Here is a 72,089-nt window from a genome sequence, read left to right on the forward strand (position 1 = left end):
AACTTAAGAAAATTTACTCTGATTGTGAATTTTAAAGAATTCCGAACAGTTAAAAGAAAATTTTCCATGGCTCAAATTTCAAATCTTAAAACCAAAGGCTAGGATCATCACTGAAACTTGATTGTGTACAGTATTTTATTTACGATAGCAAAGAGAATATGCACCGTTGGAATCATCGAACCATCTCATCATGTGGGCCCCACCGGGGACACTGTATCCCGAGTCGCGACAGAGTGATAACGAACTCCACGAGGAACCGAGAAAAGTCTTTTTTGTGGGGCCGATTCCACGTTGATAATGTCTCGGCACGAGGGTAGACGATTCGGTCCGTTTCTCGTTGTACGTCTGGACCCAATATCAGTCCTTGTAGACTGCTGCCAGCCAAGGTCAACACAACCTTCTGACGGTTGGAACCTTCTTCCTCCCTCTCTCCCTTTAATAAAACCATACCATAACTAACTTAAAAAAACCCAAACAAAACAAATCCAGAAAGAAAAAAGAGGCGACAATCCGACCGTCGATCCAATCCATTGGATTTCTAGACGTTCGCTATGTCCACGGAAGGAAGTTGTCCCGTGAAAGTGAGAATTATCGTGACTGAGTTCGTCGAAACAGACGCGACGAGCTTCAAATCCGTCGTTCAGCGCCTGACGGGAAGAGATCGGAATGTGATTGCAACGGAGAAAATGGCGGAGATATCCAACGGTGCTCCCAAGAAGAAAGTGTCTAAGGCAGCTTGTGTTGGAGAGGATGGATCGTGGGGCTCGCCGGAGAGTTCGGAGCAGCTGGAAGAGTGGGAGAGAATCTTCATGGAGATTCCAAACTTAGATGAATTGAAGGCCTGGTGCGCTGATTGAGATATTCAAGGATACGTTCCCACCATTTTTATAATAGGGTGGGATATTTTTCACTATCTTTGTTAGTATTTTGGAAATGCAATTTCCTGTTTTTGAGAGGTTATTATTAGTTCATAGAAGATTATTTTTATTTTCTTCAAGTAGATAAGTAGTTTTGAAGTGGGTTGGGCCCACCATGCCGTGATCGATCTGGGCCAATCACCAACCAATCCCAGCCCATTGAAAGCCTAACCGCCGCACAGGGCGGAGGGGACGGCGGATTCGGTGAATCCCTGAATGTGGGACCCATCTTGATGTGTGTCTTAAATCCACGCCGTCCATCTGTTTCAAAAGATCAATTTTAGAACTGAGCCCAAAAATTCAATAGATCCAAATCTCAGATGGACCACACCACAGGGAACTGCGATTATTGAACGCTCACCGTTAAAAATTTCTTGGGGGCCCCTGGAATGTTTATTTTCCATCGGATCTGTTGATAAGGCCACATAGACCTTGATGAAAGGGCCACACAATTATCAGATTGATCTAAAACTTCTCTATGGTCAATCACCACTGTTCCTGTAGTATAGCTCACCTAAGGTTTGGATCTGCTGCGTTTTTGGACTCATACCTAAAATGATCTGACCAAACGGATGGACGGCATCGATATAAGAAACATATATCACAGTAGGCCCCACAGAGATCTACCCAAGCCGCGTCCGATGGAGGGTGTTCTATAGGAACAAATGTATGAGAGCCACAGGCCCACAGCTGGCCACGGGTGACCTGGGGTTGGTTTAGGCTTGAATTTTGAACAAGCAGGGCCAGGCCCACTAAACCGGGCTCACTCAAAATGTTGATTTTGCCTGGCCCAGGCCCAATCTATTTCCATCCCAGTGAGAGGTTCTGACCATTCATCAGGCTGGGGTATAGTTTATATGCTCTGTTCGAAATTCAAGCTGGTCTGCTCATTAAGTAGACCACACATGGAAGTTGAATATGGACCATTGACCTGTTTTACCCAACCATCTATTTTTCTTAAACACATGTGGGACGCCTGATGAGTGGACTGATCTATTTTTGGGTAAGACATGCTCATACTGGGAGCTGCCACATCAGCATGTCGGTGAAAACAATCCCAGGCTTCTAACCCAGGTATGTCTTTATACAAAGATCCTTCGGTAAGTAAACCTCACCTCATGTTGAAGATTTCAAGTGCTGGGCCAGGGCTTGAAAGCTAGGCCTGGGTTAATGATGAGTGGCCCACAAGGCTCATTGGTCCAGTCCAATGTTCGAGTGGGCTACCTTATAAGGAAAGAATGGACCATTTAAAGACACTTGCGACTAGTTCCAATTCACCAGACCTGATTAGTTTAAAGGCACTCGTGGGAGCTTAACATGAGGTCGAGCTTTGTGAGTCCCGCACCGTGATCCATAGCTCAAGTGGTAGACTGAGTGAAAGATACCTCCTTTCAACACCGAGGTCTTGGTATTGGTACCCTAGTAAGGGTGGCTAACAGTGAAGTGTAAGCTGACAATGTTGTTTACTAACAAGCTAACAAAAAAAAAAAGCTCTATGAATACCTACATAATCTGGTGTATGTCGGACCCATCCCATCAACTATATGTATCCTTTTATGGTGGGACACAGGCCTAAAAATCACTGACGATAGTAGAATGTAGATACCCATCCATTAAAACCTTTATGATTATTTATAAGGCCCACTGAAACTTGGTACAGATTTCCAGCCCGTCACATGGTCTAAAATGGTATGGCTCACTTGAGTTCTAGATAAGGTTGATTTTTTGGATATCCCACATCCTAAAGGATACCCACTAGACGCACTCTGGGCCACAGAGCTCAACCTTATAATAGTACCATTTTCACATGTATAAAAGAATGCTCAGCTGTGCATCAGTTCTTATGGATTCCCGTGACAATTTTTCTAAAACTCATTTTTAGTGATATGAGCCCAAAATCTAAACTGTACACTTGATTCAGCACCCCATGAAACACTTAGGACCCAGCTTTTATTCTAATCCAAAACTTTGGTGGGCCATGGACATGAGGGAATGTCTACATTTCCTAGATTTATTCTGTTACAATTTGAGAGATTTTGTAGGTTCATTGCTCATGGCTTGATGGAAGAAATTCATAAGTTTCCAAAAATTGAAGATTAAGATTAAGATATTGAATTTCAATTATTTGTTAAATCATATCAATTAGTAGAACTATTGAAAAAAGAAAGAGATGTTGCGTATTAATCATTTACATATTCTTCTGAATTATATGTACCATCAGGGTCAATTTGGAAAACTGGTAAAAGTATGCAAGAATAAATGGTATTTATTATTTATTGGAGACATTTCTTTGATAAATTTCTCTCTTTCTATCCATAGGCATGCCGCATAACCCTGTGATGCCGCATCTTATGAAACTTTAAGAGACTAATTTTCACACTGATCTAAGACTTTGGTGGGCCATAGCAAAGAGAGATGCAAATCAAGGAAGGAAACTTTTTTCTTTTTCCATGGCCCACTAAAGTTTTGAATTCAAGTAAAAGTTGGGTCCTAGGGGTTTCATAGAGTACTACATCACGTGAACCGTTTAAATTTTTGACTCACATTACATATGATGAGTTCTCAAAAAGTTCGCCCGAGTTATGTGCGAACTCTTAGCTGAGCATTTGGATATATATATATATATATATATATATATATATATATATAAGTGGTTTCCTGCGCACCGTACCGCTAGAACCTTTGTGCCGAGCAAGCCCAGCTTGCTTAGAGGGAGTGGTTGGGGGTGGGATTACTTAGAACGGAAATCAACTCCAACCATTAGGTTCACGGTGGAAATTTAGCCCGATGTCTCACAAAACAATCAAATTCATGATTCAGTCGGGCTAAGAGCTAAGGAAACAATAGGAGAGGGGAGCCTGCCATTGAATTTTTGTAGGGACTAACCTGATGTTTATGTGAAATCCAAGTCATCCATTATATGCCACACTAAAATTTAGGTATGGGTCTAAAAAACTATGACCATTCGTGATTCAAGTGGCCCACATTAAGGGAAACTGTTTGGAGGGTGAATAAATCCTTATACACATTCTATTCGTACGGTACACCTGAACTATGGATGGGGGTGGTTTTTCATATCCAGGCCTAAGATTTGATTACTCAACTAATGGGTCAATTGGATTTTAAAAATACATTATGGCGGACTCACCCCAACTGAACCATCATTTATGTAAAAATGCAATTTACGGAAGTGTCGCTCACCACCATTTACGGTGGTGTTAAGACTACGTGAGGCTCACATAAATGTATGTGTTTTATCCACACCATCCATCTATTTCTCCGTATCATTTTAAGATATGAGCCCATAATTAAAGCACATGCAAAGCCCAAGTGGACCCATCACAGAAATCAATGGTGAAAATGATATCCACCGTTGATACCATCCTAGGACGTCCCATAGTGATATTCATTTGTCATTCGAATTGTTCATAAGTTCAGAAAGATCTGGATGAACGGAAAACATAAATATCAACTTGAATCAAAACTTTTATGGCCCAAAAAAGCTTTCAACGGTAGGGCTTATATTACGTTGGGCCTCATAGAGTCTCACACCACGGTACAGGGTGGTGACCGTGTCATTGCAGTAAAAGTCTTTGGCTAGCTCGAACGTGAGGTAAATGATGATGTTGTTTGGATGGGCCCTGTCATTATGCATTTTTAAAATCCACTCTACCCACTAGGTGACTAACCCAATTTTTGGCTTAAGGATGAAAAGCCACCATCATTTGTGATACAGGTTTAACACATGATTGGATTCAGTGTACAGGTGAAATTACCCCAAAATTATTTTCTTTGGTGTGGCTCACATGAATTATATATAAGGATGATATCTGGGCCTTGGGCTTAACATGAGGGGACACATTTAGCGGACAAAGTAGATTTCACATATACATTACAGTGGGGGCTACCTGAACTTATCAAACTTTTGGACCTTAAATTGGTTGCTAAGGAGACCATTATATATACATTGCACTATTTTCCTTTTTGTGGCCCACTCAACTTACGAATTTATAAAAAAATTGTGACTTATGGCTTAATTTCTATCTAAAACTTAATGGATGATGTAAAGTTTATGTACATATTACGGTGATGCTCACCCCAAACACAATTAAACAAGCTGCATGACCAGTGAAGAAAAGGTGTGTAAAAGCTTCGCACAGGATGGATATATATATATATATATATATATATATACACACACACACACACTGCATACCTTTACACACGTGTCATGGGCATAAAATTTGAATGGTCCACATGATGCGGCACCCCTTGTAATTTTATGGGCCTAATTTTCAACTTAATCCAAAACTCTAGTGGGCCGTATAAAAGAGAAATGCAAATCAATGGAGGAAATTGTTTCCTTTTGCCATGGCCTACTAGAGTTTTGTATTAGGCTGAAAGTTAGGCTTGTAAGGTTTCAAGGGATGCCACATCACATGATTATTTAGATTTTATGCCTATGACACATATGCAAAGGTGTGCACATGTGAGCATTCCTCCACATAATTTAAATGGTATGGCCCACCTAAGTTTTGTATATGGCTGATTTTTGAGATATCCCATAATTTAAAAGGGACCGACCAAATGCATGCATGGCGTTAATGTTTGACATACATTATGGTGGGGCCCACACAGTTCGACCTCATGGGAAGTTTCCATGAGCGCTCGACCCAATAGAACCCTTCCCCCCGCCCCACCACACATATATAGTCCACTCTCTTAACCATCAATATCCAGTCATCTACTATTTGTGACCATAAATCCATCACAAGTGTGACTTGATTGGTCATCTACCACATCCCACCGTACATTACTTTTAGGCCGTATATCGTGGACGTGTAGTGAGGGCCTCACCCCTTATATGTGGTGTGGTTTGTCTGTAGGTCCCACGATCTATGCTTCCTATCCACACCGTCCATCCATTTTCCCAGCTCAATTCAGGGCATAAACCAAAAAATTGATGCATATACAAAGCTCAAGTGGACCCCATCACAGAAAACAGTGGGAATAATAATGTCCACGATTAAAACCTTCCTTGACCTCACAATGATTTTTATTTGTCATCCAACCTGTTCATAAGGTCACACAGATCCCGATGAGAGGAAACACCAGTATCATCTAAAACCTTTTGTAGCCCCAATAAATTTTCAACTGTACGTAACTATTCAATTCCAACTGTTTCCTGTGGTATGGTCCACTTGGGCATTGGGTATATTTCAATTTTGAAGTCATGCCCTAAGATGAGCTTAAAAAATGGATGGACGGCATGGATAAAACAAATAAATCATGGTGAGTCCCATATAGAATCCACACCACGCTATATGGAGGTGACCTCCTCAGTACACAATCCGCATCTGCGTATCTTCTCGTTCGTTCATCATCAACCACATCTTGTACCCTAGGATTGTCTTTGAAGTGTTTTGTCTACTCACGTAATGATGATTTGGATTCTTAATGGTAGCATTTACGAGTAGGTCACGTAAATAAAAAAAGCAAATGAGAAAGCGGGCTGGAATTGCGTGGTAGCCAATCAAAGAAAGTAGAAATCATAGCATCTGAATCTTGTAAATCCTAAAATCTTCGGTGTGTTTTTGGTCCCATCTGTGCTTGAAAATAAAGTGACGTGAGAAAGTTCAATGAAAGTCAAACGGTCGTACGTTGGTGAGATATTAATAAATTAAAGAGAATCGAAAAAAATAATAATCTACCTAATTAATATGGATATTCACCGGCTTCCATGCAGTGCCAGCAAATGGTCCATCGCTCTGTTGGGCCCACCATGATATTCATGGAAAATCAACCTGACCACTACCCATCTTTTTGCCTAAAGGCTCAAAAATCATATCCATATGTAATTAAAGTGGAATACGTAATTGTAAAAGGTGTACAAATTCAATGCTCGCCTCCAAACTGTTTCTATTAGTGTGGCCCATGTGAATAATATATTGATATGAATTTTGGATCACAAGCCTAAATGTTAGTGCATAATCTAATGGTTAGATTGGATTTCATGTAATTATAATGGTGTCCTTGTAAAAATCATGGATGTGTGTCTCTCTCTAAACTGTTTTATTTGGTGTGGTGCAACAAAATTACAGTTCAACCTGAGTTTTTCAAATACTTGAGACTGATATAAGACTAAATATCTAATGGTCGGAGTGGATCTTACATAAACATTAAGGTGGGCCTGTCAAAATCAAGAGTGGCATCCTATGCCGTTTTTAACTAAATAATCTCTATCTATATTTGTCCCCATATCTGATTTTTGAAAGGCTCATATGTATGCTAAACCTACTCCTACCATTAGATGCTTAATCAAGTTTAGACACATAACCAAAAAAAATCAGGCTAATGATGATTAAGTTAGGTCACAACAAAGATAACAATGGAGAGACATCCACCCTACCAAGAGAAAAAGTTCAGAGGCTGATTGGTGCCCTGTACACCATTTCCAAATTTATGGTCCACCTCAATCACATATGGGTGCAATTTTTGTTAACTTGGCCTAACATGAGGTGATGCATCTGGTGGTCGGAGTGGATTCTACATAAACATTATGGTGAGGGCCACCCAAGCAGCTGACCCATTTGCTGGCAGAACCATCCAACCGTGGTTAAAGATATACATGCGATGATAATTATATCCATTAATGAGATAGCTTTTTCAAAACTTTTTTAAAAGAATATGGAAATGTAAGTTCGATACTAATTAGGTATTTTTTGTAAAATTCCCTAAAATAAAATAATTGAAAGTAGAGATGCTGATTCGGTTGGGATTCCAGTCATTCATCATGCATCATAGTGTTCTTTTTTATGCAATTGGCTCTACCCTAGCTGGGAGAGTGTGGCAAGTTGATCCATGATCCAAACCGTTGATCAGATGGGCCATGAAATGATGAATCGGATGATTCTGCTTATTTGATTGATCGACCATTTTCCATGCAATGTTGACTGTCAGTGCTATCCTTTTGTACCGTTCATTTTTCTGTCATTGATCAGATGATCGATATCATCACATCAATGATCCGTAACTGGATTGACCCAATGAACATTCCACATCATCATCAGCAATGCATATATTCAATTTTCTTGGGATCGTCCGACTGTCAGCCTACGGCCAGTCCAAGAAATGGCCATTGATCACACGGTTTGAGTCGATTGGCATGGCACTGGTAGGATGGTAGAGATAGTATATACACCGACATTCCGTATATAGCTTTTGCCCATAACCATTCCTTCTCTTAAACTAGTGATAAACTACCCAAACTGGTGCCACTGATGGCCAATCGCAGAATATAATAATTTTGGACGGTCCAATGGCTACGAAAATTATCAAAAAGAAGGAAGTCCTAAGCATGTCCTCAACATATATGCTCTCACTTTACAAACAAATACAACATGATTACTGGAAAACGTACGGATCATCCGATCCATGCATCACTCGGACCCATGATCATAGATGAACTAGCCCAATGATCATGCTAGTCCACTCATCAAATGGCCCACCCATATACATTTAATGTGGAATATGGAAATATCCCTAAAACCTTACATGTGTGGTACACTTGATGAGTTGAACTTCCCGTTTTCATGCCAGGTCATCTACACAGTGGGGCCAACGTGATGCATGGCTCAGATTTCTCACACGGGGGGCAGGTTGGCACGTGTGATTAAATGTAGAGGGGTGTTTGTATGGGGTGAGAAAAGAGCTGTCGTGACACCCAACATCTTTAGCAAAAGCAAAAAAAATGGTTGCTTTATGATGAGCCAACGCAAAGCCCTTTTCTTTTGGAAGAAAAAGGCATTGACCAGCTAACATGGACACGTCGGTTTTGAGGAAATCAGTTCTCAAGAGGACAGGAAGAGGTTATTTTCTATGAATGTTTGGGATTGTGCGTGTACACATCATTTCTGCATGTCTCTCATGCTTTCATGAATAAGCATTCACACGTGTAGGTTCGTGCGTGTGGGGCCTAATCATTGACCAAAATAACACTGCAGAAGACTTCCTTTGCTTGTGGCGGGCTATGTGAATCAGATCAACCCCACTTAGCTTTTCATTCTTTCAATATGCGTCAGTTTGAGTTAACACGCTCACAACATTTACCACCTGATCTGGTGGCCCACCATTTTAGTCACAGACTTCCAAGGATGCATCTTGACCGTATATCATCACATCGGGTGACCCATCTGATTGTCAGAAAATTTTGGACATGTTGTGAATGAAGGGTGAGAGTATTGGCTAGTTGAATTTGAATGGCGGGCGATACTATCTACCCATCTAACATATTCACCTCTTATGTTCAGCTGGTCAGTAGACATCTGTTACTATCTACCTAAGGAAACGGATTGGCTACTCCCCATGCCACCAGCCCGGTGGCTGGTGATCGGTGCTCCGTGGGCCCCACCATGATGTATGTGTTTCATCCATTTTTACATATCATTTTAAGTCTGATACCAAAAATGAGTGGGATATGATACCAAAAATGAGTGGGATATAAATCTCAGGTGGACCACACCACAGGAAGATAATAGTGACTGGATATCATCATTAAAATCCTCCTAAGGTCCACTGTACTGTTTATTTGACATCCAATATGTTGATTAGGTCATACAGACCCAGATGAAGGGAAAAAACAAAGATCAGCTTGATCCAAAACTTTTATGGCCCCCCAAAAAGTTTTTAATGGTCGACGTTCATTCAACACTGTTTCCTGTAATGTGGTCCACTTGAGATTTTGATATACCTTATTTTTGTTCTCATCCATAAAATGATCTACAAAAATAGATGGATGGCATGGATGAAACACATACATCATGGTGGGGCCCACAGAGCACCGACCACTAGCCATTGGCTGGTGGCAGTGAGAGTAGCCAATCCGTTTCCCCGGTCTAACATATAGCAGATGGTAAGTAGACATATCTTTATGCACCCTATCTTTAAAGGGATGTTAAGTGTCAAATCAATAGGATTTTGGGAATACGGAACGCGGATTTCCTGCAAAGCCTTTCGCAGGAAGTTCCTGCGCAAGAATGCTGTGTGCGGCCCACCACCATGTTTTTTAGAAATGTACTCCGTTCATCTATTTGGTGAGCTCATTTTAGGAAAATCGACCAAAAAGGAAGTGGATCCAAAACTAAAGTGGGCCACACGAGAGTGAAAATTGGGAAAAGAAATACCTACCGTTGAAACCTTCCTGGGCTCCACCTTGATGTTTATATGTCATCTAAACCGTTTATAACGTTATTAACACAAGGATGAATAAAAATATAAAAAATTTAGCCTGAAACAAAGCTTTTATGGTCATAAGAATGTTTCAACGGTTCTAACTGAATCCCTACTGTTTTCTCTCGTGTGGTCCACATGAGTCTTGGATCCACCTCGTTTTTTGTAGCTTATCCTTAAATTATCTTGCAAAACGGATGAACGGAGTGTATTTCCCAAAAACAATGGTCGTGGCCCCACCCAGCATCCTTGTGCAGGAACTTCCTGCGAAAGCCTTTCGCAGGAAATCCGCGTCCGGGAATACGGACAATTTACAGTGGGCCAGATTCAAGGTACATGCCATGTGTAAAATCAGGGAGCGCGCCCCAGAACTTTTGTGGTGGTACACGTAATGTAGATGAAAGAACCGTTCTCCAATAAGAAAAATCTAAATTTGACAATACAAAAAGGAAAAATGAGGCCTGCAAAACAACGGAAAGATACCCATGTAGAGATGCACATGGTGATAAGACGTGGTCATGTTGGGATGCATTAACCTAAGCTACAAATGCTTTAATTGATGTAGGACAAGTCGTGGACAGCTTTATAAAGGGTCCAGATAAAAGAAAAATAGGCACTGATGGTGAATTAAGGAAAAAAAAAAAAAAGACTACCTAAACATGCACTATGGCTTCAAAAAGCCATAATTCTATAAATGGTTACTAAAGTGGCACATACATACAATTCGTGTGAAGGGAAGTTAGATGGGGACCATCACGATGTTTTTAAGAAATCCACCTTGTCTATCCGTTTCCCTGATCATGTTAGGACATGGAAAAGTGAGACAGATCCAAAATTCATGTTCTCCACGTAATAAGAAGCACTGAGGACTCAACGTACACCATCTTCGTGGGGCCATAAAAGGTTTGGATCAAGCTAATATTTTTGTGTTTTCAGTTCATCCCGGCAGGAACAAACTTATGAATGGTATGGATGACATATTAACGTAACGATGGACCCCAGGAAGATTTCAACGGTAGGCATTTTTCTACTCACATTTTTCCGTGTGCAACCCATTTGAGTTTTGGATCTTTCTTATTTTTAGGCCCATATCCTAACATGATCAATAAAACGGATTGACACATGTAGTAGGTTTGTCACAAACATCATTGAGGCCCCACCTACTTTCTATCTCAGGAGTTCCAGGCTCCAGTATCTCCTTATTTCTGTTCATCCCCATTGTTGTCATTTTCTGCAGAAATCAATCAAAGTGAGTTACATGTGATCTGGATTGATTCACATGGTGTATTTAAAGATCTGTAGAAATATATGAAGAAGATTTTATGGTAACACAGCTGGAGTATATCAAACAATGCCACATTATTGTTTAAGTGGCGAATGGAAGAGCATTCATGAAGAAATAATTTTAGGATATATGACGAAAAAAGAAGCAAAGAAGGCCAAATAGTATTAAATGGTTATAGCAACCATCAGAACGTAGGAATGATTTAAATGAGCAGAGAAAAGCTATAAATAATAGATGAATTTAGTAAGAAAAGCATCTCACACCAACGTAATTATCTACTAAATAAATTACATTTCTTAATGTAATCATTCCACTTATCGACTAAGTAAATTACATTTTTAGAGTAATTATTTACTTTTTGCTTGCCGTTTACATTTTATAGTGTAATCCGTAGCGTTAATTAAGTAACTGGTAATCTTAGTTGTAATTTAGGTTTATGCTCATTAGCTAGATTCAAGTCTCTATTTAGGAAGGTGTTCTCTTCACGACCAACTATAAAATTTTCTTTTATGTTTTCTTTATCTTTATCAAAAAGTCCTTTTGTACGAAGTCAACCATCCTCTGAATATCGCCTGATCTTATTTTACACACTGGGCGAGTGACTGAATAGGCAGCCGACCTCATCCTATCTCAGTCATATATCGTGCATCGATCTACTTATCTGAGGGCTTGGGGTCATTGTTATTCGAATTGAATTGAACCGCAATACAATTCTTGTATGCCTGTATTCCAATTGCCAAAAACCAGCGGCAACCATTTCAATGAGTGAAAAAAGTTGATTAAAAGCAAAAAATTGAAAACCAGTTTCAGTGTACCGTATCATTCCGTTGCTGCTGAAACTAAGTCATGTCGGCTCGATATTGGTGTGCGATTAGAGACGAAACCCCTTCATTGCGGGCAACACAAACAGGCCTCTGACCATACTTTAAAACTTAATTAGAGCTTGATTTGAGAATACAAAATCAAATCACATAAGTTTACGTTTCTTTTTCGTTCTTTTGTGTGGAGGCGTGCTTTCTAAAGGCAATTTCCCTCTTTTTACCTCTCTTTCCACCCACGTGCATATGCATGGGTGTGTGGGGTCAAGACGTTTTTACTAAAATACAAGGCCTTAACGTTAAAGAAGAGCGAATTTGGATAAGGTGACTTACGTCCCAATCACCACGCATTTCTTTTGTTATCCGCTTCCTTTTCCAGGGAGACGGATTGGCTACTCCCCCTGACACCATCCCCGTGGCGGATGGTCGGTGCTCTGTAGGCTCCACCATGATATACGTGTTTCATCCATTCCGTTCATCCAGTTTTACAGATCATTTTAGGTATCATAAAAGACAATGATATGGATATAAATCTTAGGTGGACCACACCACTGGAAAACAATAATGATTGGATATCATTAAAAACAATGATATGGATATAAATCTTAGGTGGACCACACCACAGGAAAACAATAATGATTGGATATCCACCATTAAAATCCTTCTAAGGACCATGTACTGTTTATTTGACATCCAATATGTTGATTAGGTCATAAAGACCCAGATGAAGGGAAAAAAATAAATATCAGCTTGATCCAAAACTTTTATGCCCCAAAACGTTTTTAATGGTCAACGTTCATTCAACACTGTTCCCTGTAATGTGGTTCACTTGAGATCGAGATATATCTCATTTTTTCTTTAATACTATAAAATGATCTATAAAAAAATAGATAGACGGCATAGATGAAACACATACATCATGGTGGGGCCCACAGAGCACCGACCATCAGCCAATGCCTATGGCGGGGGTGTAGCCAATCCGTTTCCCTTTTCCAGCGTCTTGTTTGCTAAATCACCAAAGTTCTTGTGAAGACAGTAGCCTCTTTCGTGAAACCAGCTGCGTGTGGGTTTCATCCTTGTATTTTTATGAAATCCAACCAGTCTAGAAGGATATTCCCGACATCAAAATGGGACCCTATACGAATCAGGTCCATCCGCTCATTAGGTGCGCAATGAAGTGGATTTGGAGGTTTTTGGATGGTTTTCCACTCTTTTATATAGTGTGGGCCAAATCATGATCGAACGATAACTATTTTTGAAAATTCATATTTTCATTGGAACATAACCATGATGGACGGCTTGGATGCAGACAAATATACTAAAGTGGGCCCTCACTCGGTTGGTTGCACGAACTTTTCATGTACAATGATTTGTAAAGGAACCATCCTCACTTCTTTTTTGAATTTCCGGCGGAAATTTGTTTGGTTTGTCTTATAGTTATAGGTACCAAATGACCGAAATAACCCTAGTTCACGACGAAATCAATCTTATGGCCTGAAGTATGAATCATGAACAGTGTCATGATGAGCTGGAACATTCAAATGGGCTGCTGTTTTAGTAATCCAGATTGTTGATATGATGGGCCTTGATATAGATGTGGATTATTCTAAACGGATCCAGGTCAGATTCTCGTAAACTTTAAATCATTGGCCCACAAATGTACGGTTAAGAAAAAATAAAGCAAGTCCAGGAGAAAAAGCCAAACATTGCATGTCTAGGACCTTACAATCTGGAATTAATTTGGTTCATCCCCCATCTGAAGTAAGAAACATAAGATAAACGGTGTTGATCATCAACAGATAGGCCAAATGGTATGGAATTGGTGCATCAGGACACTACTCTTACGTACAAAGATACTGTACTTCCTCTCTGCTACACCCGATATCGTGCTCGAGGTGGCAATGGGATGCCGCTTAGGTACACTCTAGCTAGGAACAGAGAGGGTCTTTGAGGGGCCACCGTGATCTATGGATTTTATCCACGTCGTGCATCGATTATGCTATATCATTTTAAGCCCAACCCAAAAATTAGTCAGATCAAATGATCAAGTGGACCACACCACATGAAGCAGCAGTGATAATTACACTCACCGTTGAAATCTTCCTAGGGGTCCCTGTGATATTTAATTTCCATCCAACCTGTTCATAAGCTCATATAGACCTAGATGAAGGGACAGCACAAATATCATCTTGATCCAAAACTTGTGGCCCACAAGAATTTTTCAACAGTAAGTGTTTAATCCCCACTCTGTGCTCCACTTGAGCCTTAGATCTACCTCCGTTTTGGGATTATAGTGATATTGAAAAATGAATGGACGGTGTGGATAAAACACATACATTAAGGTGGCCACTCAAACACCCTGTCCATTCCTGGCTCTGGAAGGGCCGGGGTAGTACCCATTCCGCGTCCGCTGCATTGCTAGGTTCAGTTGCTCACGTGGAATTAACAGAGGCTTTCCAACACATGTTCTAACATGGCACACGTATGAAGGTCACTACTGAGTTAAGTGACTCGTTTGTGCCCGATAATGGGTAAAGGAATATAAACATTTGAGGCCCATTACATGAGTGGCTTGGATCTCGCACATGTACCCAGCCATCGTGTGAGGCACGAGCGTCAAGATAGCCTACCCCCTCGACTTCACATAGCACTCAGGAAAGAAAAGGCTGAATAACATTTTCACATGGAAATTACGATGAGGTCGGTTCCGTTGCACTCTATAATGCAATGTATGAGGCTCACCTTGATTTATACATGAAATCCTATCCATCCATTATGTGATCACCCTCGTATTCTCCTTTTAAATCTGGCCAATCCAAAACTCAGGTGGGCCACACCATGTTTATGTTGTGGTGGCTGCCAGCTTCTGTGTGGATTGCATTGCATATAAAAACACATTGGGCCAATTTGTTAGGTTTTAATGGTGAGCGTCCCCATCCCAATCGTATTTGTGGTGTCACGCACTTGATTATTGGATCCGTCTGATTTTTGGTATTTCTGGATTTTAAGGACTACACCTTATCAACGGATTGGATGTGGCTTATACATCAGGATGGACCCCACACACTCCGTGGTAAAATAAGAATATACTGAATGATTCGGTGTATATGCTCCTCACGATGGTTTTGAACAAAGATTGGTGCTGATTAAGACCGCTGCTTGATAGGGAGAGGTGACACTTTGTGGGGTCCATCCATCAAAATCATGTTGGAATCAGAAGTACATACACCAAACATTTGGTGTATGGTCCGTAGATGAGAATGTTTTATACCATTCCGTACCTTACTGGCTAAAACTGGAGACAGCTCTCATCCGACCTGTCTAGCCGAAAATGAAAGAGACCAACTTCGTATCTTGAAGTGGGCCCACACGCAATCGAGCAAAACAGTTGAACCATGTGAGTGGTCCACTGTCAGGCAAAAGCACTGGTAAAGTGTAATGGTCCACATTCAGGTCCTAAAAAGCTTCACACGTGGCATACGTTAACTGAAATTAAACCATCCAAATTGCGGGACACGATTTAGGTAGCCTCTCGCCACAAAATCAGATCCATTGAATGATCCGAAAATCTGATTGACGGATAATATTTGCTTCTTGATTTTGAACGGTTGGTTGTTTTTTTAAACCTTAACCGTACATTCAAATGTTTGCAAGTCGACCAAATAAAATGGAATCAGTGAAATTATTCTTTACACCCATTTACCATCTACGCCGCCCAAGGTGAATCAATAGAAAGATACCACATGGCGACACCAGGTGTTTGGCATATTCAAATCGTACTTGCACCAAGAGATAGTATGGGTTTGATCTTCTTTTGGCATTACACGTTTTATTATTATTGTGATGGTATATACTCTCATTAGACCCCTTAAAGAGAATAATCATCACATGTCACATGACCGCAGTTAACATATTCATTAAACATTAAATGAGGGACATGCGGGGCACAACTATAAAAGACCGGTTGGATGAGCATATCCTATCTCATATATAAATATGATCTCATCTGTAAGGTCATCTCTTACAATCCTTTCAAAATGAATTTTATTTTATTTTTTCAAAAATGCCCATAGAGCCTTCAGCGATCTAAAATATTTCAAAGGCCAAGGGGTGGAACCGACATCCAAGCCAACTTGGACACAGTCCTAGGCCCGAATCATAAAGGGACGGCTGAACCCATATTACATCTCATTCTACACGATGATCGGAATCAAGAGAATGGAGATCTGGTATGTTTAAATGATAGATCAATATCAGGGGTCAAACCCCTCCAACACTCCATACCGTCACTATTTAAAGTAATTAAATGAAGGTGGTGGATTGATCTGAATCGACCAACACCTTAGAGTTGACAAGGTGGGCCATCAAGAGACGTTGGATAGCTACGTTCGACAAAGATCAACTCTTGAATGTCCTGGACCTTGGTGTAATTGTCTTTGTTAGAGGAATTTCGAGAGCATTAGACCAAATCTTTAGTGGGTCATGAGCATCTCCATGAAGGATCAGTTACGGAAAAAGATTTAAAAAGCCAGCGAGTCCAGAGTCCTTTCTTTTCAAGGCAAGTCTTAACTTGCCAACAAAAATATTGCATATCCAGAAAGCCCGCACGAAGAATCCCTAAAAACTAGAGGTTGGGCTGGCTGAATATCAGTATATTTACATAGTAAACTTATACATTTTAAGCATATATAGAAGGGTCATGATAAAAACCTCTATCATATGGTCATTTTACCTGAGGGTTAGCATACACATTGATCTTTCATTTGCAACCATACTGAATCTTCTATTCACGTGATGTTGAGTCACTCTTCATAAAGTGAGGGTTAGCATACACATTGATCTTTCATTTGCAACCATACTGAATCTTCTATTCACGTGATGTTGAGTCACTCTTCATAAAGTGTCACAGAGGATTGAAGTATGTTGAAGATCCAACCAGCATTTTGTCTACGAAATTTGACTAGTATATGGGTGCTTCGAATAGTACTAATACTTACAACAATTCTGTTACATGTGTATGCCAGGGACCCAACATGTGGTATCATAGCGGGCCCGTATTCCAATAATCATCCATTTTTAGATTAGTTAGATTGTAATTTTTTAACCAAGGATATGCACTAGCTTAGAATGAGTTACCCATTGATCGAGATCGGCTCAGACAATCATAGTAGTGGATGAATTTTTAAAATTTTCTTTTCTTTAATCATCTGACTGTTCGTTACTTGATTCGGTAATTGTGTCACACTCCAATTTTGGTACTCGCTTGCACTTGGCATAGACATTGAGGCGCTGGTGTGACTCAAGCATGAAAATAAATATTCACATCAACATTCACCACAATGGATATCCATAACTGAATACTAGTTACGAAGTATCCATTCAAACAAGATAAAAGTGATTAAAGTACAATATCAACTTATAAAATTATTGTTTATAATGAAGTCATTCAACTAAAAGACATTCTTATGCAACTTCTATGCTCATATTCAACCAAATATATTTTTTTCCTTTCTTTTTCCTATGAGGGAATGTTCTCGAAGTCACAAGGCCATTCCCAGAGGTGCCTAATGCTCTCCTCATCATGGAATGCTAAGTCCCAATTGGTTGAGCTATGAAGCCCAATAAATAATCATCTATGCATGTTATAACACAAATGTAATATCTTCAAAAGTATGTATCTCAAGTAAACAATAATTTATAAATGCACAAATTCCACTTTTCTCGATACAGTTAATACATTGAACAACCACGGCCTGATCTCTCTCAACTTGGCCAACTAACACCCACCTCACCTACATAAGTTGTGATTTGTAACATGAGTGGTACATATTGGACAAAAAAGCTTAGCATAGTGACCTGCCTAGCGATTCCCACTACAGTATGTTTATCGTACGAGTAAATTAAATATATGTAACCTTAAGTTGTCAGATCCCCATATCTATCTAAGTTCCAATTCAGTTGTTCATATCTCGGTCAAATCCTTCTTATATATCATCTACCTCAGCTCGATTGTCTGTTGCGATAGGCACATCAGGTATTTATCTTGTTTTTCACTACAATTAGATTGTAAAGCACGATGGTTGTAACAGGGCCAATACATTAATAAAGATCGATTGTGTTAATGGTATCCTTTATTTTGTTATGTGCAAATCTCCTACTCTGATTCATGAATATCATGCCTAAGTGCTCGTGAAATAGAAAGTCCTTAAACCATCAAATTCCGTAATTGTTGGTACAAGTAAAAAAGAACTCATTTGTGAGGGCTAACCCCTTCCCTTGCTCAAACTAGCTGAGTACGATGCACATTAAATCAATCAGTCGATGATCGAGAGGACTCTGAGTCCATATCCAATCTCCAATCTATCCATCTCAGCACATGGATACCGGCCAATTCAATCAATATCCTTGAGTCGGGCACACTTGCGCAATCATACACACTCACGTACATACTTTTGATCTATGCCCTCGATCACACAAGTGGCCTTGACTGGCTAAATTGAGAGCAACACATCCTTTTGACATGCCTGGTGGGACCCAACAACGTGTGTTTTTCTTAATTAAGACGAGATACCACTAAAATGGATCGAAAAGACTAGTTCCTTGATTGATGTTGTTGAAGAATAGTACGACCTGACTCGGTATCATGAGCCTATAGTCGATGTTGACACAGGAACATCCTCCTAGCACACCATAAGTGACTTCGTTGTATTCCTCAAGCAAAATCACGAAGTGTATGCAACAGGCCATTAAGGATGCTTAGCCACAAGTAGAAAAGAGCGAGAGAAACATTGAGAAATATCGCTAGAGACTGAAGGCGCTTGAAAGACATTTTTCCATTATCCATCCCGGTGGACATAGGATAGAACAAACAATTGAGTTCCCAATTAAAGCCAGCCAAAATGAACCACAAGGCCATCTTCATTGGCAATGAAGGAAGAGAAAAATGACCACGGCTTTAACCAGCTAGAAGCTCTCGACCAACAGAGTTACCAAGTTTTTGGGACTTATGCCCATGTTGGATATATTAAGCAACTTTGTTGGCCAGACGGCTAATGTACCGTTATCGCTTGGCTTGACGGTCTATGTGGTAAGGGGGCAACTCAATAATAGATCGGCGTACTATAATAAAGCCCAGAGGGCTATGTATACCTAGGGATTGACTCAGGATACGTATGTCTTGTACCAAGGGAAAATCAGTGCACAAAGGTCCATAGGGATACCTTCGGTCGTGCCTCAACTACATAGTGGCTCGTATAGGATTGAAAAGCTCGAGGTAACCCTTGGCCACAGCCTCGGTGTACCATGCACCATACCAAACTGCCACATTCGAGGGGGAAATCATCAATCAAAGTCCCGGTATATCCAAAAGCCTGTAGTATAGAGGTGCTCGACCCTACGTGTTGCCTTTACCCCCATAATGGTTATTAGAGGCTTAAGGTGCACAGAGGGTAACCACCAGTAGCACCGATCTTTATACTCGTACTTGGTGTAGTACATGACTTTGATCTCGGCCAACTACAGAGGTACATCTTCTTCCGTAGTTAATCCTTCGTGGAAATTTTTCGCGGCTCATTAAAGATTCGGGACGCTCAATGGTTAATCTCTATCGAACATGGCCATTCAACGTCTCTTGATGGCCCACCTTGTCAACTCAAAGGTGTTAGTCGATCTGGATAAAACCACTTCCTTCATTTTATCACCTTAAACAGTTATGGTCCGCAGTGTTGGAGGGATTTGACTCCTAATACTGATCTATCATTTGGATAGAACGGATCTCCCATTCTACTGATTCTGATCATCGTGTAGAATGTGACCTAAGATGAGTCACAATTGACACGATGAGCGTTGAAAAAAATATGCGACGATTCATCTTTTTAAAGGGCTTAATAAAAGTATGTACCGTCAAAATAATGACAAAAGTCATAATGTCGAATGAATATCAAATACAGATTTTCTATGAATGCAGATACAATTTCAACAATGCTAAATACATATATCTTTCTGTGGCATCTTCCTCTTGATTTAGGTAGGCCTAAAAAATAGGTGTAAACAGTTATTTATTCAAGATTCATTTAAATTCATCCATGATGGATGGCTTTATTTAAGTTGTATGCCAAGAGTATGAATTCTGAAGCATCGCGTTGTCCCAAAGTATAACTTTGCATATTTTCCTAGTGGTAAGGACTCTTGCCATGTGATTCTCAAGGAAGAAAATTTTGTCATGTTAAAATATTGGTTTTAAATAAAAAATAAAAAATTTAGAATTTTCATTTTGCCACCAAAACGATAATGAAAATTTTTTAAAGAAAAATACGATTTTTCTTTAATCCCACACTGGAAATGAGAAAACAAGTTTTGTGGTTTATATGTGAAGGTGTGTGTAATATTCGTGCGTAATATTCTTACTTAGAGACTTGGAAGTTGAGATGCTCGGGCACAAGCCCAGGATTGGGCGAGGGCAAGGGTGTGGGCGTGGGTAGTGTGACTGTAGTGATGCTAGTTGGCCCACTTTGCACTTTCGGATTACTGATCTGAAGCGGTCATCCATTTTAAGAACAACTAGCAGCCTTAAAAGCCACAATGGTCCAAAAACGAACCAGCTTTGATGGTCCAACGGTCAAATCCTTCAATCCAACTATCTAAAATGGCCAAAATTTATTATCAATGGTGAGAAGCGTTTTTAAACGTTCTGAACCATTGATGGCCACTTAGCAACCATCCACTCCCCTAGTGCCTATATAAACTGGATCATTTCAGTCCAAAATCAATCAACTCTAACATATCTCTTCCAAACCATCATATATCACTAAAATCCATCTCTTCTAAGAATATTGAGAATATGTCCACCAATAGAATTTGACAGAAGATCATCGGCCGCGTTGAAAAGTTCGCTTGTAACCCATCAGCAATTGATAACGAGGCGAATCACGCTCAATTGATAATTGAACGGATTACGCTTTAAGGACAGCATAATTTTTACATGACTCAGCATGGTGATAAATTTGTGTGTAGCCCAACTAATTATTTGATAATCCGGATATTTGTGTCATTACATCATGGTAGTGGGGCACACCTAATGCACGGATTGGATCGAATACAAAAGGCAAGATATGACCCAAAAAAGCAAGAGAGTATAAGCTGGGTGAATAAGTACAGGCGCGGGTGAATAACCATTTAATGAAGCTGAATCAGTACTCGGATTGCGTAATGGAAAACACAACACCAAGATCGTAACACGTTGACGTGTCAAAGTTATATGTGCACCCCACTCCGATGTATGTGTTATATCGACCCCGTCCATACTTTTCCGGATCATTTTAGGATACAAGACCAAAAATGAGGTAGATCCAAAGTTCAAGTGGACCACACCACAAAAAGCAGTGGGTATCGAACGCCTTGAAAACTTCTCGAGGCTGAAGAAGTTACTCAGGAAGTTTCGGATCAAGCTTATATACGTGTTTTCCTTCCTACAGGGCTATGTGAACTTATGAACAGGTCGAATGAATGGAAGGTTTCAACGTTGGGGTCATTGTCCTCACTGATTTCTGTGGTGTGGTCCACTTGAGCATTGGACCTGCCTCATTTTCGGGATCAATCCCTAAAATGATCTGTAGAAATGGATGTACGGTGTGGATATAACACATACATTATGGTGGGGCCACAGAACTTTGCCACGTCAATCCGAGTGTGGTGAATAACTGTTTTGCGAGGACGCAAGGACGTAAAAGGAATTTTTACGGTTGCAGTTGTTTACCATAGAGGCGAAGGGGTTTTTCTTTGTTTGGAAGAAAAGGGCGGGAGGGGGTTTTTCGTCTTTTAAGAAGATGCCAAGGTGGCCTCGGTGGTGTAGAGAGCAGCCGTCGGTCGAGAGAAATAGAGAAGGGAAAAAAGAAAAGAAGAGAAGACATAAACAAGCATTTAAAAGAAGGTTACAGAGGTTGTCTTCTTAAGGCAAGTTCGTAGGGCAAGGCAAGGCAAATGCAAGGCAAGCAGAAGGGAGAAATTCTCATACACGCAAAGAAAGGAATGAGAGCTTCTCTCTCTGTATAAGTCTCTCTCTCTCTCTCTCTCTCTCTCTCTCTCTCTCTCTCTCTCTCTCTCTCTCTCTCTCTCTCTCTCTCTCCATGGCTAGCTTCTTCTTCTTCAGCTCTACTATTGCTCGCTTTTTCCTTCTCTTTTATCTCTTATCTTCAGGTAACCTTTCTTTCTTTCTTTCTTTTCCTCTTTCATGAATTTTCTCTCTTTCACTTTTCTTCTTTCTAGACATTTCCTTACCACAAATTTCTTCTGGGTTTCTCTTATAATGTATGATAAAATCATTTCATGTGTTTTCTTTTCTATTTTTCTCATTATTCATCTCAAGTTTCCATAATTAAAAAATATATATACATTGAGAAGTTTCATTGTTCAAGACATATAGAGTTGTTTTAGCTTTACTAACCATATCTTTTTCCCTTTATATTTATATGGCTACATTTTTTTTTTTAGATTTCGGCCTACTACATGGAGTTGCACCACTAGGCATCAACTACGGCCAAGTAGCAAACAATCTACCACCACCAGACAAGGCCATCACCCTCTTAACCTCCATCAGGGTCACCAAAACAAGGATATATGACACCAACCCTCAAATCCTCACCGCACTCGCAAACTCCGGCATCGAAGTCATCGTGACCGTCCCCAATGAGCAATTGAGTGTGATGAAGGACCCCAATCAAGCCCTCCAATGGGTCGCAGCCAATGTGAAGCCCTACTTCCCATCCACCAACATCACCGGGATCGCCGTCGGCAATGAGATCTTCACCACTGAGGACCCAATCCTCGTGTTGAACCTAGTCCCCGCAATGGTCAGCATACAGAACGCGCTCGTCCGGCATGGCCTAGCATCTTACATTCATGTGTCGACCGCAAACTCCCTAGCGGTGCTAGATAACTCATATCCACCATCTGCTGGGGCCTTCAGCAGCAACCTCGCTGGGGTCATGACACCTTTACTGAAGTTCTTGGCAGACACAAGGTCCCCATTTTGGATTAATGCCTACCCATACTTCGCTTACAAAGACAATTCAAATAAGATCCCTTTGGACTATGTGCTTTTCAACCCTAATACTGGAATGATGGACCCATACACCAAGCTGCACTATGATAACATGCTCTATGCACAGGTTGATGCAGTTATCTTTGCCATTGCTAGGATGGGGTTTGGAGGGTTGGAAGTTAGGGTTTCTGAGACTGGCTGGCCATCCAAAGGAGACGCAGATGAGTTTGGTGCAACCCTACAAAATGCAGCTATTTACAACAGGAACTTGCTACGAAGGCAGATGATGAGTGAAGGGACCCCTCTAAGGCCTAACCAAAGGCTAGAGGTTTATCTGTTTGCTTTGTTCAATGAGGACATGAAGCCTGGACCGACGTCAGAGCGCAACTACGGGCTGTTCCAGCCGGACGGTACCATGGCTTACAATTTCGGGTTGGCCGGAAAGTCTTCTTCTTCTACCTCCACGACATCCGTTTCACTAACTTCATCTGCTGCTCAGGTACTAACATAGGCATGCTTTTTCTATTTTCTTCAAAGGGTAGAATCAAATTCATTAAGAAAAATGGCCATGGCCAAGCTCGAATAAAAGGAATGAAAAAATATAGTTGGGTAACATGTAATTAGGCGGAATCGCCTTCCATGAAAGTGTATAGTCAATTTGAATATTTATAAAGAATTTTTTTCTCCTTTTTTTTTTCTTTTTTTTTTTCGTTTTTTTTTTTTTTAATTCTTGAGTAATTGATCTTGAGCAGCATTTCATGTTCCTTTATATGGGAGAGTATGGGAGGTACTGCTTACACCCACCTTTTTTCATAGATACACCCTTTTGGAACTTGTAGTACTACAGATTGAACAGTTGTATTACAAAATGTAGAAAAGGATGGGTGTCTATTGCATTACAAAAGGTTGAAAAAAGGGTGCATCTATCAAAAGGGGTGTCCATCCCATTTATGTTTTCCTATAATATTTACTTAAGTGAATATGACAATAGAGATTTGCGATAGCTGATCCAAACCGTTGATCTTACGTCATACACAGCTTATTGTTATTGCCTCAAAAATTTTCAAGATTGGAAGATCCTAAACTTTTGATTAATGACCCACAAAGCAACGTTTAAAGAAACCGCCCATATTCAAAGGAAATAGCTAAATGATCGAAGGGTTGAACTATTCCAATCTGAAAGACTTTTGGGTGTTCGCCATCCACGATGAGGCCCATCATTTAAATGGTTTGGATCATTGAAATATAAGCCCCGGCCTAACAGCTATAGTTGCGGTGTTTCCGATAAATTCACCGAGATATTGTAGCATATCTTATTATCATATAAAACAGTAGAGTTTATTTAATAAAAATCAAATTCCAGTATATTAACTATCTGATATTTTCTCCTTTTTTTTTTCCTTTTTTGGGAATGGTATTTACTGTGAAACAGGCAGCAAGCAAGGAATTTCGAAGCTTGGCATGTTGGACTTTTGTATATCTATTTACATTTGAAGCTTTAATGAGATGGCCACTATAGAATAACAAAGGGTTTGTTATGGATATTTTTTTATCTGACAAGGAAAATATGCGCAAAAGACTTGATTTTTCTCGTAGATTCTGTGCATACAAAGTGTTAAAAACACTTTAAAAAACTGTAAAGTTTCCCAGCACCACCTGCATCAATTCAGGTGGGCCTCATCAACCATGTATTGTGGAATTTTAGTGAGTATTTTGTACGAAATGGGAAATACTTAAAAGCACATCCATGAGTCCTTTGGGACCCAAGTCCTTGTTCTAAAGGCAGTACGTGTGGCGTTCATATAGGAGGAGATCCGGACCGTTCATGGGGTTGGTCTCTAACACGCATGTAGATAAGGAATTCATATAATTGGTTGGATAAACCTAACTGCCCCATCGAAGGATTTTGGCCGGGTAATCATGGCCGTTGATTAGGCCATTATGATTGTTAATTAGTTTAAGAGCTTGTCTGGTAGCTTGTATTAAGCATGAATCGGAATCTAAATCATAATTCTTGTGGAATTTATGTGAATTGGAATCCCTAACTATGTTTGATAATATGTAATTAAAGTTTCTTGGAATTCAAGATTGATGTTTGACAACATATAATGAAATGCATCAGAATTTTATAGTATATTTAGGAAGTCTTAATTAAAGTAAATCAACTTTAATACTCAAATTAATGTACATATGTGATAATTAATATAATGATTATAATAAACTCATTGAAATATATATTTTGGCCAAGTATGAGAAAATTATAAATCCTAGTTAAGCCACAATAGCCCACTATTTCTAGTTTCAAATGGTTTGATTTTCGAAGCCTAATATTGTTTTGAACCAAATTTAGGAATTCTTACATAGGCCTATTATGAATTAATGTGAAATCCACCCGGACCACCATGTGCATCACCCTATATTAGGCCTAGGGACCAATATTCAACCTTATTCGTGATTTCAGGTGAACATAGTTGGCCATGTAAAATTAAGGGTGGGCATATCTTTCCTAATAGTTTCCCTTTGTATGCCTACCTAAATCATGGAATCGCCTGATTTTTATGTCATGGGATGACATACCTAGTGGTCTGAGTAAACATCACTGTGGGGGACCCAGTTGAGCCCAAGCTCCATTTCTATATCATTAGTGTGTAGATGTTTTAAAAATCATCATCTCCAATAGTTTAATTTTAAATAGTTGAAGGAATAAGTGGTAATGAGATTAGAATCATAACCTTTAGAAGAGATTTTGAAAGTATTGATTTAGTAGTAATTGGATTTCAATTTACAGCTCACAATCGACTTACTCTTTTTTATTGCAATTCAAACTAATTTATACTAAAACACACTTACCAAATGACCCCTAATTACTGTGGAATAGATCTATGTGGTAGGCTCACTTGATGAACAATCTATATCTCATGCGCCCATGCCTAGTGTATGCTCTTGGGTTTTATGTAAAAGAGCATTTTGCTTAACGTCGACTAGTAATTCTCGTAAATATTTACTAGGGCCCATTAATAGGGAGAAAATGACTTTATTTGAGTCAGACAAACCTAATGGATATTTGATTAATTTATTTCCTTAATAACCATCTATTTTCTATCTCAAAAGAATATTTTGGAACATAAGCAATATAGGATCTTTGGGATATGGCCCATCCAACGCAGGGTCCACTCAATGATCTTGTACATATTTGTCAAATGTAAAATCAACTGAAGCATTACGTTAAGCAAAAGAGGAAGTTATAAAAAAAAGGGGGTCGTTTGGAATTGTATGAAAAAGTAGACTAACGTTAAAGGTTTTCACGGTCAGGATGTGGATTTTAAAAATAAACGAGTCCTTTGCTTTTAGAAATGATCTTTTGTGATGGTAAGTAAAACTCTTAAATTTATGAAACAAAATTCACCTGCGTCGAATCTCATGCACATGTACCATGGTACACGTGTATTTAAATATCACACAGATGTGTCTTGTGGCACATGTGCCAAAAGTCACCTCTTCCATGTAGGTATTAAAAATTAAAAATTAAAAATCAACATCTATGGTCCCCATGTACACTGATCGTGGCACCCATTTCTCCATCTTGAAAATGGAGAGACTAAAATAAAATTGTTGTAATAAATCAATGGTGGGCCACATATCAATTCCTTATATATTTTGAAAACATCCATGTTGGCTGGGCATGCTACGCACTAAAGCGAACTCTCCTTTGGGACGTGGAAGGCAGTGCTGTGTCTATATAAATTACGTTGTCTTCTTTCTTTTCTTGACTTTTAATTTCATAAAGTTCAGAGAAAAACCTTTGTACTCTGGTAGAGTATGATGAATGATATACAGGCACTTAGACATTGTACACATGGCATACATTTAATTTAAGTCAAGCTGTCTAAAATGTGTGTACCAGTTTATATGAATTTTGAACCAAAAATTTCATTTATTTGATCCAATCAGTTTCAGGTTGGTGCATATTTATTGGATGGTTAAATGAAAAATAGCCCATGGTTTTTTATCAATAAACAAGTGTACACTAATCAGAGGTTCGGATTATCTAGCATGTCTTACTTTAGTTTGAATTGATGTATGCCACGTGTATTGTCTGCATATCAAGCGTCATACATAGCCAGAGTATTAAATAACTCTCTTAAAGTTCATGGAAATTCAGAAAAGAGAGGAAATTAAAAAGCGTCGACTTTGTTCATTCCGCTTTATTCCCCGAGAGGCAAACGTCAGCGTTGGAACCTTTTGAAGGGAGCTTTTTCCTTTTTAAGTGCATTGGGTGACGATTATATACCTGTGTAGATCCAGTAACTACGAAACTGCCATTGTCTGTGCCGTTGCTGAGGCTATGGCTATCCACGTCACGGCACATGTGATGTGCCTGGGGTAACGAACGCATGGGATCAATCCTGGCCGTTCATCAGGAGGGTTCCACCGTGAATATGAACTGGCCCAAAAATTAAGCCGCTACAATAATCAGGTGACGCATGTGGATGAATAACATGAAGAGATTTTTTAGGAAAGTTTTTGCAAATGTCTATACGCAATTCTACACATGCGGTCCACCAGACGAATGGACTTTTTTGATGTGAATGGCCCGGATTATCTACACGTGGCATGAAGCACCTCTTAAATCTCTCGCCGCTCGGATGGCCAGACGTGGACTAACGGAGTTGAGAAAGAGTTTGAGAAAAAACGGAATCGAGAAAAGAAGAAGTTAACGAAGTAATGCATGGGATTTGAACCGTAGAGTAGCGGCCATACACATGCAACGGACGCGGATTTCCTGCGAAAGGATGTTGGGTGGGTCCCATTGAAATATATGTGAGAAATCCATTCCGTCCATTTGTTTTTCGAGCTCATTTTAGTATGTTCGACCAAAAGTAAGATGGATACAAAACTCAAGTGGGTCACACGAGAGGGAAAATTGGGGAAATAAATTTCTACCGTCGAAACCTTCATGGGCTCCACCTTGATGTTTATATGCTATCCAAACCGTTTATAATGACATTCCCAATGCGATGAAGTAAAAATGCTAGAAAGATATCTTGATACAAAACTTGCATGGCCATACAGGAATGGTTCAACGGTGCTAGCTGAATTTACACTATTTCCTCTTGTGTGGCCTACTCTAGTGTTGGATACATCTCATATTTCTTCACACATTCTAAAATGAGCTCAAAAAACCGTTGGACGGGGTGGATTTCTCACAAACATCTATTTGGGCCCCACTCAGCATCCTTGCGCAAGAACATCCTGCCAAAGGCTTTAGCAGGAAATCCGCGTCCACATGCAAACGAAAGAGCTGGCAACATTTTGTTAAATGACAGGTCCCTTTGCAACTGGCAAATCTTGAAGAGCGGCTAGTGATGTGATCCAAGAATAAGGTGGGCCACAACCTGATTCGGCCGTGCGGTCGTCGCGTGGGTTGGGGAATGGGGACGGCTGGTCGATTCTTCCAAACTGTCCATTTTCCTGAAATCGGATTGCGTACTGAGTTACTCATACTCTTATCGTACTGAGTAAACTTGGTTGGGCCCACCGTGAATGTATCTGGTCTATCCACGCCGTCCATCCACTTTTTCATATTATTTTAGTGGTTGAGACCAAATTTAAGCATACCCAAAGATCAAGTTGACCATAAAATAAGAAACAGTTGTAATAATGATTTCCACCGTAGTGATGTTTATTTCTCATCCAACCTGTTCATGAGATCACACAAACATGGATGAAGGGAAAACACAAATACAAGCTTGATCCAAAACTTCCGTGGCCCCCAAGAAATTTTCAATGGTAGATGTTCAATTCACACTATTTCCTGTGGTGTGGTCCAATTGAGGACTGAATATACTTCAGTTCTAGGTTTAAGCCTAAAATTATCCGGTAAAATGGATGGACGGAGTGGATAAAACACATCAATCACTGTGTACCCCCACAGAGTTTACTCAGTACGCTACTCAGTGCGCAATCCGCTTCCCATTTTCCTGTATTGTGCTAATAAATAGAAATTATCCGGTGCTTTTAGAGCATTATAAGTTACAGTGCTGTCATTTGCATCAAGACATTTGGACAGTCCAATTGATCCCTTCTAAATGGAAGCGGATTGCCTGGGCCACCTGCCACAGGGATATCCGTGGCGCGAGGTAGCCCAAGCTCTGTGGGATCAACCGTGATGTCTGTGTTTTATCCACGCCGTTCATCGGTTTTAGCAGCTCATTTACGGTATAGGCTAAAAGTGATGCAGATCGAAAGCTCAAGTGAACCACACCACGTAAAACAGTGGGGAATAAATGCCTCTTGGGACCATAGAAGTTTTGGATCAAACTTATATTTGTGTTTTCCTTTCATTCATATCCATGTATCCTTATGAACACGGTTGAATGGCCGGATTAACAAAGTAACTAGTTTGGTTAAGAAAGTGTAGGTATGCCTAACTTATGCTTAACTGGAGTTGGATTGAAAACATTGTAACTGACCATAATAGATCGATTAAGACTAAATTCTTGATTTCAGCCGCCTGTTGCTACAGGACGATAAGGCTATCTAGAAAGGGTGGCGTTTAGATATCCATCTGACTTGGTACTTTTTTACTTTACTTTCAAAACTTCTTTTTCAACTGTGATTGAAGACCTTGTATTGCTCAATGTCCTGACCACCTACTGTCGTAGGTGATTTTAAAATGATGGGATTTATCCTTCTAAAGAGATCTACGAAGGTCATGGTATTAATCCGGGCCATTCATATGAAAAAAAGTCAGATCCACCATCAGAAGATATACAAAATAAATAGAAGAATAAGTTAAAGATAAATACATACGATCACCTGCGTAAAAGAATAATCAAAGCATATGGTTAATAGGATATGACCGAAATGTGATATTCTAAGCAAGGACTCGCTTGATTAGAGATCCGACAATAGTAGATCATGAATATTTAAATTACTCCTAAATGTATTACAAATATGACTCCTAAGCATACTATAACTATGGCATTGGACAGTAATTGTCTAAGCTAACCTAAATTCAGGACATTCTACAATGTAGCCGGATAGAAATGGAGAAATTATACTAAAATAAGCAGCGTTGCGTTGTGTCGTATACTCATTATATAGTTCGGAAGTAGGCAAACCTTTGTTGGGTTTCCTTATTGGTCCGGGATCCGTCATATATAGTTCGGAAGTAGGCAAACCCTTGTTGGGTTTTCTTATTGGTCCGGGATCCGTCATATATAACTCGGAAGTAGGCAAACCCTTGTTGGGTTTCCTTATTGGCCCAGGATCCTTGACGGTTACAATGCGGAATCATTTTCTAATCTTCTTGACCTAACCAAGGAGATCTACGAAGGTCATGGTATCAATCCATTTTCAGATCTCTCACCAATACGACGGTAGAGATCCGTAGACATTAATTACGTGATCAAACTCACTAGACCCGGATGGTGGGCATTCAATGATTCATGTGGTGTGGTCCACTTGAGATTTAGATCTTCTTTGTTTCTCTGGACTACACCCTAAAATGAGCTGGAAAAACTGATGGATGGAGTGGATATATAACACATACATCAAGGTGGGCCCACGGTCAGAGAAACACCCACTACCGTGTCACCCGGGTAACACCTCATCCGCTTCCCTCATTTTTGGGATAACACTGAGAACGGAGGGGATACCACAGAGACATTGCAGCATACCCCACAGAATTTTGTGTTGCACGGGCTTCGTGCAACGGATTGGGTGATCTACGGTCTAGAAAATCCCGCTTAAAGGATGATCCTCTTCGAAGTTGAATCTAGACCATTGAAAATCCACTTTTCAATGCTCAACGTTCATCTACACGTAACGATACTCATTATCCTCTCCTAAGTTTTTAATATACCAGGATTTACACATCATTAAATATCGAAGTGGGCCATCACGGTCAGGGGGCATATCGGTAATTTTTCTTTTAGAGATCTGTTCTTTAGCATATTCACCACTGAGACAAAAAGGAAAATGGATTCCGACCTCACTCATGCCATCGCCACACCCTCGACAGTGCATTTTCGTGGATGTGATGCATGTGGACCGACCGACCATATGCCATTTTATATCATATAAGACCCTTTTCCATGGAAATGCATATTTTAAATGCACTTATAGCTCTTCAAGTTGCAGTGCTAGCTGTGAGACGTATTGGCCCTAATCAATTGATCTAGACCATCCATTCTGTCCAGCCGGTGATTTGTGGGCTACCATCTAAATTTCATATTAGTCGAATGATCCTGTCTATCAATACAATTACCTTACTTTTGAAGTTGTCCATTTTTCAAGCCGCATATAGATTATTACAATTGTTTGCTCTAATTGTTTTTACAACTAAAGGTATTCCAAGGTGGGGCCTACCCAATTGATGGTTCAGATTAACGATTGAACATCTTTTATGCTTTAAGCGAACCCTACTGTACACTTTTTTTCAGGGCACTGTTTATGGTTGGGATTCTGGAACGGTGTGACTTTTACACGGTGGCTCGTGATGAGTTGGTTGGACCGAATTGATGGTCCAGATCAATTGATTGGTGTCCGCATGTCTAAATGCACATAGACCTCTTCCTGATGCGGCTCTAGCTCCCCATGAGTATATGCTTATTCACGGCAGTTGATATAGTAGGTCCCACTATGGATGGAAATGGATTGAAGATCCACATTCTATCCATCTAAATGTCGGCCTTCAAATCAACGGTGGTAATGAAAAACAGTTAATGGTCAACATTAAATAATATTGGAAAGTACGGTCTACGAATAAGTATCGTCCAGCCTAATGAGGCCCACTAGTTGGACAGCTCAGATAGATGGATAACCCTGCCACGTGTAATGCAGAGAGAGAGAGAGGGATCCACCAGCAATCGTTTTCTTCAGGCTCTCTCAGATTTGAAAGTTAAGTGACGATTTCATTAATACAATCATTGCCAAAGAAAAGATGGAAATGAAAGGTTGATATCATTTTAAGAACAGATAAAGGAGTAATCCATGAATCTTTCTTTGGGACAAAAACAACCCAAAAAAGCAAAAGACATGAGCCATGTAGACCTCCAAAACAAAGAGAAAGAAACAACAGAGGAAAGTTATTAAGGGGGTCACATGATGGGGATGTGGCCCACCATCCAATACTAATTGAGGTAATGATGATTGGGGAAACAAACTTTCGAAATGTTTATTAGGGCATCATCATATAGATAAGAGCCAAAAGGTTGCACGGTTCATCTTTTGTAGGAAAATTTTCTACGCAACCTAGAGAATCTTGCATGCATTTGATTTTCCATTGTGGACCACTTAAATTCATGCCTTGCAAACGCTTGTGTAGTACATCAAACGTGTGGGTACTGCTAAGACATGATTGAAGTCATTTGGATTCTATAAAATTTGTGCCTAATATAGGTTGTCAAGGCAAAGTAAATGATCATGATTTCTTTAACTCGTTTGTAGGCAGAAAATTGGATATATATATATATATATTAATGACAGAAAATCAGTTTTTTTTTTTTTTTTTTTTTTTAAAAAAACAAGGATGGTCTTTCTCGAAAGGTGGAATAAAAGTAAAAGTGAAGAGATTAAGAAAGATTATCCTTTGTTTGGTTCGGCCCAAATAGAAATAAATGTTCTATACGTTTACTATACATATGCCAAATGTGTGTGGGAGCATTTATGTCCAAGTGCTGAGTGTATTATTATCATCTTCAAACACCTTACATATGTCAGGTATGTTATAAATGCTACAAATGGCATTATCCATCATAAACTCGTTACATGCACCCGATTTGTTACTATCTAACTAGGACAAAACTGAATAGTTGGTCTAAGATAGCATAACTTAGTTAACCTATTTAACACAGGGTCATGTGTTCGAATGCACGTTGTGATGAAATCCTACGTGGTGTGAGTGCGTGGGTGTATGTGGGGTGTGAGTGCATGTGAAAAAAATAATAAAATAAAATAAAAAAGATAGCCTATTTAAGACAACGTGACCCAAAGTCCGTGTCGATCACCCAAGCAGCCAATAAAACTGTTTCTTCATACCCAAGTTATCATAATAAAGAAAATAACCACACCAAACTTCAAATCACTTTTAATTTATTCATGCTCTTTCAGTCATCTTGTTTGGAACTCCTCAATCAACGGGCCTACCCATAGATTTTATTTTTATTTTTTCCCTCCCAATGTCTACATTTTCCACACCTGATTTTCACGCGGTCGGTGTCATCATTCATCACCGTGTCATTCTCCGTGTTACTGGAGGAATTAAGAGGGTGTAGAACATGGTTTTGAAGACTCGGCCACTGGGCCAACTCGTTTGGCGCTGATTCTGAGTCAGGACTCAAACTCAGGAGAGTCAGGAGGTGTCTTGTCCGGGTAGGGGATTTTTTCAATACTGACTCATTGTGCCGCGTTACATAGGAGTTGACTGAGTCCGAATCTCAGAGAAGCATAAGTCCCGTGGACTTGCCTGAGTCGTCAATCAATGGTCTAGATGCTCAGAAAATGTGCAGTTTGTCGAGGCTTTTGATTCTGCAGATGCTAGGCGATGATCAAGGTTTGACGTGGTAATGCAAACTGGCACATATCGCTCGAACCAGTTTTGGTCCAAGGCAATATGATACATACCCGTCCCTGTAGGCAGATATCCCTGAATCGGTGTACAGGCCAACTCAATACAAATCACCCAAATCTGAAACAGTTTGGACCATTTATCAGGTGCACCTCACGAGGGTTGGAGAAGGCTGAGGGTCAACTTGAGCCCGACCCCAAGAGGACCCAACCCACAAAGCAAACCGTTCCAAACTCCAACCCGATTTGGTTAGTACTGGACCCCTCCCAACACAAATACATGTGATTATTCCCAACTCGACCTAACCCAACCTACATTTGCTCAACCCAAACCCAACCAGATTTGAAATTGGGTTGGTGTTTCCAGACCTGAGAACCCAACCGGAGGACCTCGAAAGCTAGACCCAGCCCAACCGGAACCACATGTGAAAATTCACTGAATCTTAACATTTATTTAAAAGAAGAAAGAAAGAAAACACACATTTCAGTAGATGAGTCAGGCTAAAGTCACCACAAGTTTGTCCATCAAGCTGAGTTACCATACTAACTCAACAACTCTTGCCGACTTGGGATGAGTGAGTTTGCATATCTTCATACTGACTCCACCGGTCTTGTTGATTTCGGGCCAATGACACCCACAACTATCCTACCAATCTTGTTGAGTAAAGTTCACTTGGCCGAATTCTAAGTTAAGGTAGGCACTACAGAACCTCTTGAGAGGACTCCAAATGCGTAAGGTGGAAGAGGAGTCTTGCAGCATGTTTGCCAACTTAGCACAAGTGTGTGAGAGTTTAGGAACATTAGTCAGGTGGGATGCCATGAACATTCCCTTACCCCAAGAAAAAAATCAGGCTACCCCACTCATCATGTGGGCCACAATGTACATTGAAAGGGCACTATCAATCCATTTTCCTCTGACTAGTGAACATAACAGTCTTTGGCCTAATGAATGTCGGTCATCACCTGCATCTGATGAACGGCTCAGATCAGAAGTGCACCACATTGGCAATTTTACAGCAAGACCAAGGCCTCTTCACCATCTAACCAGTTCATTCATCACAAAATGCCCACACCCATCATATGGCAACTTTTTTTTTTCTTTTTTCTTTTTTTTTTTGGGGGGGCATCATATGGCAACTTTGAACTAAGTCCAGTAAGCAAAGTATTCATATCATCTTTTCCCAAATGGCCCTACTCTTTACCAGTAGCATGGAACTTTTTAGTGCATGGACATCAAGGTGAGGCCCATCATATCAACGGAGGCCCATCATATCAACGGCAAGGAGCACGAACCGAGAGGCCCCTTTGGTACAAACTGAAGACCTGAGCAATGCTGTATGAAACACCCGGGCCCATCATGGCCTTGATTGCCTTTGGCCGTTGCTATCTGTCCACCAGATGCTTCTAATAACTAACATCAGTATGCAAAATGGAAGGAGAGAGAGAGAGAGAGAGAGAGCATCAGCAAGCTACATGAACAGACAACATCAATAAAGCTACATGGAGAGAGAGAGAGAGAGAGAGAGAGAGAGAGAGAGCAAAAAGCTGCAAAGAGGGTCAATAAAACTCGAAAAACCTGTGCAGGTGGGCCATGTTCAGTTTTTTAGACAATGTATTTTGCCAATAAAAAAGGATGGTTATATGTTGAAAACCATGGTCTTCACCACCCTTTCAACATGTCAGCGTCTCTCAGGAGGAATCAAGCGATCAGACGGTCCTTAGCGATGAACCTGAGTTAAATGCAACATTGGACGCGGGAGACGAGGCCTCACTGGTGTCTTTGAAGGACTTACCCTGAATAATCCACAAACTCAAAATTGTCATATTGGAGCAATCACAAACGCAATAAATAAATAAAAACCTCCATGCTTACAGATTATACCTAATTGGGAGAGCTCCCAAAATCATCCCACTACAGCTCAGTGCAATAATGGCACTATCCGCCTGCCATTAAGCCAAACAGTTAAGGAATGCAAATTACTGCAAGTTTTTAACAGGGAGGCGGAAGAAATGTCCCTAGGCATATAAAAGAGCATGTAAGATGAAGGAAATATAGGATCCCTGACTCCAAGGATATGAGTTCTTGGGTTTTCAGGTCTATATCACTGACCAATGGTCCAGATCGCTGAAACACGGGTACTAACTTTTCAAAAAAAAAAAAAAGAGTTCAAAGCATATTCTCAGGTTGAGGATATTATAGTTCCTTGTCTAAGGCTATCAATGCATTCGATTTACCAATTTGGTCTAGTACCCTTGGAAGGTGGAAAACACTTTGGGCCTGTTTGATTAGCAGGAAAGGAAAAGAAAGAAAATTGTAAAAATTATTTATTGATCATTTCCATTGGTTTCCATTGGTATTGTTGAGAAATGGATTCCTTTCTAAGGGTATGTTTGTTTTGCAATAAGAAAACTCTAATTCATTCGACAAAGATGATATTGAATCTTGTGCTAGAGAATTGCAATGGTTGAAAAGGTTAATTATTACTGGCATGGAATCCACAGTTTTCTTTACAAATCAAACAGACAAAATGTCTTGTCAGAGGAAAACGAGTCATTTTCCTTTCTTTCCCACTTATCAAACAGGTCCTTAGAGACTGTAGCAACTAGCAAGTGATGTTTTTACTACATTGGGTTCCAATTATCAAATTATCAGTGCATGAACTATCTTTCCAAAAAAAAAAAAAATCAGTGCATGACCTTTTAAGCATTGAACATGAGTCTTCCATTTGAGAAAAGCATCACAGACTTCCCAATCTATAAGTATGAAGATAATTGAGGTACCACCCACCATTATTTTAAAGTATGAGATGCAAATGACTGCATTGATATTAAGTGAAATTCAACAATGCTCAATAAATTAATCTACTATATTCTTTTACTTCAATAAAATGTTTCTGCATCTCTATATTTTAGTCAGGTTGGAGGGTTCTGACATGCACCGACCGAGGAAATGCCTTTTGAGCTCCTGCCATTAGATTCCCAATACGGTAGGATAGGCCAAAACGTGCGAGGACAAAAGTCCTTGGGATGTCATGCGTTGCTTTTGAATGTTAGGAAGTTGTCGTCTAACCTAAGATTTTCTTTTCTTTTCTTCTTTTTTTTTTTTTTTTAGTTTTTTCATTTAGCAGGTTTCTTACCCCCCCCCCCCCCCCCCCCCCAAAAAAAAAAGACCCTTTTGTTTCCCTCATGCTCACGTTCACTCTCTTACAGTCAAAGAAACTATGCATCAAAGCTTAGTGGCATACTCTAGTTTCTCCTTTCATGTTTATGCAGAGTAGTTGAGTTGATCATATGTGATTCAATAAAATTGGATAGTGGGTCCAAGTAATTAGACCGTTAAGGGCCTTTTTCAGACATGAGGGATGCCTTGTAAAGGCTTCAAGTGCAGATTGAAGAATCCACAGACAGGGTGATGTCCTCTCAAGGGCTATAACTAGGGTGGCAATTGCCGGGACTGGAAATGTTTCAGGCCCAACTTTGGAACAGCAAGTGCCAGCACTACCAAGCCCAGCCAATTCATAATGTCTTTTGCTCGACCAGAGACCAGCCCGTTGCCAGCCCTAGGAAGCTGTAGTGTGTGTTTAGTCAACTATACCATATATTCAACTCTATTTGGAGCCCACCACATCCAAACTGTGCATTAGATGCCCCATCATGAAAATGGGGCAGCCCAAAAATCAGCCAGATCCAAAATCAGGTGAGCCACACCATCAAGAACAGTTTAAAACCATGCATAAAACCTCTAAATCATATGTCAGGCACACCTGAGTTTTGGAATGACCTAATTCTTGGGCTGTCCCTTCTTCTACATGGTGCACACATGATGAACAAGTTGGATGGCATAAAAACAACCACGGCGGACCCAGCACACAAACCTGCAAAGGACATTCCCTTTCCACTGTTCCTGTGGTTTGGCCCACATGAGCTAGGGATCAGGCTGATGCTTGGGTTCTGGGCCTAAAATTGGGGGGTGCAATTGATGGACAAGTTGGATCAGAGCATTATCACAGGAAGGCCGTGCAATCTCACCTGGAAGCCAACTCAGATGAGCCCCACCATGATCTTGATGGCATATACTCCAACTATTAGATGCATCATCTCATGTTAGGCCAAGGGAACAAAAATCAGGCCAATCCAGCACTCGAGCAGGGCACACAACAGGTAACAAGTTGAGAGAGAACGCCCACAGTTGATTTGCATGTGGGGCCCAGTGTGTTGTGTATATGGAATCCAGGCCATTCGGACCCTCCATCTATTATGGATGAAGGGCTATGCAAACATCAGGCATTGTTGCAACTTAGATGGGCCCTAATGAGTATTAAGGGTGGGCATCCACTCCCAACTTGTTCCCTATGATAGCCCACCTGAGTTTCAGATTGAGTTGATGGCCCTAGGGGAAAATTGAGGCGACATATCTAATGGTTGGAGTGGATGTCATCAACGCATCATGGTGGGGCCCAACCGAGTTGAACCACACGATGGCTGTGTGTATTGCTCGCCAGTAAGCGCTCTCTCTCCGTGTGTGTGTGTGTGTACAATTCCGGTCTCCCACGAACGGTGCTATAGGAGACCATCCGTACAAGCAAAGGGTCAAACAGCTCATGCAGGCTCCACCATGGTGTGTTTCTGAAATTCACTCTGACCATCAGGTGGTCACCCCATGTTAGGCCTAAAGGCTAAAACACCATACAAATTTGTGATTCAAATGGGCCAACATCAAAGGAAATAGTTGGGAGGGGGACTCCCACCCTTGATTTTTAATGGGTCACACTATGATGTGTATGTGAAATCAATCTTTTAAAAAAAAAAAAAAAAAAAAGACGTAATATATGTATATGTGAAATCCACTCTAATGAGTAAGATGTAATGTATGTATGTAAATGTACATAAATACATACATATACATGTGTGTGTGTCCCAACTAATTGGGTCAGCTACACAAATCATGTTCATTCTACTCTCCTAAGGACCATATTCGCAATTAAAGCATAGGTCATCAAGTCATCAACGAATCACTCACAACTCACAACTGGTGCAGCTCTTGGTCTCCATTGTACATGGCCAAAGGTAAGTCCACTTTCCTTTATCTTATTACCTATTGGTGCTACTCCTAAGCTCCCTCAAATGCATTAATTTGTAATTCTATCTTTAGCTCATTGTGCGTGCATGTCTACGCGCGCACGCACACACACAGAGGACATGGGGATGATGTGACCCCATTTTTTTAGGAAACTTATATAAGGTGGGCCCAGCCCGAACAGTTCAAAATCCAGGCAGAAGCCATCCCCAGGTCCGGCCCATTGACAGCCCTAGTGGTTTCGTAGCACCACTAGGGGTATCAAAACTGTTTTTGAATCACACATCCTAATCCTCCATATATAGGTAAGCCAGTGTCGAACTTGGGTCCTTACTCATGCCTCAGTGGTAGACTCACAAGAGTTTCAACATGAGGTCATGGGTTTGAATACCCACTGTGGTGAAATCCCACTGCAGTGTGAGTGCATGGGTGTTGAGGGCGTGTGTTTAAAAAAAAAAAAAAAAAAAAAAAAATTATTGTTGAACTCTAGAAGAGCACCTGGAAAGCTATTGTAGATAGTACATCTGAGAAGATTAAAAATATGTAATTTGCTTATGTCGAGCTTGCACTGAAAATATTTGGCAGAATCTGGAATAGGACAGTGACATCTTGGATAAAAGATTCTGCTAATTAGGTTAACAGCAGCGAAATGGAGCTAGTCAAGTGAGATGAGACCATGTGTCCATGATGATGTACTAGTATCTGAAGGTGACTAATCAACATAAAAACTGGCAGCTCAAATGAAAAGAAATCCATTCAAGTTTGCAGTTATCAGTCAACACAACCATACAAACTTACCAGAACAAACTCAACAAATGCAATGCGTGTTGAGTGCACTTGATCTCCCAGAAGCCGTAGGCGAGAAACCTGCACAAGACAATTATGCCAACTAAGTGGAGAAGCTCCTTGCATTTTTAATTATTTTTTGGAACTGATCAGAAGAATACCAATTTAAGGCAGTATCCTGACCTCACCACATATTGATTGAAAGAAAATCTTTACATCTGCTTGAGAAACCTGCACCCAAAGTCCCAGTCTTAGACTGCAAAACAGATTAAAAAAGGAAAAAAAAAAAAAAAAAAAAAAACAAATGTTTGACCCCAAATGGTACAAGCGTGTGAGACTTTACAAACAACTATGTCACTCTGAGATGAACCATAATATGCATCCAGATGTTGGAATGCCTAATTAGTCACTAATGTCACCAATGATAGAGAGTATAGGATACACATACCTTCTTATCGATATTGGTACAATAAACCGTCCTTGCACACATTTCCCGTTCATCCTCTGACTGTATTCAATCCCACATATCAAAAACTTAAATAGTTTGAAAACTCCAAAACATTAAAATTTTAAATTAAAAAAAAAACCTCAACTCTTTAGAATTGGCTCGACTCGATTTGCCAAGACAACCATATTTATAAATTTTAATTATTAAATATAACCAAGTCTTTGTTTTCAAGACTCGAAAAAACTCGACAAAGTTATTGACCGACTTGATGGACTTTCAAGTCAAGTTTTAAAACTTTCCTATCAAAATTATTTTTTTTTAAATGATGAATTAATAAGAGTTGTAGAATGAATCTGTAGTAGTGTTGCAGAAGCACCATGAGAAACAGGTAGAATCATAGTGGTCATTTTGAAATTGATTCGTGGGAGTAAATTTCATTTGTTTTGGCTGAAAAAGGCTAAGGCCGCATTAGGGATAGCACCAGAATTGTGTTTCGGAGATACTTCTAGTCAACCCACTTTAAAAAATAGATCACTGTGGTAGTTTGGAGGAGCATTGGGCAGAGTCCCCAAAAGATCTTTTCTGCCAAACCAGTACAAACCATTATTGAGATCATTCTTGTATGGCAAGAACTGACTGCAATGGGAATTGAGCTGAATGGCACTCCACCCAACGCACATTGAAAATTTGCCAAATGCAGCCTAAAACTTTGCACACTGGTCCAGGAACTGGTACTTCAAGGTACCAAATATACCAGTCCCTGTTCCAATCCATTATGGTCATTTCATTTGTTTCAGTCCATTTCAGCCAGGTTTCTGGATCAGCTTGGAAACTTTGTAACTCCCAATCATGTTGGCCAGCATAAATCAGTGCCTTTAGAGTAGGGCTGTCAACGGGCCGGGCCTGGGGTGGGCTTCAGCCTGATTTTGAACTGTTCGGGCTGGGCCTATTCAAAATTTTTATTTTTCCTGGCCTGAGCCCAGCCCATTGACAGACCCACTATACAGTATTTTACACAAGAAACTCCTCCCAATCAAATGGAGTGGTTCAAAAAATGCAAAACCCTCTCTTCTGGTAAAGAAATGGGATCCTTTAATAGTGTGTCATAAAGGCCGTTACATAAAGGTAACGGCAACAACCGTTACACATTACGGGGTTGTAATGGCCGTAACAACCGTTATGGAAAAAATGAACCGTAATTGTTGTTAACGGCACGTTACGTCTCCTATAAAGGCAATAACAACCCCGTAATTATTTGTTATGGGGCAGATACAGGTTTTCCATACTTTTTAATCAACATTACGGGGCAAATACAAGTTTTTCAAGATTTTTTTCTCAATAAAAAAAGAGAGACCATAACAGCCACCACGGGGGCCATAACAGCCGTTACGACCCGTATCGTAAAGGTAACGATGGTGGCTGTTACGGCCACCGTTACCGTTACAGAACACACTCCTTTTCTTTTAACATATTTTTGTGTCTTTTTTAAAATGAAACACCAAAATGGCCAAAACAAATTGTTCCAGAGAGAATTAAAAAACACCTAGGAAAATGCAATTAGCAATTAATGGGTAAAACTAAAAAGAGCTAAGTTGTTCATGCGCACCCTTGGAAGAAATGTGGGATTCACGGGCAAGATAGCAGTCTTTGAAGGTAAAACCCTGACAGGATAGAAACCTAGCATAGTCCCAGCAAGGCTTAGGGCTGCCATTGCACCTTCTGTTGAAACAAATTTCACCAATGCTTTTTGTATGACATGCAAAATCACGTAAAATGCATATTACAGCATATTTTTAAAGATTTTAGGCATCAACCAACTTACGCTCATCAGCAAACTCTACAAAAGCAAATCGGAGAACTGAATGGGGGTCGCCACAAATACGGCAGTCAACTACCTTCAATATAAACATTTCAAAAGCTTTAGAGACGGGACAGTTCACTAGAAAATTAACAGATTATTTCTACCATAGAGATCTTAAAATTAACTACATTCTCAATGAACAAAAAACATGTCCATGAAATATTAGTACTCAACTCAAGATCTACCAAAAACCAATATATATATATCATCATCATCATCATCATCATCTAAACCGTATCTCAATTAATTGGAGTCAGCTACATGAATCTTGTTCCGCCATTCCACCCTATCAGGGGCCAGACCTTCAATTTGACCATATGTCATCAAGTCTTTTCATACTACCTCCATCCAGTGTTTTAATATCGACGATATCGGCCGATATATCCCACGATATATCTTGTATCCCACCTGTGCGATACAAAACACACAAGTAGTGGGATATATCCCACATGTTTGATCCGGTGAACATTTTTTTTAAAATTTTCGATCTTTTTTTTTTCTGTAAATCATGTTAAATCAATGTCAAATTGCTACAAATCCATGATTTTTCATATTTTTAATGGCATGAAAAATCATGAATTGGGAACTTTAATTTCAAGATTTGGAGGAGAATGACCAAGTTGCGGAAAATTTTAAAAAATAAAAATTAAAAAAAAATCAAATCAAACATGTAATCTAATCTAGTGATTCTTCTTTTGCTTTTGAATACATTGCTTGTGTTTCCACATGTCTTCGTACATTTATAAATTATATGAATAGACTTTGAATATACTTGCATCAATTCAGCTAGACAACGCATAGATTAGGATCCCATACAAAGAAACCGCACTTGTTTTTTGCAATGTTTTGATTTCTAAGTGTATATTGATGTCTTTTTTAACAATCACTAAAATTTTGTTGAAAAATTCGACCAATTTCCAATATTTACCCATGTTTCCAACAACAACAATACATTACATGATACAACCGATATATCCCATGTGATAACTGATACGTATTTGTATCCCAAGGGTGAGATACGTAACGAGATACCGATATTTCGAACATTGCCTCCATCTAAGTTCTTTTGGGCCTTCCCCTTGCCCTTTTAGAGCCTTCAACTTGTGCCAACTCACTCCTAACCGGTGATGTTCTTGGTCTCTGATGCACATGACCAAGCCATCTAAGTCTATTTTCCCTCATCATATTACCTATTAGTACTACTCTTATGTTCCCTTGAATGCATTCATTTTTAATTCTATCTTTCCCCATCTTGCCACTCATCCATCTCAACATCCTCATTTCAGCTACACTCATTGCATATATTTATATATGTAGGGTTATAACTCATTGATTGTAATCAACCTATGTACTAGACTATTAGATAGAGCTTGATTGCAATCAACCTATGTAGTACTCTAAGGTGGAGGGTTGCATCAGGTTGGCAGCCGTCATCAAACTTATGTCATCCAACCCAATTAATTGGGATAAGGCTTAGATGATGATGATGATGATGATGATGATGTGTGTGTGTAGAGAGAGAGAGAGAGAGAGAGAGAGAGAGAGATGCTCTCTCTCTCTCTCTCTTCATGGGGACGTTAGCAATGTCCCCAAAGCTTTCAAGTGACACATGGGATGCCCAATCAACAATCCAAACCATCCATTCTTTCATAAAAGTAGGGACAAGCCATGGTACAAAAATCATGTCAACCAGATGATCCTAAGCATCCTATCAATAACATGAAAAAAGGACAAGCAAGATTGGCAGAGAAACAAAATAATTCCAATCATCATCTTGAAACATCTATTCTCTAGATCATATCTTTTGTTGCTTATGATTCCAAAGTAGCACTTTGGTTTGATGGTTTTAACCACGCGATCTATGGCTCGTAAAAAACAGATGGTTAAAAAAACTAGCCTGATTCATTGGGGTTATAATCATCCAATCTGTGTGATTTTTACACCATGGCTTGCTCCTTATGGTACAATTGAATGAACGGTTGGATTGCTGATTATCCCATGTCACTTAAAAGCTTTGGGGACATTGCTAACATCCCCATGGAGGTTGGGAATAGATTAGGTGCGGCCCGACCTCACCCAAGATGGTGCGGCCCTTACTGTGGGGCCTAACTTGATGTATGCATTCTATATCCACGCCATCCATCCATTTTAACAAATCACTCTAGGGCATGATCCCAAAAATGAAATAGATCCAAATCTCAAGTGGACCATACCATAGGAAACAGTGGTGATTGGCCATTAAAATCTTCTCGTGGGCCACACAAGTTTTGGATCAAGTTAATATTTGTTTCTTTTCCTTTATCCAGGTTTGTCTGACATTATCAACAAGTTGGATGGCAAATAAGCATTACGGTGGGCCCTAGGAAGCTTTTAATGGTGTGGCGTTAAGTCACCACCGTTTCCTATAGAATGGTCCACCTGAGATTTGAATCTGTTTCATTTTTTGGCTCATTCCCTAGAATTATCTGGCAAAACAAATGGAAAGACATGGACATAGAATACATACACCAAGGTGGACCCCACGGTAACGGCCACACCGTCTTGGATGAGGCCAGGGGCTGCGCTTAATCCGCTCCCATGAAGGTGGGGATGTTAGCAAAACCCATATAGGAGTTATCCTCTGGGTGGGTGTATATATATATAGTCTCAAGTCCAACCAGTTGGACCTGCCACAAGGTACAGTCACCCAGTGGATAACTTCTCTCCAATGAAGTAGGCACGACATCCAACCCTTCCAATTGTTGGCCCCACCATGAGGATTACCTAGTGCTAAATCAGCTCCATCTACTCATCAGGTAGACCAAACCATAAAAAACAATCTCTAGCCATTGATAAATAGCAAAATACAAGTATGGCCTACTCGATTACTGGATATGGCAGACTTTTGCGCAAGGTGATCGTCCTACTGGGGCCTGCCTATTAGAACGGTTGGATGTCACGTGCGGATGAAAGGTTGGAAGTTATCTGCTAGGTTGGACTCAAAGTTTATCCACACACACATGTACATACGCATAAAATATCATCAACGAACTTCAAAACATTTTTCGTGAAACATATCATCAAAAAACAATAATGCAAGAGCATCTGTTATTGTTTGGAAACATCTGTATGAATGAAGTTGCACATATATAACTGAAAAAGTCCATCTACAGACCATGCATCATTGCCTCATTTCAGAAACATATGCTAGAAGAATTTTTGCAGAAGCACACACCCAAATGCAGCACCAGTGCCACTCTTGCTAAAGCCTGAAAAACTTCGCAGCAAAGGCGAAGCTCTGGACCATCCTATAGGGTTTCATATGAACACTAAAATGCTTTGCAACAGCAGCACCTAAAAACGAATTCATGTTAAACCACATACCTTGAATGCAGACATTTACAGTTTCTGGCTAAAGATCCCATGTGGGAATGCACTTTGTATCCACTAGAGGTTCATGAATAGCAGAAACCCTCCTAACTTTCCTTCTTTCTTTTTCTTTTTTTTTGGTGAAAAGCTCATCCTAACTTCCATCACCTTCTTTTTAGGACTGAATGTCTTATCAAAGTCCACATAGTATCCAGGGAAACGAGTATCATATTCAACCACACTCAACCCACCACGCTTGACCTTCAGTTTGCAAACCCACTCACAAAATTTCCCATATCCCTATAACATCATCATCATTATCATAGTATTGTCCTAGTTTTCTGGTGTTGGCTTTTTTTCTTTTAACAGTTAGTTCTCTAGCGTTGGCTTCACAAAACCTTTCATCCATCTTTCCATTCCTATTGAAGACCCTATCCTCAGTAAGCGAACAAGGCTTTATGTCCTGATGGAGGACCATCCGATCATTAAAAGAAGGGCCAAAATTGGCCTCGATGATGGTCAATATAAGATCAAGGCAAAATGAAGGATCCACCTGGACTGCAGGGACAATAGAGTAAGATGGCCAAATTTATCAACTGATTAGACTGTGGGGTCAACAGGTCCAATGGAACAATTCATTTAGACTTCATATGCAAAACGTACAAGTAAAAACAGGTCCAGACTCCAGACTAAGGGCCATATGATTGTGTATACATGGATTGTTGAGTCGTAGTGGAACTACTTTGATTGTCTTGTTTGTTTCGTTTCCTCCTATTACAAGTTATCATCATCATCAGCAGCAGCAGCAGCATCTAAGCCTTATCCCAATTGATGAGTCATCATATATTTATCCTTTCTTCCTATCTTCATTCTCCATTTTCCCTATATTCCAACTGAAAATTGAAAAGATTATCAAGTTTGTAGCATCTAAAGGTGGATTTGATCAACTAAAGTAGCACTTATTTAAGTTGTTTTTAGTGGAATTCAATTCCATCCTACTCTCTACACTGTATTCCTTCCTCTCATCAATGTTTTCCTCCTTATTGGTGTCACCCCCAGCCTTCGTTGCACATGACAGAACCATCCCGATATGCTCTCTGTCATTTTGTCTCTTATCGGAACTACTTTCGATCTGCTTCAAATGATTTCATTCTTAATTCTGTTCTTCCTAGTTTTCCAACACATCTACATCTAATCCTCATCTCTACAGTGTTCATTCTCTACTCATGTTGCCTCTTCATTGGCCAACACTCGGCCCCATATAGCATAACCGGTCTAGCAACTACATTATAAAATTTTATGCTAAGTTTCATTGGATTAGCAATCACACAACACCCCAAATGTCATCCACCCAACTATTTTGAATGATAAAGCCTAGATGGCAGAACATACCACGTAATGGCATCAATTTTAAATAAAACTCACAGTAATAGCTATTCCTACTGTAGTTATATTCCAAAAATTCTATTGCAGTTCTATTAATTTCTAAACCTCTAGATTCTAAAGCCTTCCTCCAAACCACCAATTTAGCACAAAAGCCCTCTCTAGTCTCATTGGTGAGCACAACACCATTAGCAAGTAACATACACCAAGGGACCTCATCCTGGATACCAACAGATAAATCATCTAACTCTTGCAATAGCACCCTCATAATTGTTGACAACAAAATTTTCTTCATAACTGCCACCTCGAACAGATAAATCGTCTTACTCTTGCCAACCCTCATAATTGTTGATAATAAAATTTTCTAACTACTGTCTCAAGATCTACATCAGATGACCCATTATATTGAATGCCTTGATATGCCTAAAAGGTGTGTCAAGTTTGAGATTAATCTTTTTTTGAGAGACCACTGAAAAAACAAAAAACAAAAAGCAAAAAAAAAAAAACAAAACAAAACAAAAAAAAAAAAAAAAAAGAAGAAGTTTTTATGAGGACATCCAAGCCCATAGAGTATACCAGAGGAGCAGGAGAACCCCAACGGCTTCTTTGTGGCTAGGTGATTTTCACGTGGGACCCATAGGCAGGCCGGAACCAAGTTTCTAGACATCATAGAAGCCCCCACATGCATCTTCAATGGCCCCACACTGGGAAGATGCATGTGGGTTTCTTAGTTGGGAGATTTAGACCATTAGATCGAGGGACTGTTGGATTGCGTGGACAACTTGATCGGACCATTGATCGTGGGCCGTCATCGTCATCAAACATCATCGGATATTACGTACTTTAGGATTTCATTTTTTTTAAAAGCTTAGATTAGGCATTATTTCAGTTTATTTCATATTTGGTACACTTATTTTATGCTTTGAGAGGTTTGGGACATATATGGAACAAAAAAAAAAAAACTAAGGGCAAAATTGTAATTTGGCAGTCCAAAAGCCTATTTAAGGCTTGGATGTCCAGCCCTCAGGGTTTTTTTTTATAACATACTTTGTAAAAAAGAAAAGAGTTCTTCTCTCTTTCCCATTTGTGATTCATGGAAAATCTCATGATTAGAGATCGTTTTGTGTGATTCCAAGGTGGTGTGAAGCCACAAGCTATCCTTTTGTCTCTTTTTCTTCAACAACAAGGTATTTACCCGCTTCTCTTTTCTTCTCTTAGCTTCTTCTTATCTCATCCCATACCCAACCCATCAACACCAACCCTAACTCTCTCCAACCCAAACCCACCTTAGGCTTGACCGTAAGGTCAACCCAGATCATATGGACCAATCCGTATGGCCATCCGTCCTCTTCCCTTTTGTGATTCTTCCTTCCCCTTCTCCCCTCATCTAATCCTTCTTGTAGAAACCTTAATTCCAATTTTTCCCCAATTGAGCCCTAAGTCCCAAATTGATCAAATCTACATTCAATTGGTGCTAATACCCTATGCTAGATGATAGTCCTAACTACCATAGGTCCTTGTTGAGCTTTATTTTATAGTTTTGGACTGCGAGATTGTCCCCGGGCCCTGAATTTGAGCATAGTTACTGTTTGGGATTACTTCGATTTGTAATTTAACTGCTTTCGTTTTATACTTTAATTATTTACATAATTAGTTGGCCAAGTTCAGCAATTCATCATGGTAGATTTCAGGTCCTACATCAAGTATGGAATTAATCTGACAGTCAAATTATGCATGATCGAGAGATTTACATCACACCGGATCCATATGCAAAGTTTCCTATTCAAGTTGATGTAATGGACTGAGTGGGGCCCACATCCACTAGATCCCCTCCTTTAAGAACACCAGGACAAAGATCCAAAGCATGCCAAGGACATATGTACAGTTTCAAGGTAACCAATGTCAAAATCATGAGAAAATGAATAAATGGTGATTACACATCATAAAGGGACCCAGTTGGGCCCACTTGTCTGATTGGCCCAGAAGAGTTACCATATAGAAGAATTCAATGAAATGGAACTGCTCACAAAATTTTAAGTCAATCCAGTGGGTGGATTAGGAAATATGAAATAGTAACCAAGTATAACTCCTCTGAAACTATGTGAAGGCATGGTGGTAAGATCCATGGGACTGCAACTGGCTGTGAACTTGGCAAGGCAGACAGCTGGTTGCAAGTCCAGCTACGTCCGCAGCCGGTACGCACCTGGAAAGTTTGCGACCATGGTGGTGCCACGGCTAGCCTGACACCCTTCCTTTCAATTGGACGCATTTCTCTCATCCGGTGTCCAAATTATACAATCTTGGGCTTGTAGGAAAGCTGACAAGCTTTCCAATGGGACCATTTTCATGAAGTTCAGATATCATTTGGTACCCAAAAAAGAGATCGCGAGATGTCTGTGATGTTATCACCTCTCAGACCGTCCCAACCATGGGTACAAGATGTTTAGATGCCCGTAACCAGCTGTGACCCAGTTTTGACCACGGCAATGCAGCCACAGTGTGGTTAAGTAAGATTCTTTGAGTTAAGTGGGATTCTGCTTTTAGAACCATCATGAACTCGATTTTCTGGGTCCAAAAAGATCCCCAACATGAATGGTTGGACATCTTTCAGGTTCTTTTAACTCCATTAACAGCCATCATCATCCCTCAAATTCAAGCAAAGTCAGCAAAAAAGCTGGTAATCATCTTCAACCAATCTAAGTTCAGGGAGCTGAAAGTTGCAAAAATGATTGGATCAAGAGAATGTGCATTGGCACTTTGCCCATATCTCAATCTACATGCAAGGAGAAGCTCCCATGCAGAAGAAACAATGTCTCAATTCTCCCAATCATTCTCGAGTGAACATCAACTAGTCCAGAGAAGTAGTAGATGGATTGGATATCTTCAAGTCCCCTGGTGGAAGATGTTATGCAACCTGACATGAAGAGGGTTCAAAGCCATAGTGCACTTAGAGAGTAACTCAACAGACAATACACATTTGATGTTCAAGAAACAGGTAACATCTTTCCTTAGTTGATGACCAGAGGGAGGATTGAGCCGCCAAAAAACATGCATCCAGGAGAGATGAATAAGACTCAAGACCTTAGGTATTGCCCTTAGCACAAGACTGTCAGATGCCCAATAGAAGAATGTTTGGTCTACAAAGAAAAGGTGCAAGAGATGATTGATATGGGAAATATTGTACTCATTAAGAATGACAAAAAAAACAGTGCAAACTCCTAGCCTGACGCTGTTGAAGAAGTTGAAATGGACAAGTTCTCAAAATGTTGCAGAAGAAGTTAGAAAATTCATGCATGAAAGCAACCTTGAAATTGTTATTGAAAGAACCTGAACCCTTACACGTCATTATAGATGGTGCACAAGGGTAAGAAGAAGACGGGCGGCAGTTGAATCTGATAACTGATGAACAAGATTTGGAGCACTGCCAAAAAGAAATGTAAAAGCACGCACACATGGAATGATTCCATGGTAATGTTTTTATTAAAAGATCTGTCAAAACTATGTGCACATGATGACATCCACTGCAACCATCAGGAGTGCGCTCCCATGTTTGGCTATGGTCCCAGAAATCTGGCCCATCCATGACTTAGGTGAGCAACAAAATGGGAAACAGTTTAAGGACTGCATGCAAGGCCCACCGTGTTGCATATATTCCACCAACCGATGCATATGACACATCTAGGGACCCCATATGCAACCAATGGTGGACATTCCCTCCCTTGGGAACAATTTCTGGTCATGTGGCCCACACACGCACATATAGGAAATGATTCAATGGTGATGTTACCACCATAATTATGGTAACAGTTAGAAATGGCCCCACGTGATGTAGGTAGGTCGTCCAACCCGTCCATCAGATGCATTCCCGTGTTTTTGGCTAAGGGCCCAAAAATATGGACGATCCAAAACTCCAGTGGACCACACCATCAAGAGAAGTTGGGAGAAGACGCCCACCATTGATTTGTGTTCAGCCCCACTTAAGTTTCAAAAAGGCTTATTTTTTAGACGCCCCATTCATCTGAAGTGGATGTGTCAAATGAATGGATTGGATCACACATATACAACACGGGGGGGGGGGGCGGGGGCTCCACAAAATCAAGGATTGAACATCCCCTCTCCCCTGTAGTGTGGTCCGCCTAAGTCGTGGACTGGCCTGATTTTTTAGGACACTTGGAATGGACAAGTCAAATGTCATACATACATCACAGGGGGCCCATTTCTAACCGTTATAACCATAATTATGGCGGTAACATTACCATTGAATCATTTCTCACAAATATATGTATGCATTATTTATTATGTAAACAATGTATATTCGCATGCATGCATTTATGAATGTATCTGTGTGTATGTTTGTGTATATGTCTTTATGTGTTTCTCATATCTTTTCTGTGCACATTTAAGGTGTCACATTTTCTATCTTGATTATGGCTTATATGGCACTTCCCATCAGATCATTCTAGAAACAAGTAATGCTATCACAAATTTGCTGCAAATGTCACAATAAATAAGCTAAAGGCAAGCCTAAGCGTCTTTCCGCATTGCCTCTCAAAACATTAACCTCATAAGCTCAAGTTAATATTTGAAATAACTACTAAGATGCAACGAGTAAGCCAACCCCAAATATCCGGCATAACGGTGTGATGATGATGATCAAGGTACATCAATTAAAACACAAATGGCATGACAATTGTGTTCATAAATCCCAGCAAAATCAAGGAAGGATATTATTCCATGTCATTCCGGCCGAAAGAACAGGGCAACAGCCTGCATTCCATTCCAATAACTAATTGCTAAGGCAGAAACTTTTTTCTTTTCTTTCTTGAATGACAGCCATGGAAGGAACAATAAGCTGTATCATAAATAAATACCCAACACTTTCTAAAACACGCCTTGCGAAGAATTGCATTTATCTCCTCATATTCATGAAAGCAATCAAATAAATAATAATACAATTGCCGATAAAAGTGAAACAGAAACTTACTTGTCCACAATTATCAAATAATGCAGCAAGCCGCTCTTCAGTGACCTAACTTCGACAAATTGAAGGGTCAGAATGGTAAAATCGCTTTAAGATCCTAAAGTGGTGTATTTCTTGAAAAAAAAAAAATCAATTGTTTTAGGAAAAGGAAAAGAAAAGACAAAAAGAGTCAGTTTGCTCACATGCTGATCGATATCAGCAACATATACAGTTCGGCGAACGCTATCTTCTCTTTGAGCTCGAATACTCCTCCCATTTGACCTCCTCTTCCAATGATTGTAGTTATTCTTCTTCTGAAAACACCCCCAATAGATCTTTCAAAGAAATAAAAATAACACCCCAAATAGACATTTTCAGAACGGAAAAAAATAATAATAAATAAAAATAACAGAGAATTAAATTTCCAGTCCAAAATAATTTACTTCCAAAGTCAATTCAGAGAGACGACCAATCACCTACAACCGTTTGCATGATAAAACCCATGTTTTCTTTATGCCTTCAGAATTCTGGCTTCTAATTTTACCCTTGAAAATATGAAATATGATCAAGACCAAATGCTTGGTAGTGAACCTCCAACCGGTTGTAGGTGATCAGTTCTCGCTCAACCATATAGCATAAATACGTGTTGTTGTAATGCCAAAAGTCGAAGAAAGGATGCATTTATCAAACAGGGGGGATGCAAATATCAATTCCCTACAGAGGCTCTGATCAAACTCCTCAATAAATCCAAAACAAAAAATAAAAATGCATTCTCCAATCTTTAAAATGTAAAATTCAGTAAAACGCGAGAAAAATAAAATAAAATCTGCGTATTAAATATCCTCATTCTCACGATCGAAAAGGCAAGAGAATTACACGATTTCTCACAAACTCATCTAAAACACAGCAAGAATAAAATCAACAAAAATAAATAAAATGCAGCTGAATTTAAAGAAATACCCTCCGATTGCTATTCGATGACCCGTCGCTGCTCGAGTCCTTATTGGCCGCAGCAGCGAGATCATTCTGCGACCGCTCAACGGAGTAAGAAGAAGGGAAGAATTCCTTCGCTGACGGGTTCAATTTCGATAGCAAATCGACGAGCTTCCGCACTTCGTGTTGGAATTCGGATTTCGGATCAGCGGCAGCGGCAGCAGAAACAGGGGCGGAAGAAGGAGATGGGCGATGGAGGAACTGATCGTCGGAGCGGATCGCGTTCTCTGCAACGGCGGCCATGGACGATAAATAAAATAAAATAAAATAATTAAATAAATAAATAAATTCCTTATTTTCTTTGATTTTCTTTCTCTCTGGGAGAGTGAAATGAGGGGAAGAGGGTTTCTTTCTTTATGTCAGGGTTTTATAAATAGAGACTCAATATTTCAGAAGTGATTCGGAGAGGGCTAAATTGGGAATTTTGGAAATCTTTTGCCCTCTCTCCTCTGAGAAGACGCATTTGAGAGCTGAAGATGGCGTGGCACGTTAAAAATGGGACGTTGAAGAGAGAGAAGGTTGTTACTTTGGGAGCATGAGATGTCTCATATGTAACTAATTGCCAGAGGATTTGTTGGGATTGGTGATTTTATTATATTTTTTTCATATACTCGTGTAGAATTACATAAATAGGGACCAATGTGTGGACGGCTAAAACAGTTTGTATAGTCAGTGTTACAAAAAGATGTATCATCAGTTGATATGGGTAATACTGTTGTTACCCAATGTGAAAATTCAACCATGATATCGCCTTAAAATTGAAAGATGTAAGAGGCGTCGGAAAATCACCTGAAATGCACCGTTTGATTGATTTGAGCCTTAAGAAAACTTGCTAAATGATAAGCATCTAACTTAGCGATATCCTAGAATTATTCTAATGAATGCATTAGATTAATTGAATCCTTCTATCAAAACTACAGAAAGGATGGCCCTATATATGTATAGGTCAAGCTGTGTGGGCTCCACTGTGATGTGTGTCAAACATCAACAATGTGCATTTGACCAGTCGTCTTGAAGTTACTGGATATATCCCAAAAAAAAAAAAAAGTTGTATACGGAACCCACGTGGACCATACTATCTAAAATCACGTGAAGACATGCGTGAAACATTAAAAGTACTTGAGTTTTGGATTGAAGTGGATTGCGTAGTAACTCACTACACTTAGGGCACTAAGTAAACTCCGTGAGGTCCACCATGATTTATGTATTTTATTCACTCCTGTCACGCCCCAAACTTGAAAACCGGGCTCACAAAATTTTCGATCACCGAATCCGGCGCCGACAGCCTCCGTAGAACCCCATTCTCGGCTCCCAGCGCTCATTCGACAGGTTCCGATCCTGGGATGCTACAAGGAGGATTTTCAACATCAATTTGATTCGTAATAAGCATAACCAAAGGCATAACTCACAACAACAACCAAAAACTCCATCACATTTCCACTATAATCAAAAACTTTACAAGTACAATGAGCATAAGGGAAATACAATGATGATAGATCAAAAGCTCCACAAAAGATCAGCTACGCGCCCAAGCCTCAGCGCTGCTGCGATCCAACGTCACCTGCACGCAACGGTCGTGCATAAGCTTATAGAAAGCTTAAAGGGTGGTGAAAGTGTATGCTCAAGGTGATAATGTAGTTATGCAGTATCAGAGTAATGCGAAACATGCTGATGAATGCCAAGAATCCCATTAGCCGTACCAAGGCCATGCGGTGCAAAGAATGATGTCGGCCATACCAAGGCCATGCAATGCGAAATGCAACTCAAGCATACAAATCCTCATCTAAGTCCACATGTCAATACAGCTCAAAATCTGGAATATCACCGGGGTCTAGTACACTCCAAGCCAGATTGCCGCCCCATCGCGCGCAATAAGGTGAGTGGAAAAGACCTCACTATCCGCCTGCCAATATCGGGCTCGGCTCGTCAATAGCGGACCCATTCCTCAAGCTGGTCAGACTCAGCCTAGCATTGCCCCCTACTCTCGGGCGGGTAAGGCCGCACCCCCTTCCAACCGACCACGACACAGTGAAAAGCGCAACCGTTTGGTAATCGGCACTCAGCGCTCATGCACCCACTCGATCTAGACGTTGGAGCAACCTCTTGGTACCATAAGGGTTTAGGGACTTTCACCCAGGGATATCTATCGCACCCCATGTAGAACAGTATTTCCGGTATCCAATCCTGCCAACCACGATACGTCTGTGGAGGCTACGGCCCTGATGTCGCTAGGGCGTACAGTAACCATATCACACAATGCGAATGCATGAATCACACTATCCAGTCATGCAGCAATCCTGTGCGTATCGTGCGCTCATGTAAGGCAACACCCCCTGTACGGGAGCCCCTAAACCATCTGCCCGAAGGCATATGCTATGATCAGTCATTTCTCATATCAAGCATACGTATGATGCATATGATCATGAATCATGGAATTAAACATGTTATATGGGATAGATGATATTCATAATGAAGATGGGCCTAGACGGCCTATACATTACACGTATGGGCCCAAAGGAAAGTCATAATGCGGACATTTAACTAACACTATACTTGCAATGGGACGTCAAACCGCCATTGCTCCCAAGGTACTGCCCGTCGTAAACATCATTACATAAATCATGTTGGGATCACACATTGCAATGGACCTTAGGTACATCCTATTGGGCCTTAAATACATCAAATGGGCCAAATCACATGGGCCTTATATTCATTAAGTGGGCCACATCAATGGGCCGCACCAATGGGCCTTATGTACATTGCAATGGGCTATAACCCGTGGGCCTTAGAGTGCGTCAAATGGGCCTACTCACATGGGCCTTATGTGTATCAAATGGGCCTCGCCAAATGGGGCCCCACATGTGCATCAAATGGGCCTCAACCCATAGGTCCTAATACATCTTAACGGGCCTTAACCCATGGGCCCCTAACGCATCAAATGGGCCTCGACCCATGGGCCCATAACACATCAAATGGGCCTCGACCCATGGGCCTTACATATAAATCAAAGTGGGCATCAATCATGGGCCAAAAATAACTGAGATAAGGTCACCAAGAATATATATATATATATATATATATATATATATATATATATATATATATATATATATATATATAATATAGTATATAATATATGTATACACAATACATATAATGTGTGTGTATATGTATATATATATATATATATATATATATATATATATATAAAAACATATATACACACGTGCACATTCACACATGCACGCACGCCACACGCCCACCGTCCCTGGACGGTGGGGAATAACACAAGCATCACAGTGGGTTCCACCGTCCAGGCAGACGGTGGAAAATAAAACATTTACATCACTGTGGGCTCCATGTGGGGCCCACCGTAATGTTGATATGCCATCCAACCCGTTGATAAGGCCAAGTGGGCCTAGATGGAGGGTGGGAACAATTTTCACCCTGATCCAAAACTTCTATGGACCCCAAATGGGTTTCAAAGGTAGAGGTTCAATCCCACTGTTCCATACGGTGTGAGCCACCTGAGTCTTGGATCACGCTGATTTTTGGCGTGGGCCCATGTCAGGGAATGACCCACCCTATGAACGGGTCATATGTCAGATAAACATCAAGGTGGGGCCCACGGCTACAGCCGTGGGTGGCTGTCCATCGCCCGTCCACCCGGACGCTGGGAGCAGGCAGCGCCTGCTGCCGTCCCTGACACAGCAGCGTTGCTGCTGTGTTATGTTTTTTTTTTTTTTTTTTGATTTTTAGTTTTTTTCATGGATTTTGCAGGTGGGGTCCACATCTTGCAAATCCACTCCGTCCAATGTTCTTCCATGGCTCACCACGAGCAAAACAAGTCCAATATTGGACATATTTTGGGGTATAATAGTTCCAGGGAAGGTTTCAATGGTGAAAACTACCATTTGCTATGGTATGACCCGCCCGAAGGTCTGATTGGTCCCATATTTCGGCTCAACGCCTAAAAGGATCTTGGGAACGGAATGGATGGTGTGGATTTAATACATACATCAAGGTGAGGCCTACATGAGTGGGCCACCCAAAGCTTGAACCAAGCTAGAATTTGTGTTTTCCCATTAAAACGTCCAGCGTCCAGGGACGCTGGACAGTCTACCATACAAGGTGGGCCTGCTCAGGTGGGCCACCACTTATAAATGGTGTGGGTACTACACATATAAGGTGGGCCCCACTTATAGATGTCTTAAACAAAATACATGCTTCATGGTGGGGTCCATTCAAGTGGGCCACACAATCATAGCAAGATAAAGAAAATAAGGAAAAGAAAAGATAGGACAGAGAGATAGAGATAGAGAATGAGATCCGCGTGATGGAGAGACCCCGGCACTATGGGCCCTCCCTTGCACTAAATCATATATCAAGTGGGTCCCGTTACATGTGGGCCCATTAAAATTAAATCCAACGGTGGAGATCCCTTCTTCACTAAATTAGACGGTTTAGATAACCCTAAGCATGCAAGGAAATAAACATCATGATGGGGTCCATGGAGAATGGCCCCATCATGGAATGATCATGATGATCCAAGTGGGCCATTGGCCACATCTTAGGGTCCAAAGTGAGATCCGAACCATTGATCGGTTGACCTCACTTGGCCCATCTTAAAAACATCAAAAACTACTCTAGCAAAACACCCACCACTTGATCTTCTTGCGTCCTTGGCTTCCTTAGCTCCTTGTGCTTCTCTTTGATGGAGGAAGATGAGGAATGGATGGTTGAGATGAGAGATCTAGGGATGGAAAGGTGGGCCACACATGAGTATTTTTCTCACCATGGGAGGGCTTGGAGAGGTTCATACGTAGGGGATTTTTGTTGCTTGGAAAAGTTGAAAATGAGAGAGAGACTTGTAAGGGAGAGAGAGAGAGAGAGGGAGTGATGGGTGATGGAGTGATGGATGGGAGAGAGAGGGATGGGTGTGTAAGAGGCTTTTTTGACTTTTTTGGCAAAAGGTGTAAGAGGAGTTATGGGTTGTAAGAAACTTTTTAACTTTTTGGAGCTTGCTTGGGAAAGGGTGAAAGGTGATGTGTACTTGACATGATGGGATTGATGGGATTGATTGATTGATGTGACACCTTGTAGAGATTCTTTCGAAATTCGCACGGGCGGCGTTTCCTCGCACCGAACGCTGGCCCACAACTCCCAACCAGGGTATCGCCTCGGCACGCAAGTCGCGGCATCGGAACCGCGGCGACGACGCGGTCGCTAAGGTACAAGTCCTGGGTTGAGTCGACTCGGGTTAACGACACGAGAATCCAGGTCGCGCGCAAATACCGGTTAAGGGTCGAAGGTTGCCGGAATTCGACTAGAAAGACCGCGGAAGCCTATGAAAAGGTACGGTCTAGGATACGGGGCTTACAACTCCCTCCATCCATTTTACCATATAATTTTAGGGCTTAAGCCCAAAAATGAAGTATATCAACTATTCAAGTGGACCACACCATAGGAAAAAGTTGAATTGAATGTCTACCGTTGAAAAAAGCTTGGGGGCCACAGAAGTTTTGGATCAAGCTTGTATTTTTGTTTTCCCTTCATCCATGTCTGCATGATCTTATGAACAGGTTGGATGACAAATAAACATCACTATGAAGCCTAAAAAGGTTTCAACGGTGGAAATCATTATCCCCACTATTTCTAGTGATATGATCCACTTGATCTTTGGATATGCTTCAATTTTGGGCTCAGCCACTTAAATTAGATGGAAAAACGATGTGGATAGACCACATACATTCAAGGTGGGCCCAACTAAGTGTACTCAATTTGATAAGAGCATACTGAGTAACTCAGTACACGATCCGATTTCATTTTGGATGCAGCTGAAACTTGGTTGACCCCTCATCCAAGTGGGACACACAATGGATGGTTGAGATTTGTGAACCACATCTCAGTATGCCTAATAAGTTATTATGAATGTTTTAATAGGAGGATAACCTCTTTCAATTGTTGTATGTGGTGTGGCCCACCCAAGTCATGGATTAACTTGATTTTTAAGCCTATGACCCACCGTGGAATGGTGTGCATTTGACTGATGGGGTATATGTTTGACACACATCTCGGTGGGGCCTACATAACTCCACCCCACAGGAAGTTCCCATGAGATCGACCTCATAGTACCTCTTGATGCAGAAATCTGGTTAGCTCTTCTTGGACCCACGTACTTACACAAGGAATGGACAAGGAAAACTCTGACTAGAGCAAGGGACCCTTCGATGCCTAAGTCAGGAAAGGAATCTGAGTGTAGTTGAATATTAAGGGTTTAGAGCTAAAGATTGTGCATACCTTCCACCATTGGAAATACTCTTATTCATAGGTGGAGAGAGGCGATGGCGTAAATGGTCTTTCCCTATTTTGGTAAGAATGAATTATAGTAGGATTCGGACCTTTTATTTCGCAAGAAAATCTTTCCGAATCCTTAGCTAAAATTCCAGGTAGAGCCATATCTAAGTCAGTTTCTTCAACTGAAACCGTGGATGGAGTAGATAGAGGGCGGGTTTAGTCGACCTGAGGTGATCCGACCTAGTCTCCGCAATTGCGGTCGGGTTGCATCTATCAGAATATGGGTCATCCTGTATTGAGATAAGTAGCATCCCTAGTTCTCATCGTGGTCGGTCAACAGCTATCCCAACCTTGTACTGAGAGGTCGAGCTTGGTCACCTTGTGCTGAGAGGTCGAGCTCGATCACCCTGTGTTGAAAGGTCGAGCTCAATAAGTTGAGCCTGGTCTCTCTTTATACTTAGCCGAGGACATGAGGGCCGAGATCGCTGAGTCACGCCTACTGTTGTTTGGAGTGCTGACTTGGCTTGTATTAGATGGTCGTTCTATTTTTCCCATAATAATACCATTTCTATATATATATTAATTACAACTTAAATCTATATTTTTTTATATGAAAATTTTAAAAATTATTGTAAATCGATTTGAAGTTGAAGAAAAAATCAAATATTTAGTGATCGAATTATTCACTCCTATGTCTAATAAATCTTTTGAAAAGTCAATTAATCTCACAAAACTAAAAAGTCTTATTTTACATGCTAATACAAACAACAATAAAATTTATAGTAAGAGAAAAATCCATCAACTTTAGAAATCACAATTGTTCAAGTCCTTCTATCCCTTAAAAAAAAGGTTTAGAAAAATGTGTTACTTCAACCTGCGAAATCAAAGTAGCGCAGCTAGCACGCTTGTAAGCCCAAACAATTATGGGATGAGAAAAGATATGAGAATAGATATGAGAATATTGTGTGAATGAATGGAGAATTAAAAGAGGGTATGGGATGGTTGATTGTGATAAAGCTTTCCTTAAATGTGAGTTTTATAGACAATCAGGTACCCACCAACAGTCAGCATTGCTGTTAAAAGAACCCAATATTGATCTTGTTTTCTTTTTTCTTTTTTGAAAGGTAAGAACCCAATGACTCAATGACTGTTTTTAACTACATTGAGCTGCCACTTCTTATGCTACACCACCAAAGTAGACCATAGTTCGCACCATGGCTTGACTTAGGTTTATGCTGAAGTGGCAAAAGTTTTGAACTGGGGTTGAGCATTGTTTTGACCTCCAATAATCGAAACTTAGGGCCTGTTTAGGAGCGTGGATTTGAAACCCCTTGGATTCGGAACCCCCTGGATTTGAAATCCTCCTATTGTGCTTGGCACCCTGGATTGAGAATCAACTTTAATCCAAAAGTAGTTATGCATGGTATATTTATAGGGGTTTGAAATTAATTACTGAATTAACTTTAATATATCTAAGTAGTGAGGTATGTAATAGTTGACACAATGGTTATAATAAGCCCGTTAAAATATATGCTTTGCTTGAAAATGATGAAATTCCAAGTCTCAAATGGGCCACAAGCATAAGATCATGTTTGAATGACTAACCAACAATTACAATTTTTAACCATTGATTTACATGGACAATGTTCAGACGGTGCTGCTCATATTAAAGTAATTATAATGATAAAATTGATAAGTTAATTGTTTTTGGATATCATTAGTGGGCCATGTGCCCAATTGAAAGGGTTTTAGGTGTACTCCAAGCTCTCATGGTGGATTTAAAACCTCCCGGCTGTGAAAACCTCCGGGAGATTTGAAATCCCCAAAATCCATCGAGCCAAACAACCCCTTTCAATAAAGGAGGTCAGGCCCACTCTCGTAAATGGTACAGTGACATGGCAAGATGTAATTGGTGGGGCTATAGCTATTAGAAATGGGCACCGTACTCCTAAAAATCTTACCTATCTCTAATGACGTCCAGCCCTATTAATCACTTGCAACGTCACCACATCCAAGCTGAAGGTGGTGAGGCCTGACCATTTAATCTGCAGCAAACCACCGAAAGTTTTGACGCGGATGTGCTAACACCACCCTAAGCGGCCATGTGTCGATGTGTTGGGCAATATGGGCCCGACATGATGCCTTTGTTTTGTATCCACACCGTTCATTTGTTTTTTCCCTTCATTTTAGAGCTTGAATTCAAAATTTAAGCAGATAAGAAGCTCAAGTGGACCACAACTTAGGAAACAGAATGCAGATATTAAAAACTTAAAAAGGGCTGATATTTGTGTTTTCTTTTCATCAAGTCCGAGTGGCCTTATCAACAGGTTAGATGATAAATAAATATTACTGTGGCCCTATAAAGGTTTCAGTAGTAGGTGTCATTATCCACACTATTTCCTGTGGTATAGTTCACTTGGGATTTTCTTCACTCTTGGATTGATGCCCTAAATTGAGGAGGAAAAACGGATGAATGGCATGGGTATAAAACACATATATCAGGTTGGGCCCCACAACACCCAACATATCAACACACCACCAGCGTCCCTAAAGTTGAATCGTTTTAGTGAAGCTACACATGTGGATATATTTAATTATTACTTTTAGAAGTAAAAGTTAAACATTGGGTCTGGACGGAATGGTCTGAAATCTATTTTATTTTAAAAGAACATTAACAGCCAGGATTCCATCTACCAAAAGTGTCGGTACCACTTCATGGTCCCCTTGGATCTATGATTGCAACCATTGAATTTCAGCATGGTCGTCGGCCCCCATTTTTCCTAACCGCATCTTTTCTTACTCAATCCAACGGTCATGATTCTCCAATCCGCTTGATTCAGAGAAATGTCGGAATCATGGTGGCCCATCTTCTGAGTGCTGAGCTGCTGAAATCTTATAAACATTTGTCATGTTCACACGTGCGCGTGGCAGGATAGAGCGTGAGGTATTATCATGTCTGTGTCAATGCAAGAAGGAATGGAGAAGATACTGGAAGATAGGGGGCCATTTGCACACACCCACGTGGAATCTATAAGTTTGTTTCGGTGGTGGTGGCGGCCCCCCATCACATCCAGTTACATGTTTTGCAGCAGGTGACCATCTCCTTAAAGCTAGAAGTATTTCTCTTGGAAGATGAAACATCACAAAAATCTAGGTACATCTCATGTTGAAAACGACCGGAAGCATTACAGGATTTTCTTTTCTTTTTCCTTTTTTTTTAATCTCTTCTTTTTCCCTCGCAACGAGAAGAAATATAGCATTTGAGTCTCTCGCCACATAATTAAATTATCTTGTCTTTGGTCGCACCAAATATTATGATATTTCACTATTAATTAATCTAACTTAATGCTACTAAACACAACTTCAGGAGTCATTTGAATGTTTATGAGCTTTTAGTTGTAATTCACTTGGCCCTTTTGGTACCTTGTAGTTGGAATACATCATAATTTAATTCACAATTACGTGAATTATAATCTTTGGTTATGTTTGGAAACTTAAATTTTGAATGCATTGGAATCTAAAAGTTGTGTTTGAATGCTTGTAATTTAAATATATCGGTAATCTCTAATATATTTAGAGGAGTCTGAATTTAATTAAGTAAATCAATTTTAATATCTCAAATTAGTGTACATATGTAATATTTAACAGAATGATTATAATAAGGTTATTTAATGTTGTGGAAAAGCGTTTGTGCATGATCAATATAGGTAAAGACAAAAAAATAAAAACTACAACTAAAACGGTCAAACTAAAAAAATAAATAAAAAATACAAGAGGCAAAATGATTTAAGTGATTCGACAATATGCCTACTCCATAAGACAGAAATATAGAACTTTCTTCTTTACTATAAATAAGAAAAATATAAATATAAAGCTTATATCTCTTTCAATAGTACAAGAAATCCAACATAGAGGAAAATACCAGAAAATGAGTACAATAGAACATCATACCTCTCTCTACCTGTGATACTCCTTATATGTATTACACCATGTGAGATAATATAAAACCAAACTCATCCAACTAAACTTCACCATATATAATTGTACATGTGTATGGATGTACGCAAGAGGTAGAAAGAAAGGAGTTAGAGAGAGAATGACAGTGGGAGAGATGTCTCCCATTAAAAGACGTCATCCCCACCTACACAACATTAAAATATATATGTTTACCAAAAATGAGAAAATTGAGCCTTGTGTGGCCGATAAATATTAAGATCACAAACGAGGGACTTACCAAAGTTTTTAAAATATCCATTTAGATGACAATGTTTAAACAATTCGGATAATTCTATTAGTAAGATTTTAGTGGTGCGTCCAATGCTTGGATCTTTATAAGATATTATGAGGTGACAAGTGTACAACAGATTAGTAGCCTTGAGACATTTTTATTACTCGTGCCTCTCTTACCTTTAAAAGGAGGCAAAAAAGCTATTTCACACCAATTACCTCCAATTCACATTAAAACAAAGTGATTTCTAAACGCGTTAAAATGTGTGTTTTCATTTACCTTCAACTCTAAGGCTAGATTTTGGTGCATTTACCTCTAATCGCACCTAATTCCAAAGTGCCAAACAGGGTGTTACAGGTGAATTTCTTCTCCCAACACCACTTCCCACTTGCAGAACTTAGAGCTATCCAATCACCCCTTAACTAAGTATAAATTGGAATTAGAGAAATCTTCCAAACTCCATTGATTCTATTTGTAGAATAATCATTTAAGATATTTCTAAACATGATACTCGGAAGGAGATTGATAGCAGCACATTTGTGACAATAATGGTCTGTTCGGATACTACCAAATAAGTTTCTTTTTCTACTTATGGCAGTAGATGAGCAACTTATTTCATGTAAGTTTGGTTTATGATTGATAGTAAATAACTTTTTTACTTAAAAGTGGGCATCAGGAGATACCAAAGAGAGGAGAAGCTAATAAGTGCCTTGTTTACCAAACATACTTATTTGCTTAATAATAAAAACTAAGATATACTACTTATGGCATAAGTAGCTTATCTTAAGTAGCTTAAATTCCAAACACCCCTTAAATGTTCCACTTCATCATTCCATCAAGATCAACATTCTCTCCAGGGGCCTACTTCATCATGTCATCCGGGTCATCACTCTCTTCTGCACAACCATGATCACTAGGCCATGAATCCATATAAGTTCCAAACTCACATTCAATGTCCAATCTCAGTAGGAATTGACAACTAAGTAAAATATAATACCATCAATGGCCTCTAACCTGACCATCTATATCAATGTTGCTTCTAAAATTTGATACTATTTGTAGTTTCAGACCCCTGTTTGGATGCCATTGAATTCACAAATCAAGCAATTTTTAAATCATATTATTCATGAACCAGGTGGTGGGTGTGTTTGCTTTAAAGGAAAACATATACAAGTTTGTCTGGATATTCCAATTTGAATATCTTCAGAGATACGTCGATGTGATGATGTTGGATTGGGCCTGTTTTCATCTCACCCACCAGTTGGGCAATAGTGATAACTTATACCCTCTGAGCAACCAACCTGTATATTGTTTTTGTTCTCTTTTTGGGAGTGTTTGGTTACTTCAAATTTTCATGAAAATTTGTACCAAACTAGGTTGATTAATCATCAAAATTCATGATATTTGGAAAAACCAAATGCACCTTTACATATGATCCTTGCAATTATTTGGTTTTATTAATAGAAAACAATAAAATGATAGTGTGTTGTAACGGCCGTTGCAGAGCTATAACAGCTATTACAGGGCTGTAAAGGCTGGTAATGGTGACAACCATTACACATTACAGGATTGTAACAGCCTTAATGACTGTTATGAAAAAAGAAAAAAAAAATGTCCTATAACCGCCATTATAGCCTCCCATGACTGTCTGTTACGCTCTCATAAAGGCCGTAACAGTCCTATAACGGTCAGATATGTGATAAATACATATTTTTTTAAATTAAAAAAGAAATTGTAATGAGGAGTGTAACGGCCCGTTACGGCTCGCATCATAAAGATAGTGGTGGTGGCAGAATACCTTGACTAGAATGCAATGAAATTCTCTCTTAGACTCATTGCCCTGTCTTTACCATGCAAGGAAGGGACATTGCATTTTCACTTGAAAAGCAAGCCAAAACAACCCAATTACTTTCACTGTACATCACTTTGTTTGGAATCTATTGCATAAAAAATCAATTTCTTCTCCACACACCATCCATTAGAGCTCATGTTTCCTTATATTTTTAATAGCCCAACCCCTCTATTTTCTCCTCTTATGGTAAGATGTCCTTTTCCACACCCTTTTATTTCTTTTAAATAAAACAATGCAACCCTTCATTGGCCTCTCCATTCACATCTGATATTTTTTATTTCGATTGTAGATATCTAGTCTACGCATGAAAAGATCCAATCCACCTGTAAGGATGAAATTTCACCATGCCTCAAATCCTACAATGCACACGTGGCACGTTCGCATGATCAGTGATGATCATGAATGGGTCAGAAACCCAAATCACTGATCAGAGAAATGTGATTTCTGTATATCATTTCTTTTACATGAGCATGATTACCATATCATCTGATGATTGAACATGAATTAACGGTTTGGATCATCACATACAAATGCCACATGTGGAATATAGTGGATGGTTTTCCCCTCCCATGGTCTAAAATAAAATAAAAGAACTGACACCCATATAATATTCATGTAAAGAATCTATCTGTCTAAGTAAAGAATTTAAATAATAACTGGCATACATATATATAGGTATATAGGGTAGTATAAACTATAGCTGATCATTGTGGAGATGAACTGGCAATGGGCTAAGACAGCGTTTGGATGCGCCACCGCCAAATCGGGGTTGGCAGGTCCATGCAAACAAGTAGGCTTGGCGTTTGGCAGCAAGGTTTTAAGACTCAGATGAGTCCTCTCTGCAACTCGTCCGAATCAACTCAGACTTGATCAAACCTGATCTGATTCGACATACAGGTCAGAATTAAAAATAGGGGGTGACTAAGCCCTGAATTGGCTGAGTCGTAACTCACGACTTGACTCAGGAAAGCACGAGTCAGTCCGAGTCTCTGAATCCTAATCCGTGCTTTGGGTGGGGTTCATGTACTTCGTTGAAAACCAAGACCTAAAGCAGACTTTTCATTGGTGGAAAGCTTATTGGATCTTTCCTTTTCATATTGAGGTTGGATCCTCTACACTGTTTGTAGAAATAGCTTATTCCACAACTAAGATTGTGGGGACCTTTGTGGTTTCTGCATGGAGTCCAATCCGTCCATGAGGGTCACCCCACCAAGACAGAAGCTGATCTAACCATTTGTGGGCCACTGCGTGAATTTGAAAGTATTTTACCAGATGCTCTTCTTTTTTTCCATGGTGTTACCAACCTCATGGTTATATAGGTTTGATTTTTAGAGCATTCCATCATCATCATTTGACTTATTTAATGTTTGGATTGGATAGCATACACAAAATATGATGGATTCCCATACAAACAGCTGAATGACATTTACAAGTAGGTAAATAAGCTCCGGCTGCATATACATAGCTCAAGTAGCAGACTGAGTGAAAGATACCTCATTTCAACACTGAGGTCTTAGCATCAATTCCCTAGTGGGGTTGGCTAATTGACGCAGGATCCACGGAGCTTCTCTGGACTCCTCACAGAGACTTCTCGAATCCACGAGGAAAGAAAGTAGCAAAATAGAAATAAATTCTAATAAATTCGAAATTGATTAATTCCTCCATAAAAATGAGTTCACAACCCTTTAAATAGGGGTACCAAGCAATGGGAAAGAAATCAGAATCAAACTACAACTAAAACTCCTAGAATTCGCGACTTACTATAAATAGTAAACTTACTATTTATAGACGGTCATAATGTCTACTAGTGCGCACAGTTTTCGGCCAAAAATAGTAAGTGTCCTATTTAGCTTCACCAAACCGTTCTCCTAATTATTCTAAGCTCTTTTCACGTTGGGCGCAACTCCTAAAGCCCGACAGATGAAGAGTTATAATCAAACTAAAACTTACTATTTATAGTAAAAACGAAATTAAAACAGGGAAACGACCGTCGATCAAGGGGTTTTTCGCAATTCTTGGCTGCGCAACCCGGCGTAGCAGGGTTGTTGGCTAAAGTAGCTTGTTCTACCCCAAAATCATATATTTTACGTCAAATAACTCATTCCGGATTGTGAGATACGCCCGATCTAAGGTCCGACGGTCCGGATCACTTCTGTCGTCGACCAGGCCTTTTCTAATCCATCTTGGCCATGAAACTGTCCGCGACCTGCTCTACATCAATCCCCTCCACTTCAAAAGAACTCGTCCTCGAGTTCTCATCCTGTGCTGGTTCATGATACTCAGTCAGGTCCGCGACGTTGAAAGTCCGTTAGATCGTCATGTCATCTGGAAGATCAACAACATAAGCGTTATCATTGATCTTTCGGATGATTAGTACCGGTCCAATCTTTTTATTCTTCAACTTGTTGTATGTTCCGGTCGAAAATCATTCTTTGCGCAAATGGACCATTACTTGGTCGCCCACCTCGAACACCTTTTGTCACCGATGCTTGTCCGCTTGCTCCTTGTACTTTTCGGTCGAGGCATGTAGCTTGGTTTGTACCTCCACATGAATGCCCATGATCTTGTCAGCCATATGTTCTGCTGCAATGCTCATGCCTAGGAGCTTGGGCAGAGGGACCAAGTCTAGTGTGTGGCGAGGTACTCGTTCGTAAATAACCTGGAACGGGGATTTTCCTATCAAGCGGTTCACCATGTTGTTGAATACAAACTCCGCTTGAGACAAAGTCAAATCTCACTACTTCAGTTTTTCTCCTGAAATACATCGAAGGAGGTTTCCCAACGTACAATTCACAACTTCAGTTTGACCATCAATGTGTTGGTTGTAGGCGCTGCTGAACCGAAGTCATGTATCGAATCGAGTACACAAAGTTCGTCAAAAGTGACTTATGAACTTCGTGTCACGGTTAGAAGTAATAGTTTTGGGAACCCCGTGTAGCCGCATAATTTCTCTGAAGAATAGATTCACCACATGTGTTGCATCGAGAGTCTTCTTGCATGGAATAAAGTACGTCATTTTGGAGAAACGATCTACTACCACGAACACCGAATCCATACCGCGTTGTGTTCGTGGGAGACCAAGCACGAAGTCCATAGATAAATCCTTTCAAGGACCGTCAGGCACGGGTAATGGGGTGTAAAGGCGCGTATTATGAGATTGCCCCTTGGAGGTCTGACAAATATAACAACATTAGACTGTCTTTCCCACATCACGTACCAATTGCGGCTAGTAATACCGTTCTTCCACAAGAGCTCGCCTCTTGTCTCGCCCAAGGTGTCCACTGAGGCCACCTCCATGTAGCTCTTGGATTATTTGTTCCCTTAACGAACTGTTCGGGATGCACAGTCGATTCCCTTTAAAAAGGAACCCGTCTTGCATATGTAAGTCGCTGGGGTGACCTTTTTGGCATCTAACCCATGCATCCTTGAAGTCGTCGTCATCGGCATATATGTCTTTGAGGTGCTCGAACCCGACAACCTCATTGATCATAGTGACTAACAAAGTTGCACGACGACTCAATGCATCCGCTACTTTGTTCTGTTGCCCTGACTTGTGTTTTAGTACGAATGTGAATTCCTGTAAAAATGAGATCCATCTAACATGCACACAGTTAATGTTAGCTTGACTATTAATAAATTTGATAGCTTGATGGTTCGTGTAAAGTATGAATTCTCTTTGAATCAAATAATGTCGCCAGTGTCGCAGTGCCTGGACCACCGCGTATAACTCAATCTCATATGTAGACCACTTCTTGCGTGTATCGCTAAGTTTCTCACTGTAGAAGGCTACCGGCCTACCTTCTTGAGACAAAACTCCCCCAATTCCAATATGTGAGGCATCACATTCGACGTCAAAGAATTTGTCAAAGTTGGGAAGTATAAGAACTAGAGTCGTGGATAATCTGCGCTTGATTTCAGAAAAGCTCTTGTCAGCTTCGTCAGTCCACTAAAACTGTCCTTTCTTCATGCAATCTGTGATTGGTGACATAATGGTACTAAAAATTTTCACGAATCGACAATAGAAGGTCGCCAGTCCATGAAAACTTCGCACTTCGTGAATATTTGTGGGAACCGGCCATTCTCTTATTGCCTTCACCTTTTCCTCATCCACCCGAATGCCCGTGGATGTTACGACAAAACCCAGGAATAATAAGATAGCTTTCATGAAGGTGCACTTTTTTAATTAAGATACAATTTATTTTTAGTGAGCACTTGAAGGACCTTCTTGAGGTGTTCCATATGGGTGGTTTCGTCTTAACTGTATATCAAAATATCATCAAAATAAATCACAACGAACCGCCTAATGAAAGGTTTCAGAACTTGGTTCATCAATCTCATAAATGTGCTAGGCGCATTCGAAAGACCGAAGGGCATGACCATCCATTCGTATAATCATTCCTTGGTCTTAAAGGTCGTTTTTCACTCATCACTCGGCCGTATTCGAATCTGATGGTAGCCGCTCCTTAGGTCCAATTTAGAGAATATTTTTGCACCCTCTAGCATGTCCAGCATATCGTCCAACCGTTGTATAGGAAACCTGTATTTTATGATGATTTTGTTGATGGCTCGGTTGTCGACGCACATACGCCAACTCTCATCTTTCTTTGGAGTTAATAGAGTCGGTACAGCACATGGACTCATGCTTTCTCGAATAAGACCCTTACGGATCAACTCCTCTACTTGTCCCTGTAGAATCTCACACTCATTCGGACTCATTCGATAATGAGGACAATTAGGTAAACTGGACTCAAGGACAAAGTCGATATGATGTTGGATATCCCTCATGGGGGGTAACCTATCGGAAAGGTCATCAGACCAGATTTCTTTGAATTCATGTAGCAGGGGCCTTAATCTTTCAGGGATGATGGTAAGCTCGAGTTCTTCCCCTTTTATAATTAAGGCATAAATCTGTCCTGTTTCTTTGGATTCTTCCACGAAGTCCCGTATGGTTAAGAGAAAACGGACCTCCACTTTAGAAGTTTCAAGTGGTCCCTCTGATCTATAGGGGCCAATATGGTCTTCCGGCCGTCCTTGACGAAGATATATATGTTATCTCGCCCTTTATGAGTGGCGTCACGGTCAGATTGTCAGGGCCGATCGAGTAGTATGTGACATGGTTCCATGTCAACCACATCGCATACTACTTCATCCTTATAATGTTTACCAATTGAAAAGGATATGGTGCACCGTTCAGTTACCTTTGTTTCGCTGACCTTCTTGATCCAACCGATTGTATATAAAGAGGGATGACGCTCCGTTTTCAATTGCAATTTTTTCACCATGACCTTGGAGACGATGTTCTCGCTGCTCCCATTATCAATGATCACATCACAAACCTTTCGATTCACCGTACACCTAGTGCAGAAGATGTTATGCCACTGTAGATGCACTTCTTTTCTTGGCACATATAATAGTCGCCTCACGACGAGCGACTCGCCGTGATCTTGCTGAACCCAACCTGAATTATCTGCTTCGTCCTCGGTGGTATGCTCATGTTCTTCAATATCTGGATCTTCATAAGCGTTATCAGCACTACTATTATTGATGGCGAGGTTTGCCACTTTCCGCTGGGACAAGTATTTAATAGGTGACCCGGATAGCCACAACGATAGCAGTTATCGGGCCTTGGCCGAGCATAGGGGTTCGGGATTCTACTTGGACCAGCAGCAGTCGATACGCTCCTTTGGGATCTAGCTTGCCCACTTCCCTGATCTCGGTTCTCAGACGTAGGAGTTTAAGTGTGTGCTCCTACGGGCTCCTTCCCCTTGGGCTGTGTAGTTTCCTGGGGCGAACCTGCCACAGGGATCCTTGCAGTAGGATAGGTCCATGTGTTAGGATGTTCAAGTTGCGCTTCTGCCTGAGTAGCCAACTTGATCGCTTCATTCATCGTCCAGACGGATTGCATCTGGACCCGATCCTGGATAGCCATATGCAATCCACCGTTGAATCGGGCAACTTGCTGCGATTCAGTCTTGACCAAATCGTTACACGCCGCCAGGTAGTAAAATTCTTCTGCGTATTCTCTCACCAACCGACTACTCTGTCAACAATTTTGGTATTGCTGGAATAATACCTGATCGTAATCGCTAGGGAGCATCGGGCACGTAGTAGCTGCTTCATCCGCTGCCAGGTGCGGATTGGTGCTTTTGTCTGTCTGGTTCGCACGAGTTGCAGTTGTTCGCACTAAGCTGAAGCTCCTCCGTTTAACTTATAGGCCACAAGCTTGACCTTCTTTGCTTCAGGGATGTCCATATATTTGAAAAATCGCTCAACTTCAGAAAGCCAACCGAAGAAATCTTCAATATGTACTTGGCCACTGAAGCTAGGAATATCAACCCGCATCTTGAATTCTCGATCCGTTCGATCTACTCGATCGTCGCCATGTCTGGGGTGTTGGAAGATTATGTCATTGATTTCCTCCTCACTGGATCCCCCTTCCTCAGGAATGACCCTTGGATGCACTGCCGGTACTATCCTGCGATTAGGGCGATTACGAGTTTCAGCAATTGCCGGTGGAGGATTACCACCAAGAACACGGAGTTGCCTTAGATTTTCTGCCAAGAGATCCGTTATGTGGTCGATGGAAGCCTGCAGCCCTTGCATGGCTTGCTGATTCTCTCGTTGCGTTAATTCGAAAGCTACTACCATTAAAGGTAAATTCCCTAGAGCACCGCCCATGGGATTGTTGCCCGACCCGTCGTTAGAAGTCATCGATCCGAAGAGAAACCTCACTCTTATACCAAACTGACGCAGGGGAGGACGTAAAGTCGAGCACCATCTTCCTCAAGAGGATAACTACTCCGAATCCACGGAGCTTCTCTGGACTCCTCAAAGAGACTTCTTGAATCCACGAGGAAAGAAAGAAACAAAATAAAAATAAATTCTAATAAATTCGAAATTGATTAATTCCTCCATAAAAACGAGTTCACAACCCTTGAAATAGGGGTACCAAGCAATGGGAAAAAAATCAGAGTCAAACTACAACTAAAACTCCTAAA

The 72,089-nt window shown here is 40.3% G+C and overlaps 3 protein-coding genes across 7 annotated transcripts; 2 read left to right on the plus strand and 1 right to left on the minus strand.

The window, feature by feature from the left end:
* Positions 1–417: 417 nt before the first annotated feature.
* LOC131247234 (VQ motif-containing protein 10-like) lies at positions 418–866 on the plus strand. Its single transcript, XM_058247645.1, has one exon. The coding sequence runs from the start codon at positions 552–554 to the stop codon at positions 855–857; it is 306 nt and encodes a 101-aa protein (XP_058103628.1). The 5' UTR covers positions 418–551; the 3' UTR covers positions 858–866.
* Positions 867–22,031: 21,165 nt separating this feature from the next.
* LOC131245550 (glucan endo-1,3-beta-glucosidase 11-like) lies at positions 22,032–24,990 on the plus strand. Its single transcript, XM_058245085.1, has 3 exons — positions 22,032–22,442; positions 22,737–23,785; positions 24,719–24,990. The coding sequence occupies exons 1-3, from the start codon at positions 22,373–22,375 to the stop codon at positions 24,803–24,805; spliced, it is 1,206 nt and encodes a 401-aa protein (XP_058101068.1). The 5' UTR covers positions 22,032–22,372; the 3' UTR covers positions 24,806–24,990.
* A 10,403-nt stretch (positions 24,991–35,393) lies between these two features.
* Positions 35,394–53,241, minus strand: LOC131245551 (polyadenylate-binding protein-interacting protein 9-like). 5 transcript variants are annotated; one of them, XM_058245087.1, is made up of 10 exons: positions 52,682–53,241; positions 51,925–52,035; positions 51,746–51,790; positions 41,992–42,064; positions 41,776–41,888; positions 40,170–40,229; positions 39,910–39,977; positions 39,734–39,802; positions 35,741–35,802; positions 35,394–35,652 (listed from the first exon to the last, which is right to left on the minus strand). In XM_058245087.1, the coding sequence occupies exons 1-9, from the start codon at positions 52,955–52,957 to the stop codon at positions 35,778–35,780; spliced, it is 840 nt and encodes a 279-aa protein (XP_058101070.1). In that variant the 5' UTR covers positions 52,958–53,241; the 3' UTR covers positions 35,394–35,652; positions 35,741–35,777. The 5 variants fall into 5 exon arrangements, 2 of the variants coding, with proteins under 2 accessions (XP_058101070.1, XP_058101069.1); XM_058245086.1 differs by having other exon boundaries at positions 39,905–39,952; positions 52,682–53,238; XR_009170910.1 differs by having other exon boundaries at positions 35,574–35,652; positions 39,910–39,952; positions 52,682–53,240.
* Between the last annotated feature and the right edge of the window lie 18,848 nt (positions 53,242–72,089).

The sequence above is a fragment of the Magnolia sinica genome, chromosome 5 (genome assembly GCF_029962835.1).
Source record: "Magnolia sinica isolate HGM2019 chromosome 5, MsV1, whole genome shotgun sequence".
NCBI lineage: Eukaryota > Viridiplantae > Streptophyta > Magnoliopsida > Magnoliales > Magnoliaceae > Magnolia > Magnolia sinica.

Coding starts and splice junctions, on each gene's coding strand:
- LOC131245550 (XM_058245085.1), top strand. CDS start 22,373: ATGGCTAGCTTCTTCTTCTTCAGCTCTACTATTGCTCGCTTTTTCCTT. Junction 22,443..22,736: donor CTTTTATCTCTTATCTTCAG/GTAACCTTTCTT, acceptor TTTTTTTTTTAG/ATTTCGGCCTACTACATGGA. Junction 23,786..24,718: donor TAACTTCATCTGCTGCTCAG/GTACTAACATAG, acceptor ACTGTGAAACAG/GCAGCAAGCAAGGAATTTCG.
- LOC131245551 (XM_058245086.1), bottom strand. CDS start 52,957: ATGGCCGCCGTTGCAGAGAACGCGATCCGCTCCGACGATCAGTTCCTC. Junction 51,791..51,924: donor TTGCTGATATCGATCAGCAT/GTGAGCAAACTG, acceptor TGTCGAAGTTAG/GTCACTGAAGAGCGGCTTGC. Junction 39,803..39,904: donor TTCAATCAATATGTGGTGAG/GTCAGGATACTG, acceptor TGTCTTGTGCAG/GTTTCTCGCCTACGGCTTCT.
- LOC131247234 (XM_058247645.1), top strand. CDS start 552: ATGTCCACGGAAGGAAGTTGTCCCGTGAAAGTGAGAATTATCGTGACT.